The sequence below is a fragment of the Salminus brasiliensis genome, chromosome 3 (genome assembly GCF_030463535.1).
Source record: "Salminus brasiliensis chromosome 3, fSalBra1.hap2, whole genome shotgun sequence".
Taxonomy (NCBI): Eukaryota; Metazoa; Chordata; class Actinopteri; order Characiformes; family Bryconidae; genus Salminus; species Salminus brasiliensis.
This window is the reverse complement of record NC_132880.1, coordinates 11866122-11938210: the sequence shown is the minus strand read 5'-3', so window position 1 is coordinate 11938210 and position 72089 is coordinate 11866122. Positions and strand designations below refer to the sequence as shown.

At 38.8% G+C, this 72089-nt stretch overlaps 1 protein-coding gene across 6 annotated transcripts; it reads right to left on the bottom strand.

Moving 5' to 3' along the window:
- Window positions 1-12845: 12845 nt before the first annotated feature.
- ctdp1 (CTD (carboxy-terminal domain, RNA polymerase II, polypeptide A) phosphatase, subunit 1) lies at window positions 12846-60540 on the bottom strand. Of its 6 annotated transcripts, XM_072675476.1 has the most exons (14): window positions 60459-60529; window positions 60012-60369; window positions 56659-56742; window positions 55986-56079; window positions 52958-53086; window positions 50518-50668; window positions 45028-45118; window positions 42977-43149; window positions 41767-42723; window positions 38285-38426; window positions 32068-32298; window positions 19325-19472; window positions 15415-15590; window positions 12846-13754 (listed from the first exon to the last, which is right to left on the bottom strand). In XM_072675476.1, the coding sequence occupies exons 2-14, from the start codon at window positions 60320-60322 to the stop codon at window positions 13577-13579; spliced, it is 2865 nt and encodes a 954-aa protein (XP_072531577.1). In that variant the 5' UTR covers window positions 60323-60369; window positions 60459-60529; the 3' UTR covers window positions 12846-13576. The 6 variants fall into 6 exon arrangements, with proteins under 6 accessions (XP_072531577.1, XP_072531576.1, XP_072531578.1 ...); XM_072675475.1 differs by having other exon boundaries at window positions 60012-60534; XM_072675477.1 differs by having other exon boundaries at window positions 12848-13754; window positions 42983-43149; window positions 60012-60534.
- Window positions 60541-72089: the final 11549 nt, after the last annotated feature.

Sequence of the window (72089 nt, the reverse complement as noted above, 5' to 3'; positions counted from 1 at the left end):
TGGTTGAAGCATCCAAGATAGCATTTCCTGGGTGGTCCTATTAATTGTTGCATTCAAGATGTCAGAAATGCATGCCTCCCAAATGTTGCTTGCAGTAATCCAGTGATTGACATAAATATTCAGTAACTGCAGAAATGGCTTCTCTGCTGTCCCAAAAATGTCTCCATGATAAAGTGCTGAAAACAGCAGACATGACTGAAGGAAATCACATCACAGTACTTTTGTGTCATGTAATAGCAAGCTGAATCCATCTTATTACTGATTAGCCACTTGTGAGGGGATCAGGTCTTGACAACCTGGCTGTTGGAATAATTCCTTGTGGTGAATGATTTCCCCAGATTGGCCCAGGGTTTGTAACAAAATACAAACAAAACATATACAGTCCCTGGGTTGTATTTTTCGAAATTCCGGAACTTTTTTGAAAACCGATAAGTTCTTCAGCATGCCTTCCCAGGGATAATGAGGGCCTGACAATATGTATTCAAATGTAATATTTTGACCTTGGGCCACGTGTGAGGGGATCAGGTCCCCAGGCCTTCTCTGTCTCACTTTGTTTGTGCATAATGAAACCATCTAATGTGCTAAAACACAGAGCTGAAAAAAGGTAAACCTGGAGCCAGACCCAGTTCTAATAATATTTGATATATCTGAAATTTGTATTGGCGCTCCCCTCAGCTCAGCAACAGCAAAATCTACTCAGTACATTTGCAGCATTCCTGGGAGGGTTGGGCATGTTTGATTTTGTGTTTTATATGACACACCACCCCTAATTTATTTATTATTCTTTGTCTGTATTGTTGCACCATGGTCCGAGAAACGTTTTGTTTCACTGTGTACTCTGTATATAGTTGAAATGACAATAAAAACCCACTTGACTTATTATGAATCTGAAACCCCTTAATACTATTTCTCAAATGAAACTGAGGTTAGGAAAATCTACTCACTACATCCACCTTACATGCAACATTCATGGGAGGCTTTTTGTGTTTGTGTTTGTTTTTTGTATTTGTTTTAGTTAATTTGCTTATTTTTACTATCATTCATTTGCATATGTGTCATGTGAAGCATTTCAATTGTAATAAATGTGACTTAGTATAAGTTACTTAAGTATACTTAAGTATACTTAATAATAAAAACATTAAATAAAAAAAAAGACAGCTGAAAAACTGATTCTGTTTGAGCAGAGGGAGAGAAGCAAAGACCTAGGGATCTGGGTGTGAGAAAAACAAGTTTGGTTTATTATAAGACACTCTTTGGTTTGTGGGTGGGTGGGTACTATGCCATGTATTACTTTAAAAAAAGTCATCCTTGATTTGAGATAGGACTTTGTGTTTATTTTTTTACATGTTGTCATGACTGGCTAGGTCAGACGGTGCAATGCAAGATGTTTAATGAACATAAAACAGGAGAAACATAAACGTGAAGCGGCAGCAAATTACAGGGAAAACTGAGAACCAAAACACACTCGTGACAACGTAAAGTGGGCGAAAACAATAAACCCACCTGAGGCTGGTGGAAAGCCGGGGAGCTAAGCATGAACAGGGAGACAAAAGGGGAGACATAACTAGAACTAAAACAACTGGCCGTGCCAGCGGAAATACTAGGGAGAATATAAACAGCGCTCATCAGGAGCAACAGAACTTACTAGACATGGATACGAAGCTTTGGGATCAGTCGCTGCACTCGAGAGGCGACTCAGAACAAACCAGAGCAATAGTATTCTCCTGAGCAGTGAAAGCCGAGCAGGCACCTTGGAACCGTGAAGAACTCACACGGACGTCCTCGCGAAGAGCTAACCAGACACTTGACTACGTGGACCAGATACAGACGCCAACTCACCAGGCTGGCTCAGAACGGTAAATTCTCTGCAAAGGGGTGTTCGCGTTCCAGCAGTCTGGATGTGTTGATGGGTCTTGGTCCAGACATCTTCACTGCGGCGCATCCAAGCATCAACTGCTGGCACTCGGGTCTCCGCGGCAGTCCAAGGGGCCAATGGGGGCTGGTAGCCTAAAACACACTGATAGGGGGTCAGGCCAGTGGTCGCGCACCTCAGCGAGTTCTGGGCCATCTCGGCCCAGACCAGATACCGGGACCAGTCGCTGAGGTAGTCATGACAGTAGATCCGCAAAAACCTCCCCAGCTCCTGGTTAGTGCGCTTGCACTGGCTGTTAGTTTGTGGGTGATACTCGGAGGAGAGACTCACGTCACCCCCAGGTGCTCACAGAACGCCCCCCAGGGAAACACAAAAAGGGAGATATAACTAGAACTAAAACAACTGGCCGTGCCAGCAGAAATACGACGGAGAATATAAACAGCGCTCGTCAGGCGCAACATCAATCAACCATCCAAGAGGCGACTCAGAACAAACCAGAGCAGTAGTACTCTACTGAGCAGTGAAAGCCCAACAGGCACCTTGGAACCGTGAAGAACTCAAACAGACGTCCTCGTGAAGAGCTAACTAGACACTTGACTACGTGGACCAGATACAGATGCCAACTCACCAGGTTGGCTCAGAACCGTAAATTCTCGGCAAAAGGGTGTTCGCGTTCACTCCCTAAATACCACAGCCTCAGGTGAACCAACTCAATGAAACGAAGAACACAAATACAATATACATGAATACAACTTAAAACGTGACGTGAGACATGAACAGAATGTAAACATAAACGTCTGACGCCGAAGCCGTGAACTTGAATTCTGAACTCAAAGTCCGTGAATCGTGACATCACCTGAACATCAACTTAAAAGTCCAGAGGAGAGCCTGCGGGCCGCGGACCGGAACCGCCCCCGGGCCGGGCGCGGCGACACGGACCTGACACTTGTAAAGGATTGACTTTGTATTAAGGGTAACTAAATGACATTTACATATGTCAAAAAGATGGGTGGTACGTAACAGTAATAGAAAAAATAGGAATTGTGATGGTGTGCAACCATTGAAGGATTCATTGTATGATTCATTCATCACTGTCCTTAATAAAGCTGTTCCTCGTTTGCACCAAAACTGTGATTCTTAATTGTTTTAAATAATGCCAGAGCTAATAGACTTTTTTTAGTCTATAGTTCCAACAATACCTCAAAGTATTGGTTTTAGAAGAAAACACACACACACACACACACACACACACATATATATATACATTTACATTTAAGGTATTTAGCCGACACTCTTATCCAGAGTTGTGAGCAGGCAGCATGTACCGTCAGCCACCAGCAGGGGGCCCGGCCAGCAAAGTATGACCAGACCCACCTGTGTGGCACGGTATAAATACACCCAGCCAAACACAATTCTCCGTCGCACCTTTGTAGAGGGGCGAATGGTAACAGTGGGTTTAAGTTGCGAACAGTACAGAGAAGCTGAAGTTAAAAGAGAAAAGTTTAAGTGGTGAACAGTGAAAAACAGAAAAGAGAAAAGCATTTGAGTTGTTGTGTTTTGTTTGAGTAAACATCACTCCTGGTTTTTCCTTTGTTTGTTTTCCCGCCGTTTTCTATATTGCTTATGATCAGTTGTGGTGGCGCAGTGGAAATACACTGAGCTCCCATTACCAGAATTGGGAGTTCAAGCACAGATAAGAGGTGTCATTTAATAATCACAAAACAAAGTTTAACTGCACTTGAGTCCAAACCCCACACCACACCGTAACAAGAGTGACTTACAAAAGTGCTTTACTGTTTAGAAAACGTCTGAGAAAAGACCTGTAGCTAGTTTGCATCTTTTGTATGTAAACCCTTTTATTAAACAAAGAAAACAAAACAGAACAAACATGCTACAAAGAAACGTTAAAAGTTAACCCCTCTGAAGCTGGAACAGGAGACTGGACACAGGACTGGACCTGGGAGATGATGAAAGACTGAACTTTGGGCATCGACAAAGACTGTACACGAGACTGGACAGAAGGCTGGATACAAGGCTGAACATTGGACAAAAACAGATACTGGAACAGGAGGCTGGACAGGAACAGGAACCAAGACAGTGACTGGTACAGGGACTGAAACAAACCGAGAAACAGGCACAGGGACATATACAGAAACAGGAACCAAAATGGGAACACAGGTTAGGCTCAGGACTGGCTAAAGGGGGAGGTGCAGTCTGAGAGGCCAGCTTGGGCACAGTTGCCGCTGGCACTGGGGCTGAGGCGGTGGGCACCGCTGGTACATACACTGGACCTGATGCAACAGGCTTCGCTGGCACTGGAGCTGAGGCAGTGGGCGTTGCTGGCACTGCCGGAATGGGAGCTGAGGCGGCATACGCTGCTTGCCTTGGAGCAGATGCCACTGCCAGGACAGAAACAGAAGCAGCTGGCACTTCTGGCCTTGTAGCAGGCGCAAATGCCACTACCGGGACAGAAAGAGAAGCAGCTGCTTGTTTAAAAAGCAGGTGCAGATGCCACTGCTGGGACAGGAACAGAGGCAGCTGGCACTGCTTGCCTTATAGCAGGCGCAGATGCCACTGCCGACTTGACTTGAACCCCATAGAAAATCTTTTGTGGGATTTAAAGAAGCCGGTTGCAGCAGCAAACCCAAGAATATTAGTGAACTGGAGGTCACTGCCCATGAAGAATGGGGTAAAATTCTTTAGAAATGCTGCCAGAAGATGGTGTCTGGCTATGCATAACATTTGCAGCAGCAGGTCACAACAACAAAGGGTGCTCTACTAAGTAGTACTCAGTACTAAACACTTATTATAAAGGAGTTATGTATCATATATATACAATAACAAAAAAGATTAAAAAAACAACAACAAAAAAGATTCAGTCTTGTCAGATCTCAAATAATGCAAAGACAATAGTTAATATTTAAATTCAAACCTTCTAATATTTAACACTTCTTTAAAGTTAAGTTTTAACTTTTAGAGAATTCAGAAATCACTCTTTGGTGACATAACTCTGATTGTCAATCACAGCTTTCAGGTTTTGACATACTTTCTTTTACAATTTTCACGTCTTTCACGTTACCATGGGTAACGTCATGCCATTCCTGATGCAGAAATGTAAGGTGCTTAGCTTTGTTTGATCGAATGACTTAATGTAATGGCTAATATACATGTAGAGATGCTGATTTAGCTGAATACACAAAATAGTAATTGCTGAACAATGATGTGTAGGGTGTAGCAAGGCAGAAATGTGCTTAATTATTCACCACCCACATTTTTTTATTCTGATTTTATTTTGGATCCACGATGTATAATCTCTCTATATAAATTATAACACATTGCGTTATAGTTTTGTCAATTAGACCTCGCTGTGTTCTTTTAATTAATCTGTAAAAATAATTTATTTTCCATTTTCAATATTTGTACTCAAAAGCGCGAGTAGCTTCCCTAGCTATTGCCTTGCCTTGCAAACGGGCTACCGTAAAACAGCGTTTAGACGCGCAAATCTACTCGTGGGTAGAGCGCCCGTGCTTTTTAGAAATGCAGATAGCGTGAGCGCAGTATGGACCACATAGTGTTTCAGTTCTATACTGTAAATGTGACAGCAACTGCCGGGACAGGAACAAATGCTGAGACTCCTTAGGTTCAATGGGCGCATGCATGAGAAAGTCGAGGATTCTCATGCCATGCGCCACAAGTCTCCTACCCGGAGACTTAAGGCTAACAGCACCAAGCCCTAGCCCGTTTGGACGCGCACTACAACTCTGCTTGTAGATAGAGCACCCGTGTTTTTTTAGTTTTTTTTTTTAGAAATGCAGATAGCGTGAGCGCAGTATCGGCCACTCGGTGTTTCGGTTCTATACTGTAAATGGGCAATATCCTCACACTTCACATTATTGTTACTTTTTAATTGATTACTGATTAATTTTGTTATTTGCAGTTATTTGCCAACCCTGGTGTGCGTTCCCCGTAGAACGACATAGGCTAGCATTGAACTTACATGATACAATGCATCGTTAAACTAACATCTGAAGCACGACTGTTTCCCGAAACTGTCGTACTTTGTTCGTACCACAGTAGTTCGAACCATGTAAGCTATAATAACCGTAGTCTGAAGTTTCCATATGTGTTCGGTCTGATTCTCACAGCAGGAAACTCACAAAACATTGTAATATGATGCCAAAATATTACAGTTGTGATCGAAATCACGTAATTAACTACTCATATCTGAAGTAAATATCGTAAGTACACTACTCATATCTGAACATATTGTACTCATATAACTAACCACCAAAAACGACAACATGACATAATCAACAATTAAATGTAATAAAAATATCAATAATAAAATAGAAATAGTAAAAGCCAACTAATTTTTGAGAAGGAAAAAATACAATAACTATGAGCAATTCCATTCAAGTCCATTCATCAAGTTCCAATGCATTCATAGGCTCAGGAAGATATATCATGTAACCTGTATGTAACATAATGTTAAAAAAATTATATACCATTATTAATAAGATAGACCAACTAGCTTTAATAACATAGACGTGAGATTGAAATTGTTTTTTTTTTCCAGAATCACAATGAACACTCATTGAGTAAGTGTTGACTCATTGAGTCCTGTAATGATTTACTCGGTGTCTTTCCGATATATGTTTGTAATACAGACTGACAATATAACTGTTTCATAAGCCTGGAAATACCCACAGATACACATAAAGGGTCAGTTTAAAGGGCTAATCATAAGTTCTCCAGTTTCATGCTGTCCTTGGTCTTTTACCTCTGGGCATGTCTTGTAGTAATAAGTAATGTAGAGCAGGTGGGAAATCTGCAAGAAACCACCTGCACCTGGTTAATGCTCTACACTACACAAACCCTTGTGCTAGTGGCCAGATGTCATATAGACCTAAGTAAACATGTCACGAAAGCGACATTTTAGCGAGAGAAGTCCTCATCAATAACAACCTGGGTGGAAACGAACTGCAGAAGATGTAAGGGGGATATGCCAGTGTGACAAAGCACATTTCATTTGCATATATATATATATATATATATATATATATATATATATATATATATATATATACACAAATAAACAGCAATATTAACTTCGTTCGGCGTGTTAGTTCAATATGAATGAAACATGTGTATCAAATGATTAATAAATCCATACATCACTATCCATTTAAACAGCCATGTTGACATTATTTCAGTAAACTGAAAATTAAATATTTAAACCCATCCTAATTTTTGATTTTTGAACCCCCAACCTGTAGCTATAAAGTCATGTCATGTTTCATGTAGTATAAGCAATTTTGGGACAAAGTGAGAAATAGTATTCCAAACCTATTACACAGTGTTAAAAAAAAACATGACTGTCAACATATAAATAAACAAATGAATTCACTTGACCAGACTTTCATTTAAACCTTACATTGGTGTAAAAAAGAAGTTTAATAGCAGAAAAAGGTTGTTTCTGAGTTTATAGCGTTTGGTTGTTTCAGCGTTATTAGCAGAACAAGACTGCCATGTGTAACTAAACAAATGAACTCAGAACTACACACATGGGCAGAATTGTTGGTACCCCTCAGTTAATGAAAGAAAACCCACAGTGGTCAAAGAAATAACTTGAATCTGACAAAAGTAATAAAATATTCTGAAAATGAACAAATGAAATTCCAACATTGATTTTGGATTTTGCATTATTGATGGTACCCCTGAAAATAATGTGACCAAAGGGACATGTTAAATCAAGGTGTGTCCACTAATTAGCATCACATGTCTCTAAAATCTTGTAATCAGTCAGTGGGCCTATATATAGGGCTACAGGTAGTCACTGTGCTGTTTGGTGACATGGTGTGTACCAGACTCAACATGGACCAGAGGAAGCGAAGGAAAGAGTTGTCTCAGGAGATTAGAAAGAAAATTATATAAAGGTTATAAGACCTTTTTTCATAGTAAAGGTGGCTGAAAAGTTTGTAGTTCAAGCGAAAACATATGCTTTGCTGTTTAACAAGTTTTTTTTTACCAGCACAGTGTATGTTGCATTTGATTTTGTTTGTGCGTGGTCATGCTGGTCAACCATATATTTTATATTTGATTTATATACGAATTTGAACTCTGAAATTTCAAATTCTCCTATTGCTTAGTTTTCATGCAAATTCCTTCCCCCGAGAATTAACGATCCCTGGCCTTAGGTGCTGAACTGCAGCTAAAATCGCACCTAAAGTAGTGTGAATAAGCAGTGAATAAGGAGTTGTTCGTCCTTAAATTGCAAGCGACTTTATGTAGCACTTCCCATTCATCACTATGTCCTTAAAAGGACGTTTAAAAAGGTCAGTTCTGTTCATTGAAACCACGTCCGAATGGGTTAAAAAATGTTTGTGCTAGGATTTTCACATAAAAAGTTGAAAAGACGCATTTTTCAAGGGGCTAAAAAAGATGTCATGAAATGAACGTCTTTAATGAACAGGACTGACCTTTTCAAACGTATTTTTAACGACATGCTGGGCGGGTTTAACCACAGAGGTTTTGGGAAACGCTCGTTATTTAATGTTGTAACAAAGTACTTTGTTAGTATATCCCACGCCATTGAAGGCTGGAATGGGGGCAAACTCAAAGCATTTTTTTTAGGCTTGAGCGGCTTCTAGGTAGGTGCGCAAGTCTAGCAAGACTAGCTGCGACTAGCTACAGCCAATGAGAGCGTAAGATCCGCATTACAATCACGCCTGTTTAGCGGATTTGGCCTGACTACACTGCAGGTTCAGGTCAAGATTCTAACTCGAGTAAATATGCATTTTACGGACGGTAAATCTGCATTATAGTCGCACTCATTTCATGCCTTCTATGCGACTTTGGGGCCAAGTTACCATGTGTGTTTAGAGTAATTGATTCAGCAAAGTCGGGTTACGTTTTAGTTTATTCACTTCAATGTAGCTGTGTAGCACAGATTTGGACTGACCACATACGTTTTGTGGTATAATATGTGGTTAATATTTTTGTCTTTTATTACACAGTAGAAAGTCTTATATAGGAATAAGAGACTGCTTTATGTGAGCAGCAGAAGTAATCAGGGCTACACCACACACGCACGCACGCACACACACACACACACACACACACACACACACACACACACACACACACACACACACACACACACACAGCCTGTATCCATTTCTAAGTTTATTTGTTGTGAAAATGCACATAAACTAAATTATAGATGTTGTAGCTCAGTATGCTACACACATGGGCAGAATTGTTGGTACCCCTCAGTTAATGAAAGAAAACCCACAGTGGTCAAAGAAATAACTTGAATCTGACAAAAGTAATAAAAATGTATGAAAATGAACAAATGAAATTCCAACATTGATTTTGGATTTTGCATTATTGATGGTACCCCTGAAAATAATGTGACCAAAGGGACATGTTAAATCAAGGTGTGTCCACTAATTAGCATCCCATGTCTCTAAAATCTTGTAATCAGTCAGTGGGCCTATATATAGGGCTACAGGTAGTCACTGTGCTGTTTGGTGACATGGTGTGTACCAGACTCAACATGGACCAGAGGAAGCGAAGGAAAGAGTTGTCTCAGGAGATTAGAAAGAAAATTATAGACAAGCATGTTAAAGGTAAAGGTTATAAGACCATCTCCAAGCAGCTTGATGTTCCTGTGACTACAGTTGCACATATTATTCAAAAATTTAAGATCCATGTGACTGTAGCCAACCTCCCTGGACGTGGCTGCAGGAGGAAAATTGATTACAAATCAAAGAGACGAATAATATGAATGGTAACAAAAGAGCCCAGAAAAACTTCTAGAGATTAAAGGTGAACCATTAATCTCCTGCTGCTCAAATGTGTCTCCTGACAAAGACCTTTTCACATGGGTCTCCTCTTGCGTTTTAGTAGAGATCTTAATAAAGACTACAGACATTTCACATATGTCTCCTCTTGAGTCAGTAAAGTCTCAAATTATGCTCAGATTTATTAAAACAATATTAACATTAAACAAGTTTCAATATGGACAATTTCTCATTCAGGACTAAGCCCAATTTCTAACAAATCTATGAATGCAACAAAAATACAGTAATTCACTTTTTATTAGAATATAGAACTATGAGTTTTTCATATCCATACTCCTTATTTTAATTAGTCACACACTGGCTGAAAAGGACTAATTCACTGGAAACACAATTATGTATGGAACATTTGGATGATAAAAGTGCTATTAATTAATTAAATACAGGTCAGGATTTACTGGAGAAACACTACATTTGGTCAAGAGTCAGATTCAACTTGCCAGCTCAGTAGTGTAGTCAAACTTTGGTATTTGCACTGTTGTCTGTCTGCACTGTATATACTTGCACTTGTGTTGCACCATGGTCCTGGAAGAATGTTTCAGTTTACTGTGTACTTGTGAATAGCTGCCAGGACATTTCAGGTCATACATTTCCAACATTTTTTTTTAATCATTCCACTCATCTCCTATATACAGCTCTGAAAATACTACCAAGTTTTCTAAAATAAGCAATCACAGGATGACCTACAAAAAGAAAGGGAAATGGCAGCTGGGCTACTAGAGGCAGGGCTCAAATCATCAATGAGAGGAAAAGAAAAGCCAGGCTAAAGTTTGCAAAGGACTAGACCATAAAGGACTGGAATAAGGAAATTTTCTCTAATGAGTCAAATTGTCAGCTTTGCCCAACACCTGGTAGTCTAATGGTTAGAATATACATTACTCAAAAAAATAAAGGCAACATTCAAATAACCCATCCTAGATCTAAATGAATGAAATATTCTCATTGAATACTTTGTTCTGTACAAAGTTGAATGTGCTGACAATCACACAAAAATCATCAATGGAAATAAAATTTATTAACCAATGGAGGCCTGGATTTGGAGTCACACAAAATTAAAGTGAAAAAAAACACACTACAGGCTGATCTTTGACGTAATATCCTTAAAACAAGTCAAAATGAGGCTCAGTATTTTGTGTGGCCTCCACGTGCCTGTATGACCTCCCTACAACGCTTGGGCATGCTCCTGATGAGGATTTTTTCCCAGACCTGGGAATCCTATTGTGCATCCGCCTGAACAGTCTGTGGTGCAACGTGACGTTTGTGGATGGAGCGAGACATGATGTCCCAGATGTGCTCAATCGGATTCAGGACTGGGGAATGGGCGGGCCAGTCCATAGCTTCAATGCCTTCATCTTGCAGGAACTGTTGATACACTCCAGCCACATGAGGTCTGGCATTGTCCTGCATTAGGAGGAACCCAGGGCCAACCGCACCAGCATATGGTCTCACAAGGGGTCTGAGGATCTCATCTCGGTACTGAATGGCAGTCAGGCTACCTCTGGCGAGCACATGGAATGCCACCCCACACCATTACTGACCCACTGCCAAACCGGTCATGCTGAAGGATGTTGCAGGCAGCAGATCGCTCTCCACGGCGTCTCCAAACTCTGTCACGTCTGTCACATGCTCGGTGTGAACCTGCTTTCATCTGTGAAGAGCACAGGGCGCCAGTGGCGAATTTGCCAATCCTGGTGTTCTCTGGCAAATGCAAAGCGTCCTGCACGGTGTTGGGCTGTGAGCACAACCTCTATCTGTGGACGTCAGGCCCTTATACCATCCATATGGAGTCGGTTTCTAACCGTTTGTGCAGACACATACACATTTGTGGCCGGCTGGAGGTCATTTTGCAGGGCTCTGGCAGTGCTCATCCTGTTCCTCCTTGCACAAAAGGCGGACGTAACGGTCCTGCTGCTGGGTTTTTGCCCTCCTACGGCCTCCTCCACGTCTCCTGGTGTACTGACAGACACAGCAAACCTTCCTGCCATCCTGGATGAGCTTGTGTGAGTTGTAGAGTCCGTCTCATGCTACCACAAGTGTGAAAGCACCACCAACATTTAAAACTAATCAAAACATCAGCCAGAAAGCATAGGTACTGAGAAGTGGTCTGTGGTCCCCACCTGCAGAACCACTCCTTTATTGAGTGTGTCTTGCTAATTGCCAATAATTTCCACCTGTTCTTTATTCCATTTGCACAACAGCATGTGAAATTGATTGTCAATCAGTGTTGCTTCCTAAGTGGACAGTTTGATTTCACACAAGTTTAATTTACTTGGCGTTATATTGTGTTGTTTAAGTGTTCCCTTTATTTTTTTTGAGCAGTGTATTTGGTTAGAATTTTTTATATATATGCATACAGACTGCTTCTACAAACATTTGTGAGAGAATGGGTTGCTCTCAGGAATTCCAGTTCAGTGAAAGGATGCCAGCTGTGCAACAAGTACAGTTGTGAAAATTCCTTGCTACTAAATATTTCATAGTCAATGGTATTGTAACAAAGTGGAAGCAATTGGGAACGACAGCAACTCAGCTGTTAAGTGGTAGGCCTAAATAAAAAAATAAAAAAATAAAAGACAGGATGCACATTGTGCACAGGAGTTAGTTTGGGCCCCCTTAGTTCTAGTAAAAGGAACTCTAAAATGCTTCTGCATACCAAGAGATTTTGGTCAATTTCATGCTCCCAACTTTGCGGCAACATGATTGCGCACCAGTGCACAAAGCAAGGTCCATAAATACATGGATGAGCGAGTTTGGTGTAGGAGAACTTGACTGGCCTGCACGGTGTCCTGACCTCATATATATGCATATTTTAAATAAAGAATGATTGTCAAATGACGGTTTAAAAAAATGCTAAGTGTATATGAGATCTTTTTTACAGAATGGCAAGGCCTGGTAGGCAAAATGCAAGATCATATATACACATTTACTTATATTTCTATACATACCACACTGCACATAATGTAATAATATATTCAGTACTGTAGAGTACAGCAAACCTAGGAAAGACAACTTTTTTCTTCTTATGGACCTTTTTTGAAGACCTCAACTTAATTGGAGTTTCAGAGTACCACCATTCAGCCACAAAGAAATTTTCAGTAAATAATACATTTCAATCTAGAAAACAAATCTTTATTAAAGGATTTTTTTTGGTCAAGAAAGAGTACGCAAATATTTTACACAAAAATTACACATTGAAAATAAGCTACTTACAACAAAAACCTACTTAAAACAAAATCAATGCAAAAGAACAGTTTCATGTGGTACAGTTTGGTTAAATGATTAGTTATGATATAGGAATCTCAACCACTCATAGTTAATAAATGTGTCTTTCATTTGAGCTGCAAAATTTCAGAGCTTAGTCCTGATCTGATTAGTCCTAAACAAACTGTAAAAGACAACTGAAAGTTCTTTTTATTAATGGAGATTTAAAAGCAGTACTTTGCGTACTTCAGTACTTTAGTAAATTGGAGGTTATATCTGTTCAGAAGTGGGTTTAAAAGTTATTGGTAACAAAAAAAAGGGACATTGGATGTATAGAAATATAGCGGCGGGCTAAAAAGCACTCTTTGGCATCTATGACCAATTGGATTTTTTGGATGTTTTTTAAAAATGCATTGTATAAAATCTCTATATGGAAAACAAGGAAATGCCATCCAAAATGTGAAACAACTTTCTCAAATATCTGACATTAGCCTCTATAATACACACTACTCCATTTCCAACATACAATAAACATGCATATGCACACAGGCATGCATATTCATACAGCTCTGATAGCACATGTGAACAGGACAGGACATCTGTGATGGGAACAATCATCTTGGCCTACTTATCTTTACACAGGTCAGATGAAATCATTCAGCTCTAACTCCAAGGCAGCAGCCATCTCATCGGCCTCTGAGCTGCTACCATCTGCCTCCTCATTAGAGTCCTTACTGGACTCACTAGCCAAGTCTCCATCTTTGTCATTGTTATCTTCTCCATCATCCTCCTTGGCTTCCTTTAGCTTCCTCTTATGACCCCTACAGAACAAAAAGATATGTATATCTTATGTGTGTGTATCCACACATACATACATACATACATACATACATACATATACATATACATATATATATATACACACACACACACACACACACACACACACACACACACTAACTAAAACTAAATTAACTGTTCTTTAATGACCAGGACCACCACAGAACAGGTATTATTTGCACTGCAGTGACACTGATGTGTTGGTGACGTGTTAGTATGTGTTGCATCAGTATAAGTAGATCAGACACAGCAGAGCTGCTGATGTGAAATGCCTATGTGTCACTACTGAATTGAAAACAGTAGTCCAACCAAAACTATCCAGCCAACAGTGTCCCATGGGCACCACCCTGTGACCACTGATGAACTAGAAGATGAACACAAACTGTGCAACAACAGAAGAGCTTCTGTCTCTGATTTTACGTCTACAAAGTAGACACATCTTATAGATGGACAGTGATGTACTTTGAACCAGCACACACACACACACACACACACACACACACACACACACCAGTGTCACTGCAGTGCTGAGAATGAACCACCACAAAGATAATACCTGCTCTGTGGATATGGGGAGATAGATATATATATATATAGTTTATCTTCATTTTACTTTTAATAAGATGTCTTGGTACATTTGTAAAAAAAAAGTTTTATGAGCTGTTGTCTAAAACCTTTTTATATGGGTGCTCAGAACCCCTAAACCTCTAAGCCTACAATCACCCCTGGTGTAAAATATGATTACCTAACCAAAAGAATGAAATAGTAAGGAGCTTTAAACACATGAACACATGATGAACACTGCAACAGTTGATTGCATACATGTTATAAATGGGTTAGAGGAATCATTTATTTGTAAGAAAAAACAATTGAAATTTAATCAAGACACACCTTACCAAATTTAAAGTTGTAGTAATTTTGTGAGATCGTAATTAAACTCAAATGTATTACAATATCAACATATTCATGAAAAGTATCCCACAAAATTGAGCAGTCGCAGTAAGTTGAGATGTCCAACTTTGCAAGAGATTCTAAAAATGGTCAACATACCTCTCAAAAATACATCTCATGGTATTTTTTCCTCACAGAAATGTATTTGTTGTATGGATCTCAAAGCTTAACCCCGATTTACATACCATAATGCGACCCAGTACAACCATTATGGGCCTCTTTGTAATACATAAAAGAGACTAAATAAAAGTGACAACAAACAAAAGAAAACAAAAACTGAATATTGTTAAAAACACCACAGAACAACAATGAAGTGTGTGACGTATTTATGCCATACCATAGTATGGCATAAATACGTCACACACTTCATTGTATCCGAAGTCTACAGAAGATGACATTGGCCGTAATCACCAGGTGCTACTGAAATAACAAGTGTACAAGTTCATAAGTAAAAGCACCGGCTGTTTAATGGCTTTGTATGCTTCGAAACATGCAATAATCTAATTTATTGATATACATATTCATTTAGTATACTGTACAGTAAGCATACAGTCATCACCACCCATACACTGAAGCTCAAACAAACCCATATAATCTATAACCAAAAGAAATCAACTGATACTTCATATAAATCAGCAGATGTATTTTTTCCCCAAACTTCTGCTTGCAGGACCACTACAGGTACAGTACCTTGGAATTCTCTCAGATAGACTGCTGGATGGCATTAGTGTTGTATCCTTGATCAGTGTGCTTGGGTCCTGTTTGCAGTCCTGTGGTTGCTTCTCTGTTTCTTTCTCTTGATTCATTCTTTCCTCTTTCCCTTTTTCTTCACCCTCATCACTCTCCTCTCCAAGAATATCATCCACCTGCCCAAGAAAACAGTGAATGTGAAAACTAGCCTTGTATCGAGTTGTGGGAGACCAAACATATATATTTTTTAAGTTTTAATTTTGGAGTTCTAAGATGATTATTAATAATGTCTGTAATCATGTACATCAGGGAAAGACAGAAATTACCAAACTCTGCACAATATGCCAATATTAACTTTAATCTGCAAACACCTCTTTAAAAGTCATGAGATTCGATTGAATTGCAAATAACACTTACACAGATTATTTCAGCCACTACTGCATGCCCTTAAAGTAAAGTTCCCAAGCCATAAATCATTTGTTAGAGGATTTTAAAAGTTTGCATACATCCCAATGACACAAGCACATTTATATGCACTTAAGCCGATCAGAACTGGATTTAAGCAGTAATCTGATTGTTCAAGTGGTCATGTAAACAGCATAATCTATTTTTTTTTTTAAATCCAACTCTGATAAAGACAAAAAAACAAAAACAAAAGCTGTGTGTAAAAAAACAAAAGCTATGGCATGGTTTGGTTTCACAGGACGTTTACATCATGTCTTATTCTGCAAGTTTACTGACTGATTGCAAAGAAGGCTCTGATTACTGCCTGACTCAAGTAGATGCAGATTTTCCATTATCTGATTACTCAAGTCCATGTATTGTTTATACACATTTCGGTTACTGACAAAATCTGATTTTCTGCATTTATCTAATTACATTACATACACTACAGGACAACAACAATGTGTGAGATCTTTGCATGCCATACTATGGTGGATCTGAAGAAAATTCCAGACAAATATCGGTCACTTGGTGCTATTAAATTAGAGCTTTAAAAAGAAAAGCAAAAACAGTGTTTCAACACCCCATTACTGACCATCACAAAAATTTTGATGGACTTCCTCACTCATTCGAGAACCATCTGCTTTGACAGGAATGCACTTCCAATGCACACTTCTGACTGATTAACTACCTCTTTGAGAATCAAGCAGGCAATGCATACAGTTTTCTAAAAGGTAAAAGCACTGGCTGTTGATGTCTTTGTCTTTTTAAAAAATGTAATCTAATTTACCTCGCGTTCTCAGAACACATGTCTTTGTGGCTGACCCCAGCATACAGGCCTCTCATCAGACGTTCCAAACCAGTTCAGAAGTAGGTGAAAACCTGGCTGGCAAAAATTATGGTCCTGGAGACAGTAACATTACCAATGCACTTACTGATGTATTCACTCACTGATGACTGTATACTCCTCCAGGTTAATTGTGTCGCCGACAGTTGCAACACTGCCCTTCAGGACTGTTGAGTGCACTACATGGGACATGTTCAGGAAGGCTGCAACTGTCGGCGACACAGTTAACCTGGAGGAGTATACAGCATCAGTGACTGACTACATCAGCATTGATAATGTTACTGTCTCCAGGACCATCATCTCACGCCCAAACCAGAAGCCGTGGATGACTGCTGATGTGCGTGCGCTGCTGAGGAGCCATGACTCAGCCTTCAGAGCAGGTGACAAGGTGGTCCTGAGGAAAGCAAGAGCAACATTGTCACGAGCCATTAAGAGAGGCAAAGCGCGCACACGCTCAGAGAATCCACGACCACTTCAAGGACACAGGTAACCTCACCATCTTCTACAGAGGCACCATAGAGAGCATCCTGAGCAGCTGCATCACTGCCTGGTTTGGGAACTGCACCGTCTCTGACCGCAAGACCCACCAGCGAACAGTGAGGACGGCTGAGAAATCATTGAAGTCTCTCTCCCATCCATCACGGATATTTACACCGCCAGCAGCATCCGCAAGGCAACCAGCATTGTGGATGACCCCGCTCAACCTTCACACAAACTGATCTGCCTCCGGCCATTGGGAAGAAGGTATCGCAACATCCGGTTCAACACGATAAGACTCTGCAACAGCCATTTCCCACAAGCAATCCAACTTCTCAACTACAGAGACTAAATGGATGGACTTCTCCATCCACACAAACACACAATAACTGTATACTTGATGAGTTTTAGTAATTTAGTAATTATATCCTATTATATCCCAGAAGGAAGTTTACCCTCAAGCTGGCGAAGGAGTAATGTGAACAGCAAAAATGGCAAAGTAGCACTGAAAATAGTACAAGCAACTTTCCTTGAGACGCTAACAAGAAAAAAAGTGTTAGTTTTAATTATGTATTTATTTATTTATATTTTTGTAGAAACTAAATCTATATAGCCATAGCAGTGTTTCCCTTTTTTGAGAACTTAAGAATAGTTCTCTAGTATATAGTATAGTAGTGAGTAGTATATATATATATAACACTAATATTTTGTTATACAACACTATTTATAAACCTCAGATCGCAGCAAAAATGTTTCATTTATTTTTATGAAGTCTGGGGTCCAACCCTATCTCCAAAATATATAAGTGTTCCATTTTTCAGCTAATTTAATGCCAATAAAACACGAATGCTAATGTTAGTAGTGTGGTAGCACATTCAATTAACATTTATATTTACCAGCGGTGGCAGACACATGCCACACAGCATTTTAACAGTTACATTAAATTAAAGCCACAACAAGACAGAAAGTAATGTGACAAAAATTTAAAAGGCGGCCATTCCTTTGGTAAACAAATAAATCTTTAGACCAGGCTATCTCTAATAATTGTTACTATACCAATAATCCTAGAATTATGGTTCAAACTGTTCCTTAATCGGTTGGTTACTTTTTTGCATTATACTGCTATTTAACAATCTGTTGTGCAACAATTAGTTAGCATGCAAGAAACATGAAACATTTGTTTTTTTTAGACAACTTCTTGACAAACTGGGAGCAGGCTGACAAAAAATCTCCCCAGACAGATTTCTTTCCCCTCACAAGTGATGGATGTGATTTTCTAGGTAAACACAGGTGAAAAGGGCTTCTTCACACAGCTTTTGCATTAGTGTGAGAGAAGAGGAAAAGAAGTTTGCCAAGTTGAGCTACCTGCCTATTTCTTGTCGTCCTCTGCTACTTATTCAAGGATTGTGTGTGTAACTGTTTATATGTGGGACTGGCATCATTGAAAGCAAAGTTCTCTTCCAGTCAAACACTGAGAATCAATTTCTTGTTCGGTAATTATGTTATTAAAACGATAACTTTAGAAGAAATTATGTTTGACTGTGTTACAAATGTGTCCAGCCATAATGTTATCGCATACAAATTTCTAGAGGTGTGCAAATATTGTGGTAGAGATTTGCCATATATTAAGCAAAGTCTTTTCTAAGAACATTTTCAACATACACCTGAAATATGCCTGAAAGTATACTTCAAAACATCATAACTGGTGGCAAACAGGCAGATATGGCCAGTGTTCCTGACAAGTGTTATTTTCAGAGATGTTTGAGTCAAATGGGTTTAGAACTTACTGCTCAGTTAGAGTCAGGCTCAGAAACTACTCCAGAGAAAACAGCTCTTTCTCTTGTAGTCACTCTGATACACTCCACACTCAATGTATTAAGCACTATACTTAATACACTATTTATTACACTGTTTATTGTAGTGTTTGTGCTGTCAGTTGTTTTGTGTTGCATCATGGTTCCAGAGAAACGTTATACAGCATATATGGTTAAAACAATTAAGTCTCTTCAACTTGATAATGTACAATAATGATTATCTGATCACCATTAATATATTTTTAAATGGTAAGTGTAAACAGGGCCGGAGTGCTTGCTTTATAAGAATACATTTACATAATTGTGCCATCCATTTTCAAGTTCTTACCTCCTTGTCCATGCTCTCCAAGTCCTCCTTGCAGAGTGTGTAGAGGGGCATGGTTTCAGACATACTCGGCTGACGTTTTCTGCGTGAAGTTTTTTCATCATCTTGATTTGAACAGTCTGCCTCCTCTTGCCGAGACCCTAGATTTAACCTAAACAAGCAAGACAACAATAACTATTGACAAATTAGAGAACAAAATGCTGCAAGGCATGTAACTTTCATGAAGGATTTATGAGGGGGATTTGGGTTGCTCAAGCTGACACACTTATAGATATGTGTGTAACACATATGCATTTTTTTTTCTCACTGTCTGACATGAATTTAGAATAAACCTTTGCTGTTTTAGGTAAATTAGGATTACCAAAATGATTTCTATTTGCTAAATGCCAGAATAATGAGAGAGGGAATTTTTTAAGGCAACTTTTATTACTTTCTTCAAAGTCAAAATACACTAAGATTACTATGCCTTTAAACAATTTGGGACAGCCCATATGATGTCATGTCTTTGGAAGCTTCTGATAGGTTTATTGGCAACATCTAAGTTAATTAGAGACACACCTGAAACACACTGGTTCTATGTGTAACATCATGGGAAAGTCAAGAGAAATCAGCCAAGATATCAGGAACATAATTGTAGACTTGCACAAGTCTGACAATTGCAAGTACAAACAAGATGGGAATGTCTAGCCAACATACCGCTCAGGAAGGAGACAGGTTCTGTGTACCAAAGATGAACGTGCTTTGGTCCGAAATGTGCATATCAACCCAAGAACAAAAGCAAAAGACCTTGTGAAGATGCTGGCTAAAGCTGGTAAGAGTGTGTCATTATCCACAGTGAAACGAGTCCTGTATCAACATGGGCTAAAAGGCCACTCTGCCAGCAAAAAGCCATTACTATCCAAAACGTTTGACCCAAGTCATACAGATTAATGGCAATAGTACTAATGAAATGTATTTAAACTTTTGACTTTAAAGAAAGTAATAAAATTACCTTAAAAATCCCTCTCATTATTCTGGCATTTAGCAAATAGAAATAATTTTAGTAATCCCAATTTAGCTAAAATGGGAAAAGTTTATTCTGAATTCATGTCAGAAAAAAATGCATATGTGTCCTCTTATATAGTGTATGTAAACTTCTGGTTTCAACTGTATACACACACGCACAAGCACACACTTTCTTACTAAAACCCCTCAGGAAATCCCCTTTTTATCAGAATCATGATGTAAATTCTATTTTAAACTAAGTGAGAATCCGTCCTCACTTTCAATCTAGAATTTCAATGCAGGTGGTTGCTAGGTGGTTTGTACACAATAACCACTGTACAAAAACATACAGCCACCACTTGCTATTTGTTGCTGCAGTCCAATCAGAATTCATGCATGAGTCAATCACAAATAGCTCAATAGAGCAGACAACGAACCACTTTTTATAGACTAGCGCTAACTCCTCTTCACGCTCTGTGTTACTTGCCTCCAGTGTGTGTGCGAGAGATCGCAGGTGGGGGCGGGGCTGTGAGCAAAGCGAAGCACACAAGCTGAGCAGAGCACAGACTCATAATGAGTGAACAGAATAAGGCAAGATTACTGTATGATTTATGAAATCTTATTTTGTAAGATTTAGACCTGAGCAATCAAATATCGATATAAACAATATAACCTTACTCCATATCCCGATTTATTTAATATATTGCCCAGCCCTAGCATCCAGTTGTACTGGTAACATTTTTTTATATCATGCCATCCCTAGTTAATAGTCTCATCAAATGAAGAGGAAGGTAGATAGAAAAGCGAACAGAATAAGAGCGGTCAGGCCGCTTATACAGCCTTATCAATAGGCTCACTAGCGAAATAAACTAAAACTAAACTAAAAATGCATTAAAAATGTAAATAAATTCAAATGTATTTAAAACAAATACATACATCTTTGTTATTTACCTGGTCTCTGGTTTGTTTATTGATTATTTACAGATACTTTCTTTTGAGGGAGAAGCACATCAGAGTTGCTGATTCCCACTCTGCTGCAAAACGATCAAGCGTATGCCAATATTTTTTGGTTGGAGCACGACATCATGTGTAGGTGCCAAGAAGGACTGCCTCGATTTGTATATTTCGTTTTGTAATATTTTGATTTCTTAGACATGTCGAAAACATACAGAACACGTAGTGTACACTTTCAAACTCACATTTCTCTCTATAGTTTAATTTTGTTTTAATTTAATAAAAGTTTTAATTCTAGTAACTACTCCAAATTTTCATGGATTTTACTTAAAGAAAAAAAAAAAAAACAACCAAAAAAAACAAAAAACAAAAAAAAAAAAACAGCCAGGATGTTAAGACTTCTAACTTGGATAACGGTGAAACATAATAGCACTTTTGCAAATTAAACCACCATAGCAAAGTTAAATCAACAAAATGGAATCTATTCTCCTTTTCGTAACCAATAGGTTTAATTTTATTTGTGGCATACAAAACTATATCTAGTACTGACACAAAAATGATCTATATAATCATCAGAAAGTCATCCAGGAGGAGATACTCATTCTATTAAAAGCTGTACAATATATATTTGAGGGTGTTCCTAGTTTAAAATAGAGATGCAGGATTACCGACTAGCAGGACACATTTTAAGGTTTTATTAATGAACTGTCAGCATGCCTGGCGGATTGTGCACCAACTCAGCTGTTGTTGAGCGCCTCTGCTCCCCTGACTTCATATGGTGAGATGCAGGCCCTTCTAACTTCCTTGTGAATTTTCTGTGATTAAATTTGTGGCTGTATATATTTCTCCACAATGCGATGCTAAGCTAATGCTAACCATGTTAGCTAATGCTATAAGAAAGCAGAAGTCATCGCGGGGCGTTTCAACTAGACTAATTTCAAAACAGTCCTCCCCAAACGCCATCAGCACATCTCCTGCTTGACATGAGGAAAAAAAAACACGTTGGATCACATCTACATGACCATCAAGGAGGCTTACATAACCACTGCCCTGCCATCACTCAAGGTGTCAACTCAAAAAGCAGCAGGCCCTGATGGAATCCCTAAAAGAACGACTGGCTGCCACCTTCATGGGCATCTTGAACATCCCCCTTGCACAATCCACTGGGGGAAAAAAAAACACTGCCTGCTTTAAAGCTACAAGCATCATTGGCTAAAGACCGGAGTTCTGAAATGTATTGAAGAGACTGAAGACACAACACGGTCCTTTCATTGAAGCATTAAACCTGCACTGAAAGATTAAAACGATTGGCATTAAGAGTGGAAGGAAAAGTTCTACTCAGTTTAATGGGGTTTGGCCCATATGTAAATGGACTACAGCGTAGCCTTGTTACTCCAGGAAAACCAGGTGACAAATTACAACAAATTTCGCCTAAATCTCTGGCTATTGCAGAGAAGTTTTGCTTTCACAGGCAGAAAACAGGGAGGTGTGTGAAATCGTTGGTCAGTATGTAGCAGTGCTTAAAAGACTGTCTGAGAATTGCGAGTTTGGAGGGCAGCTGGTCGATGCACTCTGGCAGATTTTTTTGCGGAATAAAGATCGAAGCAACACAAAACAAAAGCTCACAGAGGCTACACTCACATTCAAAAAAAGCAGTCAAAATAGAAGCTTCAATAGAAACAGCAGCTTGTGAGACAGCAGCTTAGCAGATCACTAAAGGTAGACACTGTCTCTTTCTCACCAAGCAAAGCAATAAATAATGCACACAATGTGGAAAAATTAATCCTAGTGAGTGCTATTTTTGGTACAAGGGCAAGGATAGCAATTCATGTTGAAGCTGAAGAAAATGCTGAAGAAAATGTACACAGTCACAGTAAAACCTAATACTGAAAGGACTCAAAATGAAGCTAGATATGGGAGCAGCAAGCTCATCCAAAAGGAGTCGTCAATGTTCAAGTGAAAATGAACAAGTACTGCTGTACCTCCCCTGTACGTTGTTCATGGTGAATATCTACAATTGTTTGACAGAAAATGGTTAAGCCAAATCAAACTGAACTCGAAGGAGATACGAGTAGTACAAATGAGTATGCTGAATTATATGCTGCAGTGTTCCCCAAGTAGCTTGGAGCGATGAGCTCTAGATATACGGTCATGTACGACTAGGTAGAGTACGAGTAGGTCAGACCAGTACAATGCTTTGTGCTTTTGTATAAATACTTAATAAATAAATAAATAAACAAACCACACACAAAATATTACTGGTTATAAGCCATTGTAGCATTAGCCTACATGAGCTACACTGAAACACTGAAACTTGCTCACTTTGAATTTTATGCACAAATCTAAATGTCTGTCTTTGATGTGCTTAGAGAAGTTTCGTTCTGAAGGCTCTGTTTGCATACTTGATACCTGATCATCAGTCAACTCCTGACGCCATTGCACCTGATGCTATGGTTACCTTCGTTCCTTTTCTTCCCAACTACATATGTAAGCTTATTATGCTGCCACAGTCAGTTCTGACACTTTTTTTTGCATCAGCTTGCCACTGAAAGTATAATTTTTTATGACACCCTTTAGTGACTTTTTTACTGCTGAACCTCTTTAGGCTATCACAAATCATATGTACATCATAAATTGATCTGTTTCAATTCACATGGATTATAAACTTCTTAAAAGTAGAGTTATTCAACTTTATTAGTGCCTCTTAAGCTTTTGATTAGGAGACCAGCTCAATGTTTCATGTCTGAAAAAAGTATACATGGAAAAATGACAAGTTGATCATTCACTTATTAAGTATTCTGACTAAACATTTTTTGCAGCTACAGATTCTACAGTTACAGCCAGATGTATCTCCTTTGTATCATGATCATGAGCTGTTTTACAAAGACTATCTGCTAGATAGGACAAAGAACAAAAATATAGGTCACATGCCACAAGCTGTAGCTTTTCTTGGGTTACTAGCTTTAAAATATTTACCACTTGGTAAGGAGAGAAAGGATAAAGTGTAAAGTGACTATGACCGACATCCATTTGATGTCATGAGACAAATCTGTCACTATTTTCAATCAAATGACCAGCAAGTGTAAAACGAGAATTAACCTTTTAATCTCTTAGCGTTTAAATCTCTAAAATCAGTCACTATGAACATCTAGCAGTATATCTGAAGTATTACAGGTCTAATATAAGCAACCAAGATACAATATTAAAACTTTCTGCTTTTTGTTGATCTTGACACTTTGTCTTTAGTTTATTTCATCGCAAAATACCTTGCCCGGAAAATTTATATGGAAAAATGTTAGGTACAGTATACATATTTTTCATGAAGCCATTTTAGCCAATGTTTTAGCCATTATACTTTGACTTGTACAGCTACTGAATTACAATCAAAAGAAAAAGTTTTTCCAAACGAGAGATATTTCCTTGCAGAATCAGTCACTCATGCGCAATTGCCGCTACCACACAGACACGCCTCACACACTTCATACCTTAAGCTGTCCCCTTCAAAATGATGCCACATTTGTATCTTTCCTTTCATCTTTTTGTTAGTAATCCTCATGTTTGTGTAAAGAGTCCTTAAAAAAATGTTGGATTAAAAAAATAATTAAAATATGATCCCTTTGGATCTCCGCCTACAAACGCAAATCACTGCAGAATTTAGACTCTCAGCTTTCAAACGACAAGCCAATCAATTCTGTAGACCACTGATTTACCTGACCTGTTGCCATCGAGTGCAGATAATAAACAATTACTTTTCTGCAGTAAAATGCTATTTTTATGTTTGAGAGGTTTGGGATTTTGGAGGCGCCAACTGGACACTTTGAGAAGATGCCTGTTCACAGTCTACTCCAGCTAGAATAGCGCCAAAGCAGTAAGAGGGTTCAACTCCAAATTTTGCCTGGTGAAAGTAGACCTATGGTGACGAGATTCAAAAGCAAAACGTTTTGGGGAACATGAAGGCTTCAATTTATGGTCTCTAAAATCTACATTTTAAAAACAAACACCTAATTTGTTTGTGGTTTTCTTCATATTTTGACCACTGCAGATCAATTTTTAAATCTTTTTTTTATTACAAATGTGAAGGCTTTTCAGTAACATTACCTCATTTCCTCTAGTTTATATAAGGCTTGAGCAGAAAGCCTCAATATTTGGGTGTGTAATTTCAGGTGGAAAATGGAAAAGTGTTAAGAGGTTAAAAGCTTAGCAAAGCACATTATCAAAATAAAAAATCTAAATCAGAGGGTAATTTACTGAGATAGGTTGGGATAGGGAATAAGTTGTTTTGGAGCATATTATGCTGGCCATCAGTTGAATGTAATAATCAAATTTAGCCTTAAAGTAAAAACCTAAAGGTAAGCCAATGGTCACTGTCCCCACTTTGTCTAGCCCATACTTTATGGAAGAAATTTCTGTAGAGAGTACTAGAAGTACTAGAACCATAGCTAATTACATTTTTAATGTTCTACAATATTTTTATTGTGAGGTGCATGCCTACTGACCACTGCAAAAATTTCCTAAAATAATCTCGTGCCAGAAATGTAGCTGGGCCTACATATTATTATAATCATACCTTGTGCTCAATAACACTATTTATGGCCCTACAATTTATTTTTAAAAACGTAACTCCCTCATTTTACTCTCTGTCTGGAAGAACAGCCTTATTGAGAACAGAAGGGCACTTAGTAAAATATGCTCATTATATTTGGCCTCACTGATCGAGAATAACAAAAATGATCCTAGAGCACTCTTTGGTGTCATTTTTAAACTTATTGAAAAAGCCGGAATCTGAGGTTTGGTACCTGCCTGATTTTTAATAAGAAAATCTAAAATATTAGACAAGACGTCCAAGCCTCTGGTGTGACTGCAAAACTTGGTTGCAGAAAAAGCCTTCTAGAAGCCTGGAAGCCTTCTATTCACTACCACAGCCAGAATAAGAGAAAGTTTTCTCCCCTGCAAATTGTACAACCAGCACACTTGACTCAAGTCCTTCCATTCAAGTCCTTTTAACAATAATAAATTAGTCCCTTAGCTTAGGGCCTGTACCCAAAGCTTTCAAATGAAAGAAAAACTGTGTAAGAAGGACGTTCTGTATTATTAAGCAGGCCGCAGGTTTCAAGCAATATGGGAAAAGCGTCAAATATTGTGTGACCACATTAGGAGTTTTAGCCTGGATACAGGACCTAATGTAAATAGGTACTCCATCATCCTTGGTTGTCACTTCTATATAAGATGTAATAATTTAGGGCCACCTCATTACTTGTTTTAACCAAGTTTTAGTCAGTACAATAATATCTGGCTCTGTCTAATGAAAGTTTTGATTATTATTAGATTGAATATTATTCCCAAACCTTTTCTGTTTTAAAAAGATAAAGGGTTCTTTCCTGACATGTGTAGGAAGCTTAGATTGTGAAGACAGAATGAGAACAGAAGTGCAAGAGAAATGTCAGTGTGAATCATTTTGACTGGGTTACTACAGCAGTTACAATTACTTTACTGCTCACCAAAACTATCTATATACACTGATAGTCCGAGGCCTACTACTAGAAATTACATGGATGACCGTAATTGGCCAGTAGAAACAGAGGAAAAAATGATTATCAAAACAATTATCATTTCACTCTCAACTTCATTTGAGGCTTGGACCCAGATCTTTGTAAAGCTACTTTCTGACTACATTCGTTGGTAAAAGCACCAAATAACCCTCAAGTATTCAGCAACACATTAATTATCATTATCTTAGCACCAGAAGTAAAGTAAATAAGTAAATTTACTGACAACACATAAATACCACTGGCTGTAGTGTTTGTAGCCTTCTTGTTTCAACACTCCATCATATCATTAGATAAATGAGGTTATTATACAAACAAATAGGGAAATGGTACTGAGGGAGGTCTCTGTCTGTTCAACAACTCAAAGTATCTTAAAGAGACAGCCCTAGAACAGTTAAGTGTTTTTTTCTCAGTTTTCAGAATCAGAAATACTTTATTGATCCCAGGAGGGAAATTACAGACTTATTTATTAGCCTATATGGTTATACTTCAATTTTCAACTCAAGTGCAAGTCCCTGTGGAGGATGTCTCTACAAGCAAGATGTTCTATTCAGAGGTGTCCTATATTCAACTTTACACACCACATATTTCTAACCTTCTGATGGGAGAAAGAATGAACCAGGACCCACCCATTTAATCTCTTCTACTGGCTCAGCACACTTTTTCCACCTGCTGCTAAAGTACAGAATGGACTTTAAGGGCGAGTACTGGATCTAGACTCCTATAATAAGCAGATCAGCTTCTTTTTTACCAGCAGAATTATGTGCAGTGGCATTATGCTCATCCTGACCACATTGATAACAGAAAACATCCTCCTGACTCCGGGCAGGTCTTTTCCATTGTAGGGCCGGGTTGTGTGTTTTTTGACATCGAGATGTTGTGCCACAGTAATAACGGTTATCTGATGCAGCAGTTGGTGTACATATTTATTTAAAGCTTGTACTTCAAAATCTTTGTGAGCATCTGAACTTTCCTTTGGCTTCTCCCTGAGGTCAGCTACTTTTAATAAGGCATGCAACAATGATCTGAATCAGCTCTTCAATTATTTATGCTTAGCTTTCAAATCTTGTATTTCCAACACAGATTTATTCTGAAGCTGATTTCATGGTAACCTCCAGCTTACGTCTAGCTGCTTTATTCACCTCTTCCTCATGGATTTTAGTAAGGAGGCTCAGAAATTAAATTCACTTTTCCTCTCCCTTAGGCTTAGCATCAGTAGCATGATGATTCAATTACCCCTCTAATCAGTTATTAAACACTTAAACCACTTCTTTGTACTCATTTGGCCAGAGATCTTAGTAGTGGTCAAAAAACAAACAAAACAACAACAAAAAAAACAAAGTTTGGCCAGCAGTGTGTGACCAGGCTGGTGACCAGCATGTGGAGGAGGTGTCTGGCTGTTGTGGCGGTATATGGTTCTTCCAATCAGGCACCTGATTGGCAGCACTTGTGAGCATGGGCCCTGCTACAGTGGTCACTACATGTTTGCCCCAAAAATCGGCATGCCACGTTTAACTCAGATATATATATATATATCATATGTATATATATATCAGTTAAATACAAAAAAATAAATGAAACGTCTCAATTTTATGCCAGCTTTATTTTAACAGTGACACATAGAATATCAAAAGAAAAACTGAGTAATTTTCATGAAATGAGAAATAAAAATTAACTTGAATTTCATTGAAGGAAATAAGTATTTGACCCCCTTAGTAAAACATAATTTAATACTTGGTGGCAAAACCCTTGTTGGCAAGCACAGCAGTCAGACGTTTCTTGTAGTTTTTGTGTTTCTTGCAGGTTTGCATACACTTCAGGAGTAGTTTTGGCCCACTCCTCTCTGCAGATCATCTCCAAATCCTTAAGGTTTTTTGGTGTGCATTTGGAAACGCGAAGCTTCAGCTCTCTCCATAGATTTTCTATGGGACTGAGGTCAGGAGACTGGCTAGGCCCTTCCATGACCTTGATATGCTTCTTATGGAGCCACTCCTTTGTTTCCTTGGCTGTATGTTTTGGGTTGTTGTCGTGCTGGAAGACTCATCCATGACCCATTTTCAGTGCCCGGCAGAGGCAAGGAGGTTGTCACCCAGGATTTTGCGATACATGGCCCTGTTCATCTTCCCGTCGATGCGGTGAAGATGGCCTGTGTCCTTAAAAGAAAAACATCCCCAAAACATAATACTTCCACCACCATGCTTAACAGTGAGGATAGTGTTCTTAGGGTCATATTCTGTATTTTTCTTCCTACAAACACGTCGAGTTGAGTTGAGGCCAAAGAGCTCAATTTTGGTCTCATCTGACCACAGCACCTTCTCCCTACTCCAGTCTCTCTCGGAGTCATTAATATGTTCATTGGCGAACTGGACATGAGCGTTCTTGAGCAGAGGAACCTTGCATGCACTGCAGGATTTTAAACCATTACATCTCAGTGTATTACCAATGTTTTTTTTGGACACTGTGGTCCGAGCTGCCTTGAGATCATTAACCAGCTCCTCCCGTGTAGTTCTTGGCTGATTTCTAACCTCTCTCTCATGATCAGTGAGACTCCACAAGGTGATATCTTGCATGGAGCTCCAGGCCTAGGTCAATTTGACAGTAATGTTGTACTTACTTCCACTTCCAAATAATTGCACCAACAGTTGTCACCTTCTCATCCAGCTTTGTAGCCCATTCCAGCCTTGTGTAGGTCAACAATTGTCCCTGACATCTTTAAACAGCTCCTTAGTCTTGCCCATGGTTGAGATGTTGGAGTGTCACTGAGTCTCTTGACAGGTGGCCTTTTACACAGGTGACAATTTGGGACAGGTGTCTCTCATGCAGGTAACGACTTCACTGAGATTAGGGTGTGTCAGTGGTCTGTGGGAGCCAACATTAGTCATGGTTTTCAGGGGATCAAATACTTAGTTCCCTCAATGAAATGCAAATTATTTTTTATTTAAATATTATTTCATTTTCCAGATTTTCTTTTTGATATTCCATCTCTCACTGTTAAAATGAAGCTACCAAGACTGTTTAATCATTTGTCAGAGTACAAACTTTAAAAATCAGTGGGGGTCAAATACTTATTTCCTCCACTGTGTGTGTGTAATATATATATATATATATATATATATATATATATATACACACACATACACACATACACACACACACATATATATATATAAATACTTATTTCCTCCACTGTGTGTGTGTGTGTGTGTGTATATATATATACAGTCATGCCCGAAAGTATTCATACCCCTGGCAAAGTTTGACTTAAATTTACTTTTATTTAACCAGAAGTTATATTTTTGCCTTTAAACGACACAGGCATCTCCCAGGAGATAACACGATGATGTACAAGAGGCATCATTGTGGGAAAAAGTATTTCTCAGCTTTTATACACATTTGAACAAAATGTGGCATGTTCAAAATTATTCATACCCTTTGAAAACTGTCACAGTATATGGGAAAATGCAAAGTTCTATACCATTCCAAATAGTCCAAGCTGTTTTAAAGCATCCTAATTACCCTGATTCATTGGGAACAGCTGTTTTAATCAACTCAACAGAAGAAAAACAGCAGCTCTCTGCAGTTGGTTTGTGGACAGTCATGGCTAAGACAAAGGAGCTCACTAAGGACCTGCGGCTGTGCATTGTGGCCGCTCACAAGTCAGGAAAGGGCTATAAAGCCATATCAAAATGTTTTCAAGTTCCAGTGGCTACAGTGCAAAGTATTATTAAAAAATACAAGAAGTTCCGCACTGTGGAAAATCTCAGAAGATGTGGTCGGAAGCCAAAAGTGACACCTGTGCTGGCCAGGAGAATAGTGAGAGAGGTTAAGAAAAATCCAAGGATCACCACCAAGGCCATCCTGGTGAATCTGGACTCTGCTGGTGGCGACATCTCAAGGCAGACAGTTCAACGGACACTGCACACTGCTGGGTTCCACGGACGCAGGCCAAGGAGGACACCACTTCTCCATAAAAGGCACACAAAAGCCCGCTTGACCTTTGCAAATGCTCATCTGGACAAAGAAGAAGACTTCTGGTGTTCTGTTTTATGGTCAGATGAAAAAAAAATTGAATTGTTTGGCCACAATGATGTGTGCACCATTTGGCGTAAAAAAGGAGAAGCCTTCAACCCTAAGAACACCATCCCCACTGTCAAACATGGTGGTGGGAACCTAATGTTTTGGGGGTGTTTTTCAGCCAATGGACCAGGGAACTTGATCGCAGTAAATGGCACCATGAAAAAAGAGCAATACATCAAGATTCTCAACAACAACATCAGGCAGTCTGCAGAGAAACTTGGCCTTGGGAACCGGTGGACATTTCAGCACGACAACGACCCAAAACACACAGCCAAAGTGGTGAAGAAATGGTTAGCAGACAAAAACATTAATGTTTTGCAGTGGCCCAGCCAGAGTCCTGACTTGAATCCAATTGAGAATCTGTGGAGGGAGCTAAAGATCAGGGTGATGGCAAGGAGACCCTCGAACCTCAAAGAGTTGGAGCTCATCACTAAAGATGAATGGGCAAAAATACCAGTGGAGACATGCAAAAAGCTGGTCAGCAATTACAGGAAGCGTTTGATTGCTGTAATAGCCAATAAAGGCTTTTCTATTAATTATTGAGAAGGGTATGAATAATTTTGGACATGCCACTTTTTGTTCAAATGTGTATAAAAGCTGAGAAATACTTTTTCACACAATGATGCCTCTTGTACATCATCATGTTATCTCCTGGGAGATGCCTGTGTCGTTTCAAGGCAAAAATATAACTTCTGGTTAAATAAAAGTCAAACTTTGCCAGGGGTATGAATATTTTCGGGCATGACTGTATATATATATATATATATATACACACACACACACACACACGGTTACATTCTTGGCTTTGTGTAGTTGCTAGCATCTAATTCAAAACCCTGACCTTGCCAGTCATTGCCAAGATTATGAGAGACTGAATAAACACAAGGATGGCATCTGTAACAGGGTCGAGAACGATAACTGATCATCCACAGCTACACAAAGGCTTTGTTTCAGACTGAGTGACCAGCGAGTTCTTGAAACACAACAAGATAGTGGTTAAGACCTTTTGTTCCTGGTATGCACCACTGTCAAGTCTTGCTGGGGTTGAGTCTTAGGTGATGGACAGCCATCCATGACGAGACGTTTGTCAATGACTCGTATATCTGCATTCATTCCTTTAATTTCTCCAAGTCATCATACAAGGACAGGCCATAAACGCAAAGCACAGGGAGAAAAAAAAATTACCTGAAATTTGAGGGCACTTCATGTCCAGGCATCGTTACAGAGGTTCTGTGGGACTGTAGGTAGGAAGGGTGACCGGAGACCTGTGGACCTCTGCGGATCAACTTTCCTGTTACAGGATCATATGTGCGTACCTCTGGAGCAAGTGGGAATTTGGACTGGACGGGAAAGGGATTAATCACAGGTGCTGGAAAGGACTCCTGAACATCAGGAAATGTTGATGGACTGTTACTCCTAAAGGACAGACAATTTAAATGTTAAACATTGTGGTAAGACTACAAAAATATCAAACATGATTATATAGAGAACATTTATATAGAGCAAAATATAGAATTGTGTTATGGTTAAAAAAAAATCTATCTGCTTGTGTCTTGAAAGCAAAAAAAGGTTGTTAATTTTTCTATTGGAAATGTAATAATCTACTCTGTTTTGTTTATGGGGAAATGTAACACCTTTTCATGTAGTCAATATAGAATACATCTTATTTAGCTACACTATGTATTTGTCAAATAGTGTTTTGTAGGTGTAATGATGCATGTTTACACTGTATGCGACAAGTTTGTGTATATTAGGGGTGGAACTCTAGACACATTACTATTCAATTATGATTCAAAGAGCTGCAAAGTGATTATAGATTATATTCATAATTATATTTATAGATGCATCTTGATGCATATTTATTTCTATACAGAATTTCTATACAGAAAGTCAAGTCAACTGGAAGGTTACCTAAAAGCCTCGACAAAGTGAGCAACTTGAGTGCTCACAAAGAGGCTAGGTTTAGCATGTGGGCATAGCATGTAGGAATGTACACAGTTCAGCAGGAATAACCATTTTGGAGTGCCATTAGTAACTAAAACAAAATCTTTCTTAAGGATCTGCCATTCATTGCCCTGCACCATTCCTTAACAGCTCAGCCATATTTCCACAGGTGTGGCTCTCACTTACTGCTCTTGCGTTGGAGAACAGGCCACTAGCAGCGCTAAAATGCACAGTTTCAGTGAAATTGTGACTTCGGGTTTTGGTCTTTTTGTAGTGTGGAGATTGCTGTGTCAGTAAAATATCTTCGAGATAGAACTCTGTATTTCTGCTCCAAAGAGTGCAACATAGTGAGAAAGCCCTGTGTTACCTTTCCTAAATCCAGCCTCTCGACCATGGTCTCAATGTCTCAGGGGAGGCTTCTTGATCACTATAACTTTCCAAACGGTAATACCCATGATTTTGGTCACATTTTCACCTTTTTCATATTTTGAAGTACTGAGTATTAATTGTAGATTACATTAAACAAAATAAACCAACATAGAGCATTGAGCAAGAATGCAAACTTTGCATGCTGCACACAGCTAAATGCACCATAATTATAATATTACAATGTGTTCCACAACCATAACCCTTTACATTCCAACACCTGGTTCTCAATAACTGAATACAGACATAAATCCTCAGCAATTAAGGTTGCGATAGAGTTTAAGTAACACCTCTTCTCTAATACCCGCCCCTGGGTATATATGTAATAAGAAGAGGGCCTAGGTTCAACCTATAACTTACAGGTATTTCTTATTGACTCAATCTACTCCTCTACTGTTACAATTTAGTGCAACATTACACTAACACCTAACTACAGTTCAATACAGCTATCAGTGACTTTTTATACTTTAAACCCAAAGCATTCAGCAACATATCAACTATGATAAACACAAAACACAAGGAATAAAGTAAAAGCTAAGTGAATTCACTGACTAACTGATTACCACTAAGCTCTAGGGTTTGTGGCCTTCTCATTTCTAGAATCCATCATACTAGATAATGTTTCAGTACAAAAGTGTACTTTACTCTGCACAACTCAAACAGAAAGGAAAATAGTATATCAATGTTCAACACCCTAAAAAAAGTGGAAAATGCAGAAAGCTATTGACGACCAGTCACCTTCAGTAAGTACATAAGTGAGCGGATTTTTGTTCAAGTTCAAGAAACTACAATTGGTGAATAAAATAATGTTCAGCTGCATTTATTTATGTCTTGGAAAGACCATGGACCTCAATCCCCCAGAATGTTGCTGATAATGGACAGCACCTACATGCAGCTACATGAAGCATCTGGCAATTGTCCAGGGATACCTTGAATTAGAACCTGTCTAGATCCTTCCAAAGTGCGGCCAACATAATGATGTCATCAAGATAGACAAAAACTTGGAGGAGATGCATATCCTGTTGGCTTCTTCCATGAACTGCTTGAATGTTGTCGGGGACCCTGTAACGCCTTGTTGCATACGTTCAAACTGGAAAAATCCCAGTGGGCATATTTCTTTGTCCTCATTTGCCATCACAATCTGGTAATATCCACTCCGAAGGTGGGATAGTCAATGCGCTAACACACTCCCCCACCCTTCTTTCTGGCAATTATGATAGGGCATGCATACAGGTTCCTAGATTCTTTAAATAATTCCGGCTGCCAGGAGATCCTTCAAATGACGATGTATGAGTAATACGCTGCGATTGCACTCTCAACAGTACAAGGTCACTCAGCCTTATGTGGTGTTCAACTCCTTTGGCCGACCCTACCTCTCCTTCATCTACAGAGAAAATACAACTTCTTTTAGAGAGTTTAAAGCAAGCACTGAGATGGATTCTTCAACCCCAGGCAAAGTAGCAAGAAAGACTAAATCCACCAAGACCCCATATAGCCACTCTAGTGATGGGATGGATATTTGGGTATCCAGAGAGTGAGTTACTTCTGTCCTAGACCCTGATCTAGTAGACTACAGGAAAATGCTCACCACCCAGCTACTCCTAGCCCTTTTCTCACCAATGCCGTGTCCCTCAACAACCAAATGGATGAGCTCCGACTTCATACTACCTCACATGACATGAGCACCTGTATCATCACAGAAACCTGGCTAAATCAACCTGTTCCTGATGCTGCTACTGTGCATTTTTCAAGAGACTGATCATTTTGATGGTGACCATTGGCTTTGTATCTACTCAGGAAGTATACTAGCAGAAAATTAGAGCTTTGTGGCCCCATTGTGTTCCATCAACATTGTAATCCTTGTTCATCTGTTTCATTTTGTGCCTTGCGGATGCACTGCTGGTAGTTTAGTTAGGTGTCGTCAACTTAAATCTTAATTCATATTTTGTTTGAATTAGTAACATTAGATTGTATTTCATGGACTGTTAGTCTTTTTCTTTTCATGGCAAAATATAGGAGGATATTTTCCATAGTTGAAATTGAGGGAGTTTGGCTATTGGTCAACACATTGGAGCCTAAATACTGCATTCCATCACGCCCCCACTTTAGCCAGACTGTAACACTAGTGCTTTGCCAAGAAACTAAAATAAACTCTGAAAAGCGGATAGCCTATCAATTACTACGGACAGCTAGACCTCCAGGGCAACTCCGTTATCTCACTGTCACAGCCCATGCCATCTCCACCGAGTGGACTTCCACCGAAGCACCACAGCGACCACCGCTTAAGCATCTAAACAGAAACAAGGTATTTATTTTACTCTCTTTTTCTGAATGTGTATATGAACTTTCTAAACAACTTGGTTTATTTGGTAACCGTTTTTTGTTCCTACATATCTTTCTGCTAATGGAATAAAAAAAAATTAATAAGCAACCAATGTGTTCAGTTTGATTTTGCTAAACAAACAAATAAATAAATAAATAAAAAAATTTGTATCATGAGGCCAGCATTGTGAATCGAACTGCATCGTTAATAGATTATCGTTACATCCCTACATTCAAAACAAAGCCATCTATACACCTGGGACTGTCAGATCACATTTCACTGACACAGAGTCAAGCGCAGGGCTGGGCAGTATATTGATATATTAAAATATATCAGGATATAAACAGAGTAGAATATGGAGTGAGGCTGTCATTTATATCAATATTTTCTATTTATATCTAAATATTATACAGAGCCTTATTCTATACTCTCATTATGAGTCTGTGCTCTGCTCAGATTGTCTGCTTTGCTCTGCTTTGCCTTGCCCATCCACGTTCACTTTTACACACACATACAAGGAGTTAGTCTGTAAAAAGAACAGTGGGTTGGTTATATGGAAAAGGTTCGGATTTTACCTTTCAGTTGAGGAGCAGAAATGTATTTTCTGCAGGGAATGCGAAAGGAGGTAGTATCAAAATGCGGGAGTACGATCAACCTATTTCACCTACAACAGCAGCCCAAACTTCTTTACGAAGAAGCTGATAAACTTCGGAATGCTGCTACTGTTCTGAAGCATTCATGTCCCAGTACCCCTAAACCAGTTCAGACAAGCTTTCTTTGCAAACACTGTGCCTCTCAAAAAGAAAAACACAAAGTGGTGTGGTATTACTGAGTCTGTAGTTTAATACATAGCAAAATGTATGCTCCCAGTCTCAACAGTAGAGCAAGAGGGCTTCAAAAGGCTGATAAACTCTTGACCTACGATATCAACTGACCAGTCGTAACTGCTTTGCACGGGAAGCGCTGCCTAACATGTACATATAGGTCAGACAGACCCTTTTCAACCGGCTCGCAGGAGTAAAACATTTTGCCTCGATAGATATATGGTCAGGATGTAGTGCTTTGGGCATCAACTTCATATGGCAATTGGTAAGTGCATATTTTAACAAATTAACGTTAACTGCTGTACTGTTATATTTCTCCAAGCTGGAATTAAGCAGTTTATTCAATTTAAGAGTTTATTTAACTGTATGCATTTACAATGAGTTGTCAGTTAAGTATTTACTTATTTATGAGGTGTTAATTATATTTAATTAAGCCTAAATTACCTTCCATTTAACATCAAGTTCTATTTAACAGGACATGGATGATGACAGGGTGACCCGGTTCACAATGTATATAATATTGTATCGTATATATCGCCATTCAGCTAAAATATAAATTATATAAAAATATATAATTTTTGTCCATATCACCCAGTCCTACTCCAGCGTACAAGCCATTGATCTGCAGGTCAAGACAAACTATGGTGCAGATTTGGAGGAATAGGTCTCATCAGTCCTGGGATATATACATTTTTGAACAGAGAATACACTCAGGAAAAAAAGACTGGTGTTTCTCAATCAAAAGTCATGGATGAACAGCTACATCCAGGATCTGATTAGAAGACGAGATGCACCCTTCAGATCAGGTGACAGATAGGCTTACGTAGCAGCTTAAATAAAAACTTAAATTAGGAACTGAGGAGGCCAAGCACAGATACAAACGGTGTATTGAAGAAAACTTTAAGACCAATAACCCCCTTAGCATGTGGAAAGGAATTTAAGGATTGACAGACTACAAGACCAGAACCTGGCACACCAGTGAGAGCCTACCTGAGGTGTTAAATCAGATCTTTGCACGGTCTGATGACCACAACAGGAGTGCACTTCACTACCAGATGAGTCAGTGCTTTCTGACCACAGAAAGTCAGGGTGGGAAATTACACCTCATCCACATCCTGAACACTGGAACTCCACAGGGCAGCTTAGAGTCCGATGCTCTTCAATCGGTTTACTCCTGACTGCACTCATCATTTCATTCAACAATAGTGGGCCTTATTTCAGATGATTAGGGGGCCTACAGGAATGAGATGGAATGTCTTGGAGAATGGCGGAGAGCCAACAACCTGGCGCTGAACATTTCCAACAGAAAGGAGAGAATTGTGGACTTCAGGAGAACAAAGCAACCAGACCACCTCCCCCTCTACATATTTGGAGAAGCAGTCGAATGTGTGGAGAGTATAAAAATCCTTGGTGTCCACAAACACCAAACTTGGCCTTGTAACCCTGTTAAAGAGGGCACAACAACGGCTTCTTAAGGAGACTAAAAAAGGCTCTTTGTGAACTTCTACTGCAGCACCATTGAGAGCATCATCTCACAAGGCATGATTGTGTTGTACTCCAGCTAAGATAAAAATAAATTTGCTTCTCCATCTCTACTATGTGCACGTCACAGACTGCAGTTTACTTTCACATTTCTGGGTTCTGCCTGTTGTGTTCCACCAACGTTTTCAATAAGCATTTAAAGAATAGATTTTTGAAATTTGTGAATCGATTCGGAACCTCCCACATCCATATTTAAATGTTGTTTAAGTGATGTTTAATGGTATTTATCGTCAGTGTACATGGGCTCTGAACAGGACATTTTACAAATGATTTCTACAAACCATTGGTTTCTACTCCAGCTGTAACTGACTAGAGAAAATGATGATAAGAAAGCAAGAAAGACCTTTGCAATCTGGTGTAGCCATCTTTAAGTGGGAAAAGTTGCTCCTCTACTCTCTCCCAGCGCTCCAGGCATCCCCAAAGCCAATCAGGATTTACCACATGCAGGTCCTTACAGCCTTGGGCCTGTCGAACTTTCTCTGTGCCTTAAAGAATGAAAACAAGATTAACACTGGTATTTTTATTTTAGCAATGACAGCCATTCTCAACTCATTCTCAACGCACATTTTAAATGTATTTAAATTATTTTTTTTTGTAATCATGATCTAAGCATGTTCTGCTGTTCAGCGGCACATACACAAAGACGACATTCCCCCGAAGAAAAACAAAATGTATCCTGCATTTATTATTGGAGTACCTGTCTCTACTGTCCAGGAAAGGCACTTTTTAAAAACACTGCTGTGAGGATTGCATTCAGCCATAGGAATGTTAATAAGTTCAGGATGTTGGATTATCACCACCCCAGCTTGCCCCCAACTCTTTAAATCCACTCAAAAGTATAAGATGGAGCACCATTATTTCACCATTAGCATGGTGCCAACAGATGAATGTTTATCTGCTCCACTCTTATTCTACTGGCAATACTTCTCTACAGGGATTAGACAGGCTGTGTGCGTACATGTGCACATCAGCATCAGCAACAGGTGCAACTAAATTCAATCAATGGACTGACTAAGATTAACTAGACCTTCTTGGCCACAATAAGCAAGGTCCAAGAAGCACAACTGATCATGTTTTTTGGCTTGTTTTGCTAAAGGTTTTTCCATGGCTCTCATAGCCATTTACATTATTAATAAATGTACTACTTGCATTCAAAGGATAGACCTCAGCAGAAGAGCAGTGTCTAAGTACTGACCATTCATTTTGTTTATTTTTTTTCCATGTCTTGATATAATTAAATACTCTGTGTTGCCAATATCTATAAAAAGAGTAACCTTAAGAACTCAATATAGCTGTCTCTAGTTAGAATTTTTAGATTTTTTTTATAACTAATCTAAGTTGCACCTCCTTGTATAGAAGTACTGCCAATAGAATGCAGGACTCTAGCATAAATAAACTCATTTTAATACCCTAATACACCTACTAAAAGTGTATTAAATAAATGTAAATAAATCTGATTTAAATAAATCTGATATTTACAATTTATCCAGCTCAGTGTAAAAACTGACAAATATTGCTGAGGTGGCTAAATTTGTAACTTTATAAATGTACTTGTAACTTTATTTGACACAAAGTTGTTGATTATTTGTCATTCAGCTGTTGCCCCTGATATTGTGTATGAGAGACTGATTTAAGTTTATAATGAGACTGATTTATTTAAAAGTATTCCGAGGCAGGGCATTAAACCTCTACATTTCATGATGCCACAAATTTCTCCAAAAACATAGCAACCACCTTGATTAGCATAGCAACCGTTAGGCATAGCAACCCGTCAACAGCACTCAACCATCAACCACCCACCAACATCCTAGCACTGCAACCAGTATAGCAATGGCCTAACTGCAAAGAGGAGGAGATAAAGAAAAAACAAAACAAAAACTAAATAAAATAATGCTGATGTAGTCATGTTCATAGATAGTATCCAATCATCTTACAGTTAGTCATTATGATGAAGTTTTGATTACATTTAAATACCACTTTATTTATATTTATGGATATCTTTTTTTTATATAGCAAATTAAAAGTTGCATGTTTGCTCCTTTTCATTTACATATAATCTGCAAGATGGTATACTATGATCAAGTATGGTAGTTTATTTATTTATTTATTTTTAACTTTGTCCTTTTTTCTTTGAGATTTTAATAGTCATTTGTCAGGACTGGGAGCTTTCATTCAGTTTAATGTTTAATCTTGATCTTGCTGTGGTAAATTACCCAAGAAGAAGAAGAAGGAGGAGGAAGAGAAGTAGGAGGTGAAGAAGGAGTTAAAAAAAGGAGAATGGGGTTAAGTAGAAGAGGAAAAGGGATGAAGATGGGGAGGTGAAGTAAGAAAGAAGTGAAGACAGAAGAAGCAGAGAAAGAAGTATTAGGAGGAGGATGAGCTGGATGTCACCATGCCTAATGCTACTTAAGTATTTGGCTGAGGAGCAACAAAATTAGGTTTCATGGAGTAAAGTGTCCTTACATTTTTAGAACAAGCTGAAGTATTTTGTGATCCAGAACTAATTGCCCATCCTTACCTTAGTATGCTCTTGTGGCTTAATGTAGTTAATTGTAAAACAATGTTCCAGCATGTAATGTAAAATTCTCTTAAGAGTAACTGCTGCAGAATCTAATACTGTTTTTGTGTTGTCACAAAAAACAAATATACTCGCATATTCAGCCTACAGCATTTTAGCCCCAGCCATTCACACTGAGGTGATGGAGTGAATTTGGTCTGCTTTGGTTAACATTTTACCAATACTAAAAACATTATAATTGGATATCCTTCCAGTTTTAAGTCTTCTAACCTTTTAGACCTTAACTGAGGTTAGGTGGGTCCAGTCATTAGGAATTATTAATTATAGCATAATAAATTATTTGCCTCTTTAAAGCGCAAAAGCTGTGATCTCTTCTAAGCAGGTGAAGAGAAAAAATGCTGTGAGGGTTTAAACTCAACACAAAATAAGTCAATCAGAAAAACTCAAAAGTTGAAGCAAAATGGCCTGTTCAATAACAATTCTATGAAATTCTTTAACTTGACAACGCTTTATGAAAAACAAGATTTGTTCAAGACTTATGTGCATATATCAATATGTGCAAATATAGCATTACATCACCTTGTGCATGGACACCACAGCATCCAGGTTACTGTATCCTGTCCTTGTATGGAAAATTTTAGCCTTTTACTTCTGATTTAGCAAATACATGCACAATTCGACATAAACAGTCCTTTTTGAAAGCAGGTGGACCTGTAACAAACCTGTAATAAATTTAAAGTTGCACAGCGTTGTGCTTCCCTAGTATGTCAAACGGTGTGCACATGAGGCTTAAAATAAGTGGCATTTCTAATAGTACTATGTTTAATGCCATGTTATATTTTTAAAATGTAAAGTGCTTTCAACACACAAATGTTAAATGCGTCAGTATAATTACTGAGACAGTTCCCAGAAGCAACAATGTAATCAGTCACTGTTTAATGTGCATATATCACCATCAATTTTGGTGCACATTGGTTAGCGAGCAAACCTTCCTCAGCAACATCTGTTCAGGCTCTAGATGTTTTTGGCTTTTTAAAATTTAAGCTTTTTCTCTTTTCTCAACAATGCATGCTGATTATCCGTTTCTCTTTAAAATCATGTACAAGCATTTTCACTCAAAAGAAAAATAAACCCCAAAACCATACATCACAGCACAATTTTTACTAGGTTATGTGTGTAGGAAAAAGGCTACTTGATCTCAAGATTTCAACTACAGTTTGTGTTCACATTCAGCCTCTCCCAGTTTAATTGTAAGAGTTAAAAAGGGCTCATCTTGTTACACATGTTAGGAAAGGTGCATAACTCACCTGCACGTGCAGCAATCAGATGTGTGCTGTGGTCAGGATCCTTGGCATTTAGAACAAGGCATTTGCCTATCTTAGCTCCCAATGTCTTCGCATGGTAGTACTCTCGTGTTCGCTCCATGGGATAGTTAGTGGGATACAAGCCACTAAATACAAGTGTGGTCCCTACCAAAGACCTGCTCTTTAGCTCAGGAACAATTTTACGAATGTCTGGAATCTCAAAACTCTCCTCTCGGAGGTACGCCTCATAGCGCAAGTAATATTCACTGTGAATGCGTACTAAGATCTTTTCTAGGTAAATCAAATGATCGTCTTGATCTGAGTCATCTTCCTCCTCCTCCTCCTCATCCCCCATGCTGTGATCTAACGATTCCTCACCCATAGTGACACCTGACTGCTCACTGTGTTGAGACTCTGTTTCCGTTTCCTTTCTGTCAGTGCACCCATTACCAAGCTCACTAAGAACCTCCCGATTTACCTCTAGTGCCTTTCTTGATTCTATATGTTCATCCATATTTCCTTCTCTAACACAGTTGTCATCTAGCTTGGTTTGTTTAAATATTCTAGTTTCTGAGGATTGGTCACTTTCACTTCTTAATTTTATAGTGTCCCTGACACTTGAAGGGTCAAAGTCCAGGTCATTCCATATACCATCAGCAGTAGTCAAATTTTTTCTGTCCATTATTTCACTTAAGCTACTTACTCTACCAGAGTCTCCTGTAACCCCTTCCTTAGCATTATACTTGTTAGTCAAATTTAGGCTTTCTGTCTCCTCCCCCATCCTCACAGAATGACTTCTGTCTCTGGTTAATGTTCCTTGATAGTCACACCCAAAAACGGAAACCTCTTCATGTACAGCTTTGCAGACATTGTCGAGTTTCTTGAAACCATTACTCTGCTCCTCATGCCCTGATGGTTCAGATGAATCTGAGCTTTCTGCAGGCTGATTAATCTGGACACCTGCAAGGCAGCACAAGCAAAGTCTTTTGTAATTGTTATTTTCCTTAAATGTAAATTAATACATTTCCTGCAAAAAAGTTTAGTCTAACAGGGGCTAGATTCAAGGAATATTGACTTGCCATAAACTGAAAAAGAATAGAAAATGTCTTACGTAAAATTCACAACATCAAGGTCATACAAGTCCAATTCAACGGACCTCTGCACTACCAATAGCAAATGTAGGACGGAATATGAGTGAGTGAGAATTTGTTACCTGTACCTTTCTTTGCTAGCTGGGCGTCTCGTGACCCAGGTGGGGCATTGATGTCACCAGTGCCCTTGAAGTACACATACTTTCTCACAGTTATGAGGTTAGGAGCAAATTTCCACACATCCTCTCGGTCATCAATGATGCACACCATGGAGTCACCACATGGAAACAAATTTCTAAAGGGATCAAATATAGCATTACATCACCTTGTGCATGGACACCACAGCATCCAGGTTACTGTATCCTGTCCTTGTATGGAAAATTTTATCTTTTTACTTCTGATTTAGCAAATACATGCACAATTCGACATAAACAGTACTTTTTTGAAAGCAGGTGGACCTGTAACACCTTGCTTAAAACAATAAATTTAAAGTTGCACAGCGTTATGCTTCTCTAGTATGTCAAACCTTTTGCACATAAGGCTGAAAATAAGTGGCATTTCTAATAGTACTATGTTTAATGCCATGTTATATTTTTAAAATGTAAAGTGCTTTCAACACACAAATGTTAAATGCGTCAGTATAATAACTGAGACAGTTCCCAGAAGCAACAATGTAATCAGTCACTGTTTAATGGAAAACCGTGTAAACTTGGCAACTGAGTGCATTCTACAACACTACTGCACTGGCTGAAACCTGAATTTACAGAGGTTATACAGCAGATATTATATTTTACCAATCTGCGAAAGATCATGATGTTTTTAAATGACGGAATCTGTTGCAGCTGCTGGCTAACCCTGCGGTGAGGCAAACTGAACTTTAGGAAACTGACAGCTAGAAGCTTATAACTGTTTAAAACAAAGATTTATTCTAAAAGTGGAAGAAACTTTTTATTTACTAGTTGATTTTGTTAAAAAGATGACTGCCATCTTTTTAATTAACCTCTTAACACTCCAGCCCTTTTTTTCTCCATTTTCTGCCTGAAATTACACACCCAAATCTAGAGGCTTTCTGCTCAAGCCAATTTCATGAGGTAATGTTACTGAAAATGTGTAACAGAAACTATTAAAAAAATTTAAAGACATTGAAATTGATCTGCAATGTAGTAGACAAAATATGAAGAAAACCACAAAAACTAAAATTTCATTTAAAGTCTAGATTTTAGAGACTATAAACTGGCACTAGTCAATAAGAAAGAGGCAGGAGGGTCCAGTTTCACCCCAGCTTGTTTTATTTAGTTAGGTTTTGTTATTCTAGCTTTTAACAGCTCTCACTGCTGTCCGACTCCAGCAAACCTTCGGTTTCACTTTCCCGTTCCAACTCTGCCAAAAGCTCTGCAACCCCACAAAATAATTGCAATTGCTGCAGTAGAATGCATATTCCTGTAGAAAGCTTTCTGTTTACCTTCTACTCGGTTGTGCATAATCATAACTTTGCACCTGATAGGTCTACAGACTTGATTTGCGTGTCGGAGATCCAAGGGGATCATATTTAATTTATTTTTTTTTTAATCCGTTGTATTTTATTTTAAACTGTTTTTTCCAAGCACTCTTTACACAAACATGAGGATTACTTACAAAAGGATTGAAGGAAAGATACTAATTTGGTAACATTTTGAAGGGGACAACCTAAGGTATGCAGTGGTATGAAGTGTTTGTGTGTGTGTGGTGTGTCTGTGAGTGGTAGTGACCATTGCGCATGAGTGACTGATTCTGCGAGGAAAATCAATCATTTGGAAAAAATTTTTCTTTTGATTGTAATTCAGTAGTTGTACATGTTATGCTCACAATTATATAACGATCTAAAAAAAGGCTAAAATGTCTTCATGAAAAATGTGAATATGCATATTAAACATATCAAACATAAGTTGTCAGGGAAAGGTTTTCTGCAACCGAAATCAATAACAGGCAGAGATTCTAAGCTTTAATATGGTATCTGGATTGCTTTTTTGGACGTGTAATGCTTTGGATATACTGCTAGATATTCACAGTCACTGATTTGTAGCCCGTATTCATGCTACGGCGTTTTAAGAGGTTACAAAAGAAAATGCTTTAATATATTTAAACCATATTACACACAACAACAATAGCACTTATCTTTTAACCATTTACTCGCCTGAGATTGCCAGTCTTGGAGAAGGGGTCAATGCACTCATCTCTGGACAGGATTCGATGAGAAAAAAGCTTTTTCTCAGGATCCAAAAAGCCTTTCCAGAACACAGAAAGGAGAAAGCACGGAACAGCAATGAACAAAAGAAAAATTAAGCACACACTACAATTAAGAAAGTAAAAGGACAACATGTTTTAGGGACGCTTAATGATTATTATATGAAATCCATGACCTAGCATACTTTAAAATGTTTTAGCCATGGATGCACAGTTCAAACAGAACAAACAGTTCAAAACAGTTTTCACACCCATTACAAAAGTATAAACCTTTATATAGTATATAGGAATCGTATATAAGAATCGTCCTAACTGATCTAATTAGTCGCTCCCAGGCTCCACTATGATGAGAACCAGTAGGGTGCTGAACATCCACTGGATTTCCTTGTCTCCCAGGATCGAGGATACTACACATGTTCCACTCTTCAATGGCTCTCCCCAGTTTGCGCTCGGCTCCAACAAAATGCATTTCGTTGTCCAAGCGAAGAATCTTTACTTGGACTTTTCTTGCAAAGAAACGACGAAGGGCATTGATAAAGAAGTCTGTGTCTAATGAGGATGCCATTTTTATGTGGACTTCCTCTAAAGACAGTCTTTAAACTTTTATCATCTTCTGAACTTCTGACTCAGGAAGAGTGGATAAAACCACTCAAAGAGATGCTGGTAGTGAGCGAATGCATCAGCAACCCCCCCCAAAAAAAGGCCTTGGACAGACAACAACCTCTGCCTTCACACCCCACGCTGTTTGTGATGAGAGATATGCACAGTCACTTTTACTAGATAATAAAAGTTTATTGAAAAGGTGGCAATCCAACAATCAAACCAGTAAACAGGCGAGGGTCAAAACCGTAGCTGTGGTAACCATAAAAGAAGGGCTGAGGCAAAATCAGAAAACGAGAATCAGGCAGAGATAAAAGGCAGACAAAACTGGGCAAAAGAGTCTAAACATAAATAGGTCGATAACACAAAGCAAAATGGAGCAAACAAAACACACAGGAGATAAACAGGGAAAGGTCGGCAATAAGGTGCAAAGAGTCATTGTGTGGGGAGAGCTTAAGTAGTGGAGCTAATGAGCTTCAGGGGAGCACTCTAAAACTGCGGCGATCAGGCTTTGTCCTGATTGGCCAAGGTGGTTAAGTGAGCTAGCAGAGGAGTTGAGTACATACCTAATGACTGACGATAAAACCGCATATCGCAATGTTGAGCCAGTGAGGTTAAGCGCTGCCTTTTGTGCAGAATTAGGTTTGCCTGCTTCGTGGGTGGATACGGAGTTCACATTGAAAAGTGCAGTTCTGCATGCCAAACCATTTTGTGGATCACACACTGCTGAGGCATCGCGGCAACATTCGAGGACATGCTTAAGGAATTAAATATTCCAAATAACCATGTCCATGTAGTGTTGAGAGACAATACAAAGAACACAAGGCAATGAAGGATTTGGGGCTACCTAGTGTAGGGTGTGCTGCACACTCGTTAAACCTCATTGCGCATGAAGATCTCATCATAATGTACTATCTGTGATGCACTGGCTAGCGGGAGGAAAATCGTTGGCCATTTTAAACACTCCACGTTGGCATATATAAATCAACTGTTAAACGACTGCAGCAAGATGTACATACCAGGTGGAACAGCACGTTTTACATGGTTCGAAATTCGAACAGAATCGGCCGCTGTGTGCTTATGCAGCTGACCATGTTCTGCCAACCACATTAACCGCTAATCGGTGGGGGCTGCTCGAGAAAACTCACTCCCTTCTAGAGCTTAGCTCTTCGTCTGCCTCAGCTGCCGATGTGATCCCCGCTGTTACTGTCCTTAAGACACCTTCTCCACAAAGAAACTGAGGCAGACCAAGGAATAAAAACGATGAAAAGCACTTTATTGGATGCGATCAACTCAATATTTGGCGCGGTTGAGGAAGAGCCACTCAAGTTTGCAACTCTCCTGGATCAGAGATACAAAGACAGGTCGTAATTTACCAAGTTTTATAGTCATACACAATTTTTGCCCATGTATATAACTATATCCTAGATATAGGCCTATAGATAACATTGTTTCCATTTAAATTGTCATTTTGTATAGGTCTAGCTATTTAAAAAGGAAATGTAGTAAATTATGCAGGCCAGCTATCCTATTGTTTTGAATATATAAACCTATCATAATAAAGCAGAAAGAAAAATGCTGCTACAAAAACATACTTGCTGTCTTTGAATGATGGTTATTAATGAATTAAGCTTATTTATTGTAGGTATTTTACAAGCTCAGTCGCCCTCCAAAGATTGCTTTGACACAAACAGTTGAGAAGATGGAAGAAAAAGGTCTTATAAGGTGTTTAGATATAAAAAGTACCTATAATGAGGAACACAACTGATATCAGGATTTATAGCCATATTTGGAGCATTTAAATCAAAGTTGGTATCGGTACTTGGTATCGGCAGGTACTTGCAAGTACTTGGTACTTGTTTTGCTGTCTCACCAGGAACTCTGTGATGGCTTGAGTAGACCCTATAGTCCTCTGCTCTGGCTGTATGGCTACATTGGAAGCACTATATAAACGTTCTCTTACAACAGGTGATCCAGACATATGGGGAGTAATCTTCAGTCGTTTGCAAACTTGTGATTCAGAGTGCTTAACAATGTCAGAGTTCATTCCGTCAGGACTAGGTCTAGAGGTGGCCTCTTGCCGCTCTAATTCTGCTTTTAAACAAGCAGCTGATTCTGAGGAAGATTCCTTTAACGGAAGATGACATGGAGTCTTGCTTAGGTGAGGAGACGGACACAGCAGATACACTTGACATCTAAAGGCTCAACCTCAATTTTGCTTCTTAGACTCAGCAATACATAAGTGAACCTCTTTCATCCATGTTTTAGCACGTTCATCGTTCATCTCATCTTCTGTGATCTGCTTAAGTACTGCTTTAACAGTGGGGTTAAGCTCTCAAAACTTTCCAAATAACTTTGTTGAACTGCACTGCCAACATAGTCTGAACAATTTGCAGGTATTTGCGATCATCAGCTTCATCAATTAATTGCACCATCTGATTCATTCTGCTTGTGAGCTGACCAAACTTTGATTTCCTTGCGTTAACCACACATTGTAATCTCTCATCAGTAAGCTTTTTTCTAGACCCAGCTGCTGTGATAGAATCTGCACTCTCCATCTTACTTCTTACTTCAAACAGTATGCAGCATAAACTTGAATGCTTTACAGCAGTGACCGAAGGCTAATAAGATGTAGTATAACGTCTGAACTTCGACGTCTAGTTAGCATCTATGAAGAAAAGTCAACACTGCACTTGCTTTCACCTTGGCGCTTGCTTGCTGCAACACATCTAACTATTGCACTGTTTTTTCCTTTTTCCAGAGCTCAGATATTTTCCAACTAGCCACAGTTTTCTAACTAAATGTGTGAGCTGAACAATGTACTATGGTGGCTGTAGCAACTTCTTTACTTGTGTCTGCGTTATTCAGCAAGGAAAGTTCCACAGGACTCAGGACTTTCAAACACAAACCGTAATGCTTAAACATGGAAAGGAAACTGTGTTGCTACCAGTATCCTAACTGCTGCTCACTCCACTTCCTCAAACATGTTTAAACTCAGCACAATCACTAAGGCTCTTAAAAGCAACACTGCACCCAATTTGAAATTAACGTAATTATCCCTTCTGGCATCAAAATGCTATATTAAGCTGCAGTATAACTATATGTACACACTTCTTAGGAAAAAGTTAATTAACTATTTATATTTATACACAATGCACAATCATTACGCTCTATATATAGTATATGTGTGCAGAATTATTAGGCAAATGAGTATTTTGATCACATCATTCTTTTTATACATGTTGTCCTACCTAAAGCCAACTACCAATCAAGTAAATCAGGTGATGTGCATCTGTAATGAGAAGGGGTGTGGTCTAATGTCATCAACACCCTATATAAGGTGTGCTTAATTATTAGGCAGCTTCCTTTCCTTTGGCAAAATGGGTCAGAAGAGCGATTTGACAGACTCTGAAAAGTCGAGAGATGTCTTGCAGAGGGATGCAGCAGTCTTGAAATGGCCAAACTTTTGAAGTGTTATCACCGAACAATCAAGCGTTTCATGGCAAATAGCCAATGCAAGAAACGTGTTGAAAAAAAAAAAAGGCGCAAAATAACTGCCCATAAATTGAGGAAAATCAAGCGTGAAGCTGCCAAGATGCCATTTGCCACCAGTTTTGCCATATTTCAGAGCTGCAACGTTACTGGAGTATCAAAAAGCACAAGGTGTATGATACTCAGGGACATGGCCAAGGTAAGGAAGGCTGAAAAACGACCACCTTTGAACAAGAAACATAAGATAAAGCGTCAAGACTGGGCCAAGAAATATCTTAAGACTGATTTTTCTAAGGTTTTATGGACTGATGAAATGCGAGTGACTCTTGATGGGCCAGATGGATGGGCCCGAGGCTGGATCAGTAAAGGGCAGAGAGCTCCACTCCGACTCAGGCGCAAGCAAGGTGGAGGTGGGGTACTGGTATGGGCTGGTATCATCAAAGACCAGTCCACAACTTGTGGGACCTTTCGGGTTGAGGATGGATTAAAGCTAAACTCCCAGACCTAGTGCAAGTTTCTGGAAGACACCTTCTTCAAGCAGTGGTACAGAAAGAAGTCGGTATCGTTCAAGAAAAACATGATTTTCATGCAGGACAATGCTCCATCACATGCATCCAAATACTCCATAGCATGGCTGGCCAGTAAGGGTTTAAGAAACTAAAAAATTATGACATGGCCCCCTTGTTCACCTGATCTGAACCCCATAGAGAACCTGTGGTCCCTCATAAAATGTGAGATCTACAGGGAGGGAAAACAGTACACCTCTCTGAACAGTGTCTGGGAGGCTGTGGTGTCTGCTGCACGCAATGTTGATCGTAACGTGGTGGAAAGGTGGCTATATTGGTCACTGGTTTGTTTTTGGGTTTTGTTTTTGAATGTCAGAAATGTTTATTTCTAAATTTTGTAATATATTGGTTTACCTGGTGAAAATAAACAAGTGAGATGGGTATATATTTGTTTTTTATTAAGTTGCCTAATAATTCTGCACAGTAATAGTTACCTGCACAAACAGATATCCTCCTAAGATAGCCAAATCTAAAAAAAACCCTAACTTCCAAAAATATTAAGCTTTGATATTTATGAGTCTTTTGGGTTGATTGAGAACATAGTTGTTGTTCAATAATAAAAAGAATCCTCTCAAATACAACTTGCCTAATAATTCTGCACACACTGTAAATACAGTGATAAATACAATACCCAAATAAGACACTACCATGGCTAAAAGTATGTATCACATTAACACTACATTTACATGCACTTTCTGAAGGGAAATCTAACACTAGAACATGAGAAAAACTACACATGATGAGCATGTGTCCAATGAGGGAATATGGTGTTATTTGCTTACCTGCAATGGTATGTGCATAGAGGCGACTTCCAAAGGTAAAGACGTGAAGTTCATACATCTTGGCAATCTTTTCCAAGAACTCTTTGCAATAAGGTCTAAGACGGGTATGTAGCATGGGCTCCCCTCTCCCCAGTTGGAAATGGAAGATTCCCTGTTGTATTACAAATGAAATAAGCAATGCATTAGACAGGAACAGGTGTTCACTGAGGTGATCTCATTTCAATGGCACCTTTTGTACATTTGCAAAATACTTAATATGAATTGCAAGCCTACATTCCAGGAAAGCGATCATTGAATGTTTAGAAAAACATTTATATTTTTGGTCAACAATACACACCCATAGACTTCAGGCCATTGAATTTTCTGTAATAAAGTTGTCCACATAATGATGCTTATAGTGTTTATGTAATTAAAGGCTGTTAGAAGAGTTTACAGTTAGAATAGTTATACTCTTCTAGAAGAGTTGTATTAGGAGCTGTGAAAACAAAAGGGATTTACCATTCCCTTTCATCTTTATTTTGTTCTTTTGCATAGCATATCAGAGCTTAATGTGTAAGCCTTCACTTTATCACTAGTGTTGTTATATGCTTGTTGCTATGATATTAATTCCAAAGAAGTCCCCCTTTAAGGACTTTAATTCTACACAGTGCTAACCACAAACTGACAAGCTTGTAGCTGATCTTCATAAAGACATTTTTGTTTTGTGTTACCTTTACAAAGTGTATGAATCAGTAAACATAATATTAAAATCAAATAAGGTTTGTCACATCACATTAACAAAAACATGCATAGTCCCTTGCAATAGTAGGACATATGACAAACATAAAATGTTTCATATTTTTTTCCAATACATTTTAGAAGATGAAAAACAGAAAACAGAAAATATTAAACACAGCTCTAAACCTCTGGAATTGTATTTTATCATCAAGTCAACAAAAAAAAAAATTTGTATGGGTGCAGTGTGACTAAGCTATTAGTTACAATTCCAGTACATAAAGTGCAGGATGCAGACTGAGTTTGTATAGGGAGAAGGTGTGCGTACCACCCTCTACAGAGTCTGAAACACTCTGGCACAACTAAAAGAGGGAGAGAAAGATTAAGATTTCTGCAAAGAACCATGCTAACCGATTAGAATTTCCCCACTGCGGGACTAATAAAGGACTATCTTATCTTATCTTATGCGCTCATTCAGGGTGAGATAACTTGGACTGTGGACTGGTACACTACACTACTGACTGTTCAGCAGTCTAATTGCTTGGGGGTAGAAGCTGTCTTGGAACCGGCTAATTTTGGTCTTCATGCTTCTGTACCTCTTGCTGTTGGACAGCTGAAAGAGCCTTCACTGAGAACCACATGTGCCAGAGAAGGTTCCATAACATCCAAATAATTATGTTCACTGATGACAAGCAAAAAATGCACAACAATACTGCTTTAAGTTTTCTATCATGATACATTGATGCTTTCTTTGGTTTATCTGTATGCTTCCCTTTACACCCTTCCCATTTTGTTTGTACTTATACTTGTGGTCCAGATATTAGACACAGCCGACTGGGAACAACCAACATCTTTTGCAACATTCTGTGATGATTTACCTTGTTGAAAAAGTTTTATAATTGTCAAAATTGTCGCAATTGTGACAACAATAATTATATTGATTTATTTTAATTGTTCTTAATGCCAGAATTTTGGAATTAAAGAAAAAAAAAAGTTTAAAAGATCTTCCTCCAAGAGTGGCAATTCCATAATATTTGCCAGCACAGATTTTTTCTTTTGGCAACAAGGGTTTCCTTGTTTCCTACCATTAAAATTAAACTTATGCAGTCTCTTTCTTATGGTAGATGATGTACTTTGACTAGGGTTGCAAAATTCTGGGAATATTCAAATTTACCATGAATTCACTGGAGTTCTAAAGATAAAAAAGGTAAAGGTGAGAAACTTGCATATAGTTGGTAAAATAATATATACTGAAGCATAATCTTGGCTAAAATAATGAGATGATAACAAAACAGTTGAATAGCAAAGCTGCTCCTCAATGGCACATTGCAAACTGAAAGGCTATTGAGGCCACACCCCCTGCATTCACAGTTCATTCCTCCATCACATGTACAGCATATGTCTAGATTATTTCTAGAAACCTGATGCTCACCACCTCAACAAAAGCAGGATCATTTATTATTTATTAATTTGTTTACTGTATACTGTGTTTCTTATACTAACTTCAGACTTGACTTGTGTAGTCAACACCTATGTTTACAAAGTTCAAAGATCAAACTACATTACACTACATCAGCACCTTTTTGGAAAGTCTAAATTTAGAGCGGATTTAAAATCAGTCATGTGTAAGGCAATGGATTGCCAAGAAAACAATAACCCAGAATCATAGTGCTGAATTACAATGACTGATACAATTTTAAGATTTTCAACATAACTTTAATCTTACCTTGTTGGACATGCGTTGACAATGCTGCTCTGTGGTATGAATCAGTGTCTGGTCCAGATCCACCATAAGTACCAGCTTCCTGTTTCTCTGGAGCCTCTTTTGGTCCTCTTTGCCAAGCTGTTCTGCCTGCTACTCTCAAACACATACAGACACAAAATAATGGAACAAGTTAGCTCAATGATTTTGTGAAGCCCCATAGCCGCTGGTTACTGACGCTGTCAAAACAAAATCATCACAATCATTAAAATGTTCCACAATGTTAAAGGGTCTATAATACTTATTAAAACTCAAAGCACAGTCATTACAGTCTTCACAATATTGTGATGTAGAGCTGGGCAATATGAAGACATTTTATCGTATTGTGATATTTGCTATTGTGATAACATGCTTTTCTAAGCATATTGAGAATACTGCTGATCAGCTACAGGTTTCATTACAGATGTAATTAGATTGGTTTAAGTGGATGAAGTGCAGCAGATTTTAAATGAGAAAAAAAAAAAGGATTTCAGGTACGAGAGAGCATCTAAATATTAGTTAGTAAAAACCTGTTGCTACTGATGTTTTTAGTCTGTGATCACACATATTGTGATAAATTTCAAGTACCGCCTTTGTCTTAAGTCTTTAAGTATCGTGTATTAGTATTTTTACCATATCGCCCAGCCCTATTGTGATGTGATATCTGTAGCATGCAACCTTCATAGGAACTTACACAAAACTAAATAAACCCAGTTTAGTGTCAGAATAAAGTACTTGGAGTTGCAAAAGTTGAAATAGCTATTTCAATTAATTTCAACTAATTTCAACTTATTAGCTAAAAGTACAGACAGCTGCAGCTTGCACAAAGCTGTTCAAGCGCAAAAGTGGAAACTGCTCTGCTTTTTGTAACACATTTGCTCTGGCCAATGAATTGTCGAAAAAACTCACTGATCACCAAGCAGGCTGGCCATACTCTTTCGCCAGACGTCAAGACGACAGACGGCCTAGTGCCTTGTAGTGCATCTGCAGCAGGTATAAACCAGCCTCACCACTCACAATTATTCGAGGTGAGCTCTAAACCATCAGGTCTGTGAGACACAGCCACGCCAAACACAAGCATAGCTTTTGTTAAAAACTTGCTATCTGCCAACATATCTCTCAAACAGTGCCAAACAGTCTTTAAACATGCTCCAAAAAAACTAAAGCCTATCTGGGGCTAAACTTTAAACATGTTTGTGTATTTTTTATATAAACATAAAAACAGTTCATAAACCTTTAAAACATGCTGTTTTCTAATATGTTTCTATATTTAAAAAAATAATAATAATCAATATAAAATTTTACTAAATCAAATTATAGACATAATTGTAAATATTCTGTCATATATTTTCCCATACCACCACTACTGAGAGAACCAATGGAGTTGTAACTGATCACCAACCATTTTAATATCAGAATATAAAAAATGTTTACATTCTGCAACAATCATATAGCAACAAAACATACATAGCAAATTCTTAGGAATATGGTGTCACACATGTTTCACAATATTAACCAACCCTAGTTTACAGTTCTATGTATTTATTTCGTTTTATGCATTTATTAAGGCTCTCATGCCTGCATCCATATACTCTTTGAAAAAAATGTCTGTTGAAATTTAAACTCCTCCTAAAATCACATCATTCAGTATTTTACTTTTCTGCTAAATTAGTGATACTTGCATTGTGTCTGGTTTATACTGTATTGTATTCGCTTACATGGTTTAATATATTTTGTATAGTTTTAATGGCTAACTCGAAAGGTGCTTATAATACAATCATTATTCTTATTATTGTTATTACTGATACTTCACAGCATATCCAGCTGTTGGTCCCTGACCATGTTTTGATTTATAATGATTTCACTGTTCATACAGTAAGCCCCAATATGTAATTAGACAGTCTTGGAAGCAAAAAAAACAAAAACAATTTAACAATCCATTCAGATGTCTTAAAGACATTTCTTAAGACATGTCTCAAGACGTCTTCCTCCTTAGTCCTCAATAGGTCATCAGAAGCGTCTCTTCAAACATGTTTGATCAAGATATAGGTGATGCTGTTCTGGTGATGTAATATGGTGCTAGATGATTAGATTTTATTTTTTAAATTTAATTTTTTTAATTACTGACAAAACAACTACTGACTACAGTACTGACTACAGACTAAACAACCTCAATTAGACCATACACTTGTTTCTTACCCTTCAGCTGTTTGATGTTTCATGCATGCACAGCCTGTTTCAAAACACCCTACAGCATCTCAATAGGATTAAGATCCGGGTTTAAATTTGGAGATTCCAGAACATGTGTTTCTTCTAAGCCAGATGGATGGATAGTCTCACATTTTCATCATGCACCCTCTAATACAGTAAAGAGTTTATAGGGCATCTAATTTGCGCAGGCTCTGATTGCAGATGCATGTACCTTGATATCAACTGTGGCAAGAGGATCAGCCACCCAGGCTTGTGCTGATCAGATTTCTGTGCTCATTGGCAAGGGGAAAAAGTGAAGGTGGCAGAAAAAAAAGGAATCTTCCCGGACATGTCAAGAGAGTTAGCCCAAAAATGTAGAGATTAACCGTGACTCGGAAAATACTCCAGGTGATCAGCCTGAAGTACACACTCACCAGCCCAGTGTCTCTGCGTTTTTCATGGAAAAGAAGGTGAAGAGCCTTCTTTGATAACACAGAAGCAGCACATTTTATTAAGGAACACTGCGGCAATAAAGATTGAAGGGAATTCAGCTTGCTCATTTTACACACAAAGATACAAAACTGTATCTGCAAGAAACATGTGGACTGATGCGGTAGAGTAACTACAGGATTTCACACAAATGTGTGTACACCACAATACGCAGCTCTGGTGAGCATTTTTCTGCCGTCTTCACCAAAATTACTAGAGCAATTATCTTGGTGGATACGTTTTCTTATTTGTTTGCTACTGTAACTGTTTCTCTTTAAGCACCAACAGCACAAAAACGCATTATAGATTTGTTTGTAAAACTGATACCACTTACCTCTGAGCTGACCATCAACTCAGGAACACTATGCACCATGGAAACAGTTGCTGTAGAGATGGGAGCCTGCTGCTTTCCATCCTTGTTCTGCAGCCTTTAAACACATACATAGAAAAGAGTTTTACGTGATCCAGGCATTAGTAGCTGTATATTAGGAATTACAATGTCAAAATATGATATTAGTCTGCAAAATGTGATGCTTAAGATTTACAGCTTATTACTTTGGGAGCCCCTTGTGGCACCTTTATTTTTTGGAGTGGAGACCAGATGACAATACAAGGATTTTAAGCACAAAAACCAATTGTACATAGAGTTTGTCTGTACATACTGTAAATAGCAGACATTATATTTACCAATTACATGACTGGATGCATTTGCCCTGAAATGGTGAAAATTGTTTTTAGAAGTATACTATACATCTTCTTGCCATGTTCAGTTGGTTTTACTTTTTGCTCCCATATTTGTTAATTTGGTCAAATAATGTTCAAATTAATGTTAACTTTACCTTTAAATGTATGTTTGTAAAATGTTATTTAAAAGAAAATATATTAAACCAGATAAATAAATAAATCAATAAATAGCTATTTATATATCTTTATAGCTTAATTAACCTTAACAAGAGGGATATTGAGAAAGACAAAACAAATAAAAATAAAAACGTGTCTTTACTCACTGTGTTAAGTCCTGGCCACATTCAGCACACAGACCCTTCATCACAATAGGATGGTTGCATTCTTCTATTCTCACGATTACATCCCTGATACAAACAGCAGTACATGAAAAAATTAGTTTAAAAGAATTTCATCTATTTTTTCATCTTCCATCTAAACAAAACACAGAGGTTCTTCTTTTGTGTCGAAAAGTCGCAAGAAATAAACTTAAAATGTTAAACTAATTTTTCTGTCATTGTTGGTTTATCAGCCAAAAATCTTGGCATCATCACTGATTCAGATCTATTAATTGACAAACACATATTACACTAATGTTACTAAGACAGCTTTTCGAAATTGTTCCAACATTGCCAAGCTAAGAAATGCCGTATCCATGCATGACACAGAAAAAAATAGTACATGCTTTTATTACCTCAAGGCTAGACTATTGCAACGCAGTACTGTCAGTACGTTCCAGCAGGAACTTCAGTAAACTTCATCTAGTTCATGCTGCAGCCAGGGTCCTTTCTAAAACTAGAAATTTTTACCCTATCAGTCCAGTTTTATCAGCACTACATTGGCTTTGTTAAATGCTGTATTAATTTTAAAATTATACTATTGACATACAAAACCCTAAACAGCCTCGATCCTGAGTACCTGCAAGATTTTCTTTCATTTTATGAACCAACATGATTACTTAGATCACAGAGTGCTGGCTTAAGGCAGTAGGAAGAGTCTTCTTATAAACCCCCCTAAACTAAAATAACCTTACAGATAATGTTTGTGCAAAGATAAAGTCTCAATCTTCAGGCTGAATATCAGGCTGAAGTCTATGCTGAAAAGTCATCTGATCAGTCTAGCTTATGATGATTTATGTTTCGCTTTAGAAAAAGGTTGCAGATCGAGGAAGCCATAGACACATGAAACTGTAGTATACTGAGATGCAGGAGATGCCGTCTCACTGCTTGCACGTGATGACTCAGATTTGTGGACAGTGGAGTAGATGGACGGCAGTGTTTCAGGGTGCTCCTGTGGCTTGGTTACCCTCTGGCTCTCTCCTTTCAATTGGGCTGTTACAGTGAAACCTGCCGGAGTAGTCAGCCACAATGTGATACTGCTCAACATTCTCAGTTCTCCATAAATCCCTTTACCATCTCAGACTGTCCGCTTATCTGGCCCGACCTGTTGGAAGACTAACTGATGGGGTCCCCTATACCTGCGTCAGACCAGCTGCCACGAACCAGACTGACTACCAGGCTCCCCTGCCACCCGTGTCAGATTAGCGGCCTGCTTAAGCTACCTGCTTAAATTTTTTTTTACATTTTACATGGACTTTAACCATCTGCCACTATTATTGTTACCACCATTAATCATCATTACTCTCATTACATCTCTGATTGACAACTATGATTATATTATTTATACTATATATGATTATGACATGATTATTTTGAGAGCTCAGAAATAGAACCTTGTAGTCCTTGTTCCGCCCAAGGTTTCTTCCTCCAGCTCTGATTGAGTTTTTCCTTGCTACTCTTAAAAAGCCTTAGCCTGCCGACGGGCCACAAATTAATCACTGTGAATATCTTTCAGTATGTGTGATGCATTACAGGTCCAATTTAAGCAGTCATTGTACCATTTTAAAGCTTAAAATCTCTGTTTTTTGTTGATTGTATAGTCATGTTTTTCATTAAGCCATTTTTTGTCAATGTGGCCATAGATTATACGGGCAGACTGTCAGCATTACAACAATGCAAGTCATTACACTGAAACGTATGGCTACCGAATTAAATCAAAAGAAAAAACTGCATTTTGCATTGCACAAGCTCTCTGCGCAGATTTATTTGACAACAATAATCAATAAAATGGTGTCAAAACAAACTTAGATAAAAGTATCAAAGAAGAAAGTATTTTATGGAGTTAAAGAGGTTTTGGCAGATATGGAACAGGAAAGTCAGTGAAAGCTATTAACTATAATAGCAAAACTTGACTAAAAACAGGCAAATGTAAAACTAATCTTCTACCTATTTTCTCTTATTTACTAGTGCTTGATCTGGGTTTGGCACTAGAATAAAAACTCTGAACTTTGGAGATTCAAAAAGGACACTTGGAGAAGCTGCCTGTTCACTACTCTAGGTTAAATCATTTCAAATTTTGCATGGTGAAAGTAGATCCATAGTGACAAGATGTCACGATGTCAAAGTGTCAGAGGACATGAAGTCTTCAGTTTATAGTCTCTAAAATCTACAGGAAAAAAAAATACATTTCATTGTGGTTTTCATCATATTTTGACCACTGCACATTCATTTCAATATCTTTAAAATGTTTCCTATTATAAATTTGAAGGCTTTTTAGTAACATCACATCATGAAATTGCCTCTAGTTTATGTAATAAGCCTCAATCAAAGAACCGCATTGTTATCCCTTAGCGCCTTATTATTAATATTATTTAAAGTGCTTGGTCTTTCCTTATGATTATTGTGATTATTCCAGGTTCAATAACTCAAGAACCGCTTTGCATATTATTTAGTGGGTCTTATAAATGGCACGGCAGGCTCTGACATTTCGAGAGAGAGAGAATGATACTTTTATTCTGTAACATAGGGATTGGCAGCAACCTTCCAAAAAATCTGACATCATACATCACTTTTTAAACACTGTCCACATTTAGAAATACCATCACTTTTTAATATCACGGTATACCACATTACCTAGAAACCGCTTAAACCTACTGCAGTGCACACCCATAGATGCATAGTGAGAAAAACACATGCATTCACAGACTGTGTCTCTTGTTTATTAAGGCACACACAAATCACATTAAAACTTCAGTAATAGTGTCAATATTAATATGTGGAAAATCTTAAGTGAGACATAAATTAGTACAATCATGTTAAGTTAATATTGTTTACTAAAATTTAAAATGTTTTGTATAAAACAAACCAAACATTGTTTGGTGACTGTGTTATTTAGCACTCACATTCCGTCAGAAAAATAAAAAATAAATAGAAGCTTCTCTTCTCTGTTTATTTTTTTTAACAGTTAAATGATTATTTAATTAGCCTGAGCTATAGCCAGTGTTTTCTATAGAACACACTAAATAGTCATTTTTTTGTACACTGCTGTAATTTCAAGACACCTGGTATACGGATTACACAATCAGCAGAAGGGTTCTTTGTGTAACAGGTGTAGCTTGAGGCTTTTATTTTGAAAACTCTCGGTTTTCAAACAGATAGCTAGCTAGCTAGCTACCTAGCGAGGCACCCCGAATGCGAGCAACATGGAACATTACATCTCCTTAAATGTACTTAAAATGTAGCTACACAATGAGATCAGTTGAGTTAAAGTAGGTATGTCACAGATACACGTTGCTTACCCAGCAGAAATGTCCTGACCAAGTTGACAGCAAAGTTCTTTCACAACTCCGGCACGGTCCGATTTCACCTTCTTGTCAGGTAAAGTTACTCTGTTCGCCCGGTCCCGTTCCTGTGATCCAGACTTTTTGTCTGTAGGGATAACTCCACATAATGCAATAACAGAATCCACATTAACCAAAGCTCCGGGTTTCACTTTCCATTCCAACAACCGCACGCAACGCGCACCCGCTGGCCAACGGATCTCGGTTACTTGTTCCATAGGGCCCAATACGGCTATACTGCCGCCTCCAGAATCTGCAGGATCCTCCATTATTTTCTAACGCAATCCCCTGATCTCCTCTCGGTATAAAGTATAAACTGCAGAAAGGCAAAGTATAATAATAAAACAAGAGTCCAAAATGACAAAACTAGAAATATAGTTCTATATATACTAAACAAGACCATACATCCTGAACAGAGGTTCACGTCTGTTCTCTCTTCCCGCTCGTAAACAGGAAACTCCGCTTCCGTTTTCTTCTTCTTCTACTACTACCACCACTACTACTACTTCTTCTTCTTCTTCCTCCTCTTCTTCTTCTTCGGCGGTCATGGCAATTATTCGGCTTAAGGCACATTACCGCCTTCTTCAGAACTGGCGCGTAAAGTTGAGGATTCTAAATATACATGGGGGGGGGGGAGAAGATTTAGATGATGTGATAAAGCAGGCGCGAGACGAAGTCGAATGTCGTATTTCATCACAACCATGCTGTTATTTCACGAGTGTTGTTTTATTGCTTTTGTAGAACATTTGGCAAATAAGTAAGTAAGAAACAATTCATTAAGACATGAATGTACCGTTAATAATAAACTAATAATTGGCAAATAATTGAATTTCAGTTAGTAAAGAACAAGGATTTTAGTTCACAAATAGACCATCTGTATTTATGTATAAAATGTTAAAAATTTATAAATGTACACATAAAAATATGTATAAATATGTATAAAATGGCAAAAGAGATTTAAAACAGGATACAGGATTTTAGTTCACAAATAGACCATACAACAAAAAACATATAATAAACTGCATCATTTAAATGATGTAAATTTAAGCATTTTTAAAATGTGTTCAGTGTACTTACTGGACCTTCCTTTTCAGATAATTTTGTTTCAGAAGGAAGGATGATTAAACGTAAAAATAAATAAATAAATATCAGACAAAATCAGAGTGGAATTCAAGTTTAATAAAAATACAGCTAAATTACAAAACATGGAAAATAATTGCAAGTTATTGAGAGAGCAAGACCAATAGACATTTCTCATAATTACATTATGAATAAAAAGGCAGCTGTATATACATGCACTAAAGTACAGTCATATGCCTAAAATTGGGCATACCTGGTCAAATTTGATTTTAAGTATAAATGATCTCATATTTGACATATTAAAGTAAGTCATACAATTTATAATTACACAATAATTATTTGCATCCTATCCTTCATTTAGCTGGAAATTTGTCTTCATATTACTACACCGACACCGATGTCTGGTTTTCTGTTGAGGGTGCCTTAGTATCAATATCAAATAAAAACCATTAGTCAACAACATTTTTATTTATTTATTTAAACAATGCAAACACTAAAGAAATATAGTACTTCATAATTAATTCTCATTTAAATAATTAAAATATCTTAATTTATTAATGCCCGCATTATCAGTCTACATGTCACAAGACATATTATTCATATGGGCAGATTCCCTTTCTCCTTCATCAACCCATTTAAAAAAATTCCAATCATTTTAAATAGATGTCAGGGCTGAGAATATGTGAGATACAGGGCTTGTCTGGATGCTGGTCCTGCAAGAAGGAGAGCATATTTGGTGAAGCAGAGAAAGGGTGTGGCACAAGCTCAGATCACATTGAAAAAAGTGGCAGAGATGAGTGTGAGAGAAAAAAGAATCAAGAAAAATCTCCTGAGCACCACAGTCATGTCTCCATGCTTCAAGACCACCATCATCCCTGTGCAAAAGAAGTCCCCTGTGTCCTGCCTCAACGACTACCATCCCGTTTCACTTACACCCATCATAAAGTGCTTCAAGAGGCTTGTCACATCAAAAACCAGCTCTCCCACTTACTGGACCTACTACAGTTTGCATATCAACCGTTCTACAGAGGATGCTCTCACCCACCTGGACAATAAAGGCTATGGAAAAATGCAGATCATTGACACTTAATTTAACATTGACACTTAGCATTAAACACTAGCATCCCTCAGTATCTAACTGAAAAACTGCTGGGCCTGAACGCGTTTTTCTCAACTGGGTCCTGGATTTCCTGACTGAGATACTATAGTCAGTCAGGATTGGTAGCAGCATCTCCAGCACCACCATGCGGAGCACCGTGTGCCCCCCCCCCCCCCCATGCTGACACATGACTAACAACCGTGGTGGGCCTCATCAGAAAGAACGATGAGTCAGCATGGATGGGCAGAGGCAGACTGGTGCAGAACCAAAATCCTATCTCTGAATGTGAACAAAACACTCCCAGACTTTCTGACACTCCACTGTGTACTGATATGGATTGACAATAAAAGCCTATTGACTTGAAATCATCAGTGGGCCTGTGCAATCGTTTGGGCACTCTAAGCAAAGGCTATGATTTTTTTTTATAAGGCCTCAGAGCTTGAGGAAAATAGGCCAGAGGCATGTCCCCAACTATATTTATAAAATGTCAGCAAATGCACATTTGGGGGAAAAAGGAACAGTATTTCATGGCTTCTACAACAGAATAATGGTCCAAAACTACATCAAAATCCACCACAGATTAAATATAACATGACATTGTGGACGGCTGTGCAGCAAGACAATCCATGAATATCTTGCAAAGAAGAATGAGGAAAAACTACAGAACTGTACAAAATCAGAATCAGAATCAGAATCTCTTTATTTCACCAAGTATGTTACACATACAAGGAATTTGTCTTGGTGAGAGCAACACGTATGACAAGTAACAAAAAACACAGAACACAGTCTTAAACTAAAGGAAAATGACACTAAACAATAAATAGGGTAGGGGATAAATTAAAAAAGTAAAAAGTACTAAAGGTAATGTATGCAAATGTATTTGCAAGCTGTGATTTCTGCCAAATAGAATATTGTATTTTCTGTTTAATTGTCCACAGAAACTGTGTAAGCCAATTCTTCCTCAAATCATGTTAATTAGTAGAGGGTATGTTCAGTGTAATGCTTGCTCGACCTTCATGCTAAAACGCTTTGGGTAAATTTGGCCAGGGCTTGTGCTAACTTTTGCCTTAGACTTTATATGGTTATTATAATGTGTAGAGTGTGTAAAAAACTGCCATAATTGTGTTTGTCTTTGACTGATGAATACATTAAATATAAACTAACTAAAAAAACAAATTAGAATGTATTGTTTCTAAACATTTTTTTTCATTTTATACATATTATATCTAGGTTCAAAGATTTTTCTGGAGATTTTACATGCGTCTAGCATCACTTAATCATCATAAGTTTAAATGCTCGTGAGAACTACGTTATGTTGCATTTATGTAAAACCTTGTAATATTACTCTACCACGTCAGTCCAATGTGTGTTACTTAGAAGTGGCTCAAAGCATGAATTACACATTCCAACAGTAGGGGAAGCCAAGGAGCAAGAAGTGCCAGTTCTCCATTATGATGCTTTAAGTAACATAATTAATTTAACACAGACTGATACCTGGCTACAGGTCAGGTGCTGCTGGATCCATGACTGCCAAAGGCTATGGGGGTAAAAAAGAATGTTTTACATTTTATAACTATGGACGTTACAATGTATTCATACAATTGTACTGTAACTGCCTCTAAAGGATGTTACCCTTTTGCTGTGCAGTCCCTGGTGTAGCTTCAGAGTTTCAGCTTTGTAAGTCTGAATGTCTGCTGTCTTTGAGCATGGTTAGCTTCTCATCACTGCTTCTGCATAGATACAAAACATTCTAAAATAGACATATATACACATCAATTGATTTTACGGAGTTTAAATTAAGACAGTGCCAGAGCCAAGAATAAAGGGATATTGCAGGATAACCATTTTAGGACATAGACGAGACATAATACACACAGACACAATGTTTACTGATCACAGTAAAATTAAGAAAAAGTGTTTCACATTTTGATATACTCAACAACAGCAACAAAAATAACTGAACTGACTAACATTTAAGCATACATTTTACCAGAAACAATATTTCACATTATGAGGCATTGCTGGAAGGAAGAGACTCTTTTGGACACTATATATATATATACACACACATGTATAATGTGTATGTATATATATATATATATATATATATATATATATATATATGTGTGTGTGTGTGTGTGTGTGTGTGTGTAATGTGTGTGTATGTATATACACTGCTCAAAAAATAAAAAAAGGGAACACTTAAACACTACAATGTAACTCCAAGTAAATCACTTGAAATTGACAATCAATTTCACATGCTGTTGTGCAAATGGAATAGACAACAGTTGGAAATTATTAGCAATTAGCAAGACACACTCAATAAAAGACTGGTTCTGCTGGTGGGGACCAAGATGGTTTGCTGTGTCTGTCTGCGTAGTGGCCAGAGGCTGGAGGCACTCCCACAAGACAGGCCAATACACCAGGAGACGCAGAGGATGCCGTAGGAGGGCAACAACCCGCACAGCCCTCCATGTGCTCGCCAGAGGTAGCCTGACTGCCATTAGGTACCGAGATGAGATCCTCAGACCCCTTGTGAGACCATATGCTGGTGCGGTTGGCCCTGGGTTCCTCCTAATGCAGGACAATACTAGACCTCATGTGGCTGGAGTGTGTCAGCAGTTCCTGCAAGATGAAGGCATTGAAGCTATGGACTGGCCCGCCCGTTCCCCAGACCTGAATCCGATTGAGCAAATCTGGGACATCATGTCTCGCTCCATCTACCAACGTCACGTTGCACCACAGACTGTCCAGGAGTTGGCAGATGCTTTAGTCCAGGTCTGGGAGGAGATCCCTCAGGAGATCAGCCACCACCTCATCAGGACCATGCCCAGGTATTGTAGGGAGGTCATACAGGCACGTGGAGGCCACACACAATACTGAGCCTCATTTTGACTCGTTTTAAAGACATTACATCAAATTTGACACACACATTATATATATATATATATATATATATATATATATATATATATATATATATATATATATATATACACCTAAGATGAAAAATTCAGACCCCTCCATGATTTCTAAGTGGGAGAACTTGCAAAGTCGCAGGGCGTTCAAATATTTATTTTCCTCACTGTATATACACATGTACACACACTATGTATATATATATATATATATATATATATATATATATATATATATGTATATATATAAATACACACATATATATAATATAATGTATGTATGTGTATATATACACATGTACACACACTATACATATAGTGTGTGTATGTATATATATATATATATATACACACATTTTATATATATACACACACATATATATAATATATATATATATATATAATATATTATATATAGTGTGTATGTATACACACACATATATATATATCCGGCTCTTCCCAATGCGGCCGCTATCATCTTCCTCATTTTGGTTCCCAGCTTTCCCATGGATCTTTGCCTTCCTCCTCAACTTCACATGGCTGCTCTCTGTGTCCCAGACGTACTGCACCCGCACTGGCCCCTCTAGTGTCTCCGGCACCTCTAGTTCTTCTGCGCACCATTCTTCTTCAAAGTCCCGTTACCCCAGATCACGCATCCTTCAAGGTGTGGACGTTTCCTCCAAGGTCCATGGTGATATAGCAGAGACAGATATACATCTATGTCTCCAGGTTCTCCCGCTCCTCTCACTGTCGATGTGGGTGACACGTCGTCCACTCTGCATTCGTCTCACCTTCGTACCTCCAAGTGTCTCTCCATTCCTGAATTTTCCCTCGACTTCTCTATTTACAGAGATGTCCTGTGCTCCGACTGTCCTTCTCGTCACTAGGAATTGGACGATTATCTGGCCACCATTCTGGATCTGGCTGTTCGTTTTGGTGGGACTGGTTTTGAGTAACATCAGCTCTTCTCTGCGAGATCTGTGGCCCGACTCCAGCAGTAGAATCTCCCCACATACTGGGGTGCCCTGGTGCTCTCATCCCGCTTCTTCCTGCTCCCTCGTTGATGCTCCCTCTTCCTCGCTCTGGCCACCTGCACACCCTGCTTGCGCTGCTAGGCCCGCTACCTGACTATCCTCCTCCAATGCTCGCGATAGCCATATATTTGCCCCTTTCTCCTCCCCCCCCTTTTGTCCTACCAGATCAGCCCCATCAATGTTGCTACTCACAAATACTCGGGCACAAAGCGCCTTGTCATTGATCCTTCTGCCCCCTATGGTTCCACTGAGCCCTCTGTCATCAGCCTCATCCCCAGTTCGGATTTCTGTCTCTGCTATATCACCATGGACCATGCCATCACCTTGATTAAACTGTCTGGTCATTGTGCTTGGCTGTCCAAGGCTGATGTTGTCTCTGCCTTCAAGGTCCTATCTCTCCACTCTGATTTCTGGCATCTTTTTGGGGTCTTCTGGGACGGCAAACTTTACTTTTCAGTTCGTCTTACCTTCGGTTGCAAAAGTAGTTTAAAGATTTTCAATATCCTTGCTGAGGCCCTCTGTTGGATTCTGCTCAATGTATGAAGGCTGCCTTTTGTTCTCCACCTCCTCAATGATTTTCTAGTCATCGACCCCCCTTCTGTACCCCCGGCATGCAGTCTCTCTGCCCTTTCCAACACCTTTTGTCATCTGTCCACTCTCCGATGAGAAAACCATGGGTCCTTCAACCTCCCTTGAGTTCCTTGGTATCACCTTGGACTCTGTTTTGTTTCAAGCCTCCCTTCCTCAGGAGAAGCATGACTGCATTACTCACTCTCTGCTTTTCTCAATTCTTCTAGCTGTACCAACCAGCAGCTCCTCTCTCTTCTGAGCCACCGTAACTATGACTTTAATCATTTTACAGGATCGCTCTTTCATATCTCACCTCCTTTACCTCGCTTCTTCAGTCCATTCCTTGCATCACACAATCACGTTGGATGGCTCCTGCCTCTTGGAGCTCAAGTGGCTTGCCTTGCTTTGCCACAGGAATGGCATATCCTTCTTTTATGGCTATGTCATCGGTGACCCTGCAGATGTCCAGCTCTTACTACTGGCTTCGGGGGGATACTATAATGGTTACTGGTTTGCCCCTCCCTGGCCTGCTCAGTTCATTCGCCTCGTGTCCAGACCTTCCAGCTCACAGCACTCAATCAGATCCTCCACCTTAAAAGTATCTCTAGCTGCCATCAATTTCTTCACAAAACTCATTACTGGTTTACCTCATTCATCCCCCAACCACCCCCAGGTCTTGCTTCTTCACATTCAAAAGTCAGAACCTCGTCTTTCACCGCAAAGATCGCCCATCACTTTAGATGGTCTATGGCACTGCTTACAGACACACCTTTTCAGTCACTACTCAGCTACCATCTCCTTCACACTCAAAGCCATTTTTTTAGCCTTCTTTGGTTTCCTTGGATGTTCCGAATTTACATCAGCTTCAGTGGAATCCAATTCTTCTGCTCCTATCAGACCCCATCATCTCCGATTCGCATACTCTAATTTTCAATCTTAAACCAAGTAAAACTGAAGGCTTTTAACAGAAGGCTCTCTCAGAATGCTCAACCAACAGACCCACTTTTCGTCACAGAAGCATGACCTGCTATATCCCGTTAATGGTTCCACACTCACCTCCAACATGTTCTCTCTCTCAGCGGCTACCCTCCAAATAATTTCTCTGGTCATTCTTTCAGAATCTGAGCAGTCTCTCCAGCTTCCTGTGAAGGACTTCCTGACCACACCATCCAACATCTCAGCAGTTGGTCCTTCCAAGCCTACCACAGCTACTTCTGCTCTAATCTCAATGACCTCAGGCTAGCAAATGAGCAACTTGCCTCACTGTAAGCGGAAACTTTTGGGGTCTGGCTTTGGGTCCCTTCAGCTCGAAGCCCCCCATAACACCAGCCTCGAGTTCTCCTCCTTCATGTAGCTGTTCCTCTCCCCTCTCTTTCCCGTGCTGAAGATTTGAACCCCTCCACCACCCCTGCTCCTTCTGATGGTCTAATTTTTCCATCCTCTGCCCAGCAAGGGGGGTCTGGCTTTGGGTCCCATCAACTTGAAGCCCCCCCAGAACTCCAGCCCAAATTTCTTGAGTTCTCCTCCTTGCCTCAGTCAAGCATGGTCCACACTTTGCAAAAATATTGTCTGCTTGTCAGTGCATCTTGTAAAAAAAAAAAAAGGCTCAGACTATCAATAGATTTAAGTCATGTGACATGCCATCGGGGCGTCAGTGGACAGTGATCCTGGCCTTGATTCACTGTGTTTGGAAGTGTCACAAGCTCTACATTTCCTTATTGGACATTAAGTTTGATTGTAGACAAAAATATTTTTTTATCCGTTTAGAGCACTATATAGGGAAAACAGAGCTATTTGGAACATGGTCCATGTGTAAAAAGCTGCACACTAGGCTTGCTATGGTCCACTGCATTGCATGACCCTTCTGGCTGAAAAGAGAGACACCAGATTGGCAATAGAACCAGGGTTAGTAAACGATGAGCAAAAGCAACATTGGCTAATGGTAGCCTTGGAGGGCCTTGGATTGTCTTGGAATTGCAACAAATGCTGGTTGAAGAATGGGACGCTTGCCATCCCAAAGCAGTGTGTGACCAGGCTGGTGAGCAGCATGAGGAGGAGGTGCCAGGCTGTTGTGGCTGTGTATGGTTCTTCCACACAATATTGAGGCTCCTGTTTGTTAAATTAATAAATTGTTAAATTGTCAATATGTCTTTCATCAAACTTAAATCATCCAGTCCACCAAACAAGTCAATGGCAGAATAAGCTGTTTGGGATTGGCAGAGAGGATTTGGCCAATGGGCACAACCCACATACTCAGCTCTGCTGCTAATCCCACAAAAGCATGTTCCTTGAAAATCAAGGAATCCACAAATGTCCTTACTTTGTTTCTCTCTCTCTCTCTCTCTCATATATATATATATATATATATATATGAGAGAGAGAGAAACAAAGTAAGCTGGCTGTCCTTTGTTAGGACAATGGAGAGGACTACATTTATGACTATATATGGCACTGCTGCGTCTGATCCACTCTAACCAGCGCAACACACAGTAATATGCCACCATAAGTGTCACTGCAGTGCTGAGAATGATTACTGACACAGGCGTTCAGTTACACCCAAAACGTGTGTAATTTTAATGGACTCCTCTCCATTGTCCTAACAAAGGACAGCCAGCTCTTGATTGGCCTGGCTCTAATCATCTTAAGAATCTTTAGAATTTGAGCTGGATGTCTGATAAGCGTTTCCATACAGCTAATTTCTTCAAATCAAGCTTGCAACAGGTGGTCACGACCTGAACAAGAATAAAGTGAATATTTCCTTTACTTGTAATTGTGAATAACTTTTCCTGGACCAGCAGCCAGAAGGATGAGCATTCCCAGAAGCAATACCTGCACGGCTGCTTTGCTCTAGCCAAGACCAGAACAAAGATCAGCTTATATCATTAACATAAAGTGGCGAGTGACATGTTTAAACATTCAAAATCCGCGCCTTTCTCTTTCTTTGTTCACAAAACAGAGTGAATGTCCGCCCCTTATTGCATCATCGTGTTCAACCGATATAAGCCCAAATATCTTTCTGTAGTAATCTTTCACCATTATACCCAAGACATTTATTTAGATTTCAGGAATGCCACTCTAAAATACAAGACCTTGCTCCAGAAGATATACTCCAAGCTAATCTTATTCTCCACCTACAGGATATAAGTGTGATATATGTCCTCTGCTGGGAGACCTTCTGGGAAACACCTATTATTTTTGCAGGAAGAAGACTGCCATCTGCTTCTGCAGCCTGGGAAATGTCTTTTGCTTCTGCAGAAAGAGAAGAACCTTCAGCTTCTGCGGGCTGGGAAATGCCTTCCGCTTCTTCAGGCTGGGGAATGTTTTTCTCTACTGCAGGAAGAGTATTTAACTAAATACTATACATTTTAAGTTGTTTGATTCATTATATAAATAAACCTAAAAGAGTTTGACATTTGAAATGATGCCCTGTAGGAACTACTTTTGCTTGCCTGAAGAAACTTAACAAATGTTTATTACAAATGTTATGTAACAAACACAGAGAACTCAAGAGAGGGGGGAGGGAAAAGTTTGGACAGTGGGAAACAAATACAGGAGAAACACACAAAAGATAGCAAGACCCACTCAGAGTCAAAAGATCTAGCAGAGGGCAACTGAATCTGAGAGCTTATATAGCCCTGTGCCCAGATGTTGTATGATGGGTTTGATTGCTGGCTGGCTTGACTCGGGGCAGGAGGAGGCCTTGACCTAGAGCTATCCCCTTACAGATTTAACAGATAACATAGACATTTTTTTCAAGGCATAGCCTGACGGTTTTCCTTGTTGCAACCTGATGTAGATCTGTTATGCAGTGCCCTCACCAGTGCTTTACTATACCATCCTTCTGGATGCAGGTACATCATCAGGGCTTCAAGGGCTTTAGTATTAATTTATTAGAAACCTCACCCAGATCCTCTATTTGTAGTAATTGTTACTCATGGACCTTTTCGACGAATGCCAAGGCTTTTTAGGTTGCATAGCATCTAATGCTTCCATGGCTGCAGCACGCTGTTTCCTTGTTATTGTGTTCCATACCTGGTACCCTTTATTTTCTTGAAACAATAATGTCTATCAACTTCACTCCAGCCTCACCAAGAGGCTCAGAAAACCAGTGTTATCAGCATAGACTAGTTGATTTGTGAATGTTACGTAATGCACAATCTTTGCGTACTTTTGTGGGGTATAAAGAATATAACTGACACTGTACACACACTGCACAGGTTTTTGTGTCAGACACATTTTTGAAGCCTTTCGCTGGCATTACGTTTACTGCAGGATCAAAGTGTGTTTTTCTACATTCCTAAGGCTGACTGATCGAGTTGATTCTTTAAGTGCGTAGAAGCAAATACGACTCCCACACTGGCAACCCAGGGGAATGGGCAATGAGCAATGGGCTGGATAGGAAGCTAGAACACAACTAGATTTCTGCGATGTGCCAGACAATTCAAAGATGAAAATACAGGCTCAAAGATGGAGAAAATCCTGTTGAGGACTAAGGAACCTCTCTGTATGCGAAGAGAATGTATGGGAGCAGCAATGGAGTAAGCATCTCATTCTTTCTTTCCAGATCAGAAATGTTAGTTGGTCAAATAAAAAAGGCCTTATACTAAAACTTTTTTTGTTGTTTTTGTTGCGTTTTTTTTCTTTTTCATAGTGTTCATTAATAGCTTGCTTCATAATTTGATTTTTTCTTTAATAGGCTGACTAAAATTGGGATGTCTCTGCTGAGAATAGCCACATACTTTGTTGGTGCAGTGTACCTGGGCATAGCTCACAGTTCCAGTAAGTACAGTGGGGCAAAAAGTATTTAGTCAGCCACGGATTGTGCAAGTCCTCCTACTTAGAAATATGAGAGAGGTCTGTAATGTTCCTTATAGGTACACTTCAACCGAGAGAGACAAAATGAGGAAAGAAAATCTGTATGAAAGACACCTGTCCACAGCTCCAAACAGTCAGACTCCAAACTTAACCATGGTCAAGACCAAAGAGCTGTTGAAGGACACCAGGAAGAAAATTGTTGACCTGCACCAGGCTGGGAAGAGTGAATCTACAATAGGCAAGCAGGTTGGTGTGAATAAATCAACTGTTGGAGCAATTGTAAGAAAATGGAAGACATACAAGACCATTGATAATCTCCCCCAATCTGGGTCAAAATGATCATGAGAACAGTGAACAAAAATAGGCTGGGGCCAAAGTAACAAAGGCTACCATCAGTAACACGCTACGCCGAGAGGGACTCAAATCCTGCAGTGCCAGGCGTGTCTTTCTGCTTGAGCCAGTACATGTCCAGGCCCGTCTAAAGTTTTTCAGAGAGCATATGGATGATCAAGAAGAGGAT

What these genes read in the sequence shown, in the direction of transcription:
- ctdp1 (XM_072675475.1), bottom strand. Translation starts at nt 60,322, where the DNA reads ATGGAGGATCCTGCAGATTCTGGAGGCGGCAGTATAGCCGTATTGGGC. An exon ending in GGTCAGGACATTTCTGCTGG is followed by an intron (nt 56,743 to 60,011) that starts GTAAGCAACGTG and finishes TGTTTGTATCAG; the next exon opens with GGATGTAATCGTGAGAATAG. An exon ending in CTATCTGAGAGAATTCCAAG is followed by an intron (nt 13,755 to 15,414) that starts GTACTGTACCTG and finishes TTTGTTCTGTAG; the next exon opens with GGGTCATAAGAGGAAGCTAA.